The sequence below is a fragment of the Nothobranchius furzeri genome, chromosome 4, assembly GCF_043380555.1.
Source record: "Nothobranchius furzeri strain GRZ-AD chromosome 4, NfurGRZ-RIMD1, whole genome shotgun sequence".
NCBI classification, from domain to species: domain Eukaryota; kingdom Metazoa; phylum Chordata; class Actinopteri; order Cyprinodontiformes; family Nothobranchiidae; genus Nothobranchius; species Nothobranchius furzeri.
In genome coordinates, this window is record NC_091744.1 from 58,207,254 (window position 1) to 58,279,038 (window position 71,785).

General features: G+C 42.9%; 3 protein-coding genes across 6 annotated transcripts in view; 1 reads left to right on the forward strand and 2 right to left on the reverse strand.

The window, feature by feature from the left end:
- Positions 1–1,402: 1,402 nt before the first annotated feature.
- Positions 1,403–40,480, reverse strand: si:dkey-82f1.1 (DENN domain-containing protein 2A). Its single transcript, XM_015963961.3, has 20 exons — positions 40,276–40,480; positions 21,130–21,216; positions 17,672–18,676; positions 16,396–16,523; positions 14,072–14,184; positions 13,778–13,975; positions 13,564–13,657; positions 13,045–13,089; positions 12,695–12,882; positions 11,482–11,591; positions 10,514–10,583; positions 10,336–10,413; positions 7,151–7,291; positions 6,880–7,028; positions 5,681–5,858; positions 5,511–5,552; positions 5,309–5,414; positions 4,733–5,023; positions 1,786–1,872; positions 1,403–1,654 (listed from the first exon to the last, which is right to left on the reverse strand). Exons 2-20 carry the CDS (start codon positions 21,213–21,215, stop codon positions 1,623–1,625), a joined length of 3,141 nt encoding a protein of 1,046 aa, XP_015819447.1. The 5' UTR covers position 21,216; positions 40,276–40,480; the 3' UTR covers positions 1,403–1,622.
- An 8,131-nt stretch (positions 40,481–48,611) lies between these two features.
- Positions 48,612–54,082, forward strand: adck2 (aarF domain containing kinase 2). The gene is made up of 8 exons (XM_015963962.3): positions 48,612–49,588; positions 49,671–49,817; positions 49,950–50,078; positions 50,156–50,251; positions 50,347–50,625; positions 50,781–50,909; positions 52,583–52,636; positions 53,759–54,082. Exons 1-8 carry the CDS (start codon positions 48,746–48,748, stop codon positions 53,897–53,899), a joined length of 1,818 nt encoding a protein of 605 aa, XP_015819448.1. The 5' UTR covers positions 48,612–48,745; the 3' UTR covers positions 53,900–54,082.
- A 4,531-nt stretch (positions 54,083–58,613) lies between these two features.
- The window catches only part of srpk2 (SRSF protein kinase 2), a 109,908-nt gene continuing 96,736 nt past the window's right edge, over positions 58,614–71,785 (reverse strand). For 2 of the 4 annotated variants that reach the window (XM_015963963.3, XM_054733555.2), the window contains 3 exons: positions 65,992–66,084; positions 65,618–65,710; positions 58,614–59,025 (listed from right to left, as the gene is read on the reverse strand). In XM_015963963.3, coding sequence (XP_015819449.1) covers positions 58,841–59,025; positions 65,618–65,710; positions 65,992–66,084 — 371 coding nt within the window. In that variant the 3' untranslated portion in view covers positions 58,614–58,840. The remainder of the gene's footprint in view (positions 59,026–65,617; positions 65,711–65,991; positions 66,085–71,785) is intronic. The other 2 variants (XM_015963964.3, XM_015963965.3) reach the window with 2 other exon arrangements.

Sequence of the window (71,785 nt, forward strand, 5' to 3'; positions counted from 1 at the left end):
GTGAACAACGTGAGCATATGAAAGCTATGGGATTAATATTTCTCTTAATTGGCCGGAAGCATTAATGAACCTAATGCTGAGACTCATTAGATTATCCTCATAGAAGCAGAAAAAGCAACATTATTTTGGGACTTGGGCCTGTTGCACAAGATATTAAAGACTCATAGTCGCAATTATCCCAGAGGTGAACTTAGGACTCTGAGAAGCGGCAAGGACAGTGAAGCTTAAGCATGATAACAGCTCCCCCTGCTGGAATTTTACCATATTGCACATTATTTTATTTGTGACAGAAACTTTACTACAAGCAAACACGTGACCTAAGAACTTTCAGTTATTTCTTTTATTCATTTGATTAAAATATTGATAGTCTGATGAAACTACAGCAACAACAGTTTGTGTTGCCCCAACACCGAGAGGAACCAAGTCATACTCTGGGAGAAGAAAGCCACGGTGCGCCTGTTTCAGGGAGTATAAATCAGCTGGAGAAGAAGGTAGCTTCAGATTCTTATTTCATGATATTTAAACATCTCTCCTCTGATTGGCTAACGGCAACACGACTCTACCACTGGCTTTGTTTGCTCTGCATTGTTGAAGTTTTACCTCCAAAAATAACAAACCTAGAGAAGTTCTGCTGTGTGGTTGAGTTGCTAATGCTAACAGTTAGCTTCTACTAGTTGAGACGTTCTCTGCTGTTTCCTGGATGCTACAACAACAACAGCCTTCCCCATCATCATCATATTCACGATGCCCTTCTAATACTTTATTTTGTCAGATCTCTGAAACAACATTACTGCCTGCTGCTGCTGCAGCAGTGAAGTCCTAAAATCAGTAATCACCAAATAAATGATAATTTTTCTAATTCAAATCATTTTATTTATGACATTTCATAGTTTTTTTTGCCAAGTGTAAAACATCCTAAGCTGTTTTTATAACATCACAGGGCTGACTGATCTAAGATGCACATAATTCCTCCGTTTTACGCACATATCATCTCTGGACACTAGTGGGAATACATTTCACATTGATTTCCTTATAAATCCCAAGACTCATTGTAATAAAATGTACAGTTGTTTACAATAGTGGTACAAAAACCCAGTAACCCAAGTTCACTGCACTAATCTCTATAATAAAGTCTAATAATAACTACAGGAAGTTCTTTTAAAACATCTGAATAAAATCATTGTATAGAATTTAAAAAATAAGAGATAAAGTTTGTCTAAAATGTAATATAAATTAACTTAAAAGCCTCCCATGACCAGAGAAGTTGTACTGCTGCATTTATAAAAGCTTCTTAGGAAAATAAATGGAATGAAACATAAAGGCTGGATTTTCTCTCCTTCGTGCTGATTTACAGGCGACTGAGACCGCGGCTGCAGAAATATTTACACTGTGATGAGCTTTACAGTGATACACTGTAGGAACAGAGTCTCTGCAATATTTCCTGTGATGAGTTGGTCTTTGCAACACTCATGCTGGGAGGGAAACCCCAAGATTCCCTAGTTTTCCAAACTATGAATCCAGTTCATTTCAAAAGTCTTTCTTGGAGATGACAGATCTCCATCTAGACATGCTCCACGTGCTCGGAGTTCATGATCTTTGTCCTGATTTCACAGCTTTCCATCTTATTTTTTGGAAAGAAACTTCATTTTGTTTCCTGAAAAAAAAAAGAACAAAAAGACAACAAAACAAACAATAAATGTATATTTAAGATGAGTAGAAGATATAAAATGTTCATGTAAATGTACTGAATCAGCTGACTGCGTGCGGCTGAGTGGTAAACCTCACCGAGGCCTTTGAGGAACTTGTTAACACCTCTGTGCTCGCTCCCAGGAAGCGAGTCCAGATACTCTTGTGCTCTCACCTCAAACAGACCTGCACACAAAAACCAATAAATACATTCAAGTACAACCACGACGCACCAGTTCAGAACTTACTGCTGTTTTTCTCTTACATATTTGGGACAATTCCACTGCAAAGCAAACAACGCACCAAGACCAGATTCAGACAGATGTAAATAGCAGTTGTCCTCCGTGTTAAATCCTGAGTTAGCTGGGATTAACCACATTATGCTAAAGCCGAGTTTAGTTCCAATGACCACATCCAGGCCTGATTACTACCAGACCTGTAGAACCAATAAAAAAAAACAACAGTACCTAGATGATAACTTGAAGATGAAGAATTCATATTTCAACAATAAGAAGGTGCAAAAATAGTATCTAAGATCCTCTGATAGCCAAACGAACACAAAGACTTTGTCACATTAGCCCAAAAAGCATCTTGATGCTAAGGGTTAGGGTTGATACGGAGTGTCCATTATATCTGTTACCAAAGTCATTGTTAAAATGAGATTTTGAAGTATTTCCTCATAGTTTTATTTTTATGTCACAAAAACCTGTTTGAATATTTCTCTGGTCACATAAACAGATTATTGTACAGATCTGCTCAAGAAAGTTTCAGACTTCATTTAAAATTAGAGGCGAAACAAAGATTTTTGCTGTTTAATTTAAAACCCAGAGCTTTCTAGCATAGAAATCTAGACAGACCGGTCTAGCCACCCTAGAGCCTCAGTAGGCCCAAACAGTGGCGGCGCCGGGGAGGCGCTAGGGGGCGCTATAGCTACTCCTGGATTAGTCATTGCACCCCCAAGCAAATGTTAGATTTATTTTTTTACAATTGGATTTTAATTTAACGTGTGGATGTGATAATATTTAACATACAAAACAAAATAATCAGTAAATTATCATATAGATAGTAAAAACTTAAACCAAAACAGTAAATTGATGTTAACCTTTGACCCCATTTTCCACCTGCGAATGAGTGAAAGGTAGAGCTGGCGGTAAAATGGATCAGTGTTTGTTGCCCAAATTTCCACGGGTTCAGTCAGAAACGAATGAATGTTTGGAAGTGATCTCAGACCCACAAAAACCTACGGATCTGGATGAAGAGAGTCAACCCTCAACCGCCGCAGCAGTCCAGGGTTTTGCCGCTGGAAATGCTAACACTAAAGTTAGCTAACCTTGCAACACTATAGATGGTTTTCTGTGTGGCTGTATGTGTTTATGATTTCATGGAAAAGTCAGCAATTGTTCATATGTTTATGATGTATATTAATGATTGTTTCAGGTGTTGTTGAGGTTTTGTGCACGCATGTGTATCTGCTAGTGTTGAAGGTGTTTTAGAGAACAATAGGTACGCATGACCACTTTCTTCAGAGCACCCTCAATAAAACGACTAGCTCCTTCATAGCACCTGCAGACAGACATTTCTGGAGCCGCCACTGGGCCCAAACAGTCCTGTGCCTTGCCAATCACAGAACTCTATCGATCTGGTGGGCCAATCACAGAGCTCTATTAGTTTGGTGGGCCAATCACTATCAGTTTTGTGGGTGGGATGTTACTTCGACTGCGTGAAACATAAGATGGTGACGACTCATTTGAAATGGCTTTGGCATCAACTTTGAACCATTTAGACGACTCAGAGTAATTCGGACTGACCAGTTTTCAAGGGAATGGTTTGGTTTTTTTCCTCTACTTTCTCTCCTATGCCCCTGCTCCATTGAGAAACCTAGCAAAGCTGAGTTTGGCTAGCATTGGGACTGTGTCCGCAGACTGGCTAAGGGGCAGAGTCACTGGTGGCTCCGGAGCTTTCCATCTGCTGCTTCACTGCCTGCAGCCATTTCCTGGTTCAGAGTCTGAAAAAAGGCCATAAAACTGAGCAGTATTTCCAACAACACCACCATTTTTCTGCTGAATTGAGTTTCTCTGTAGCATACAGATCACCTGCCTGATTTACAGATCACCTCATGCTATTTTTGTCAGAGTAACACCCCCCCCCCCCCCCCCCCCCGTGCCTATGAAGGGCACACCCACTTTCTGACATGAAGCTGGCAAGGAAACACAACTATGCTCAGATGAGCTAACCCAAACCTGGCTGAACAAAGCTGTTTCAGGCTGAGTAGCGTCCAGCTTTTGAATCAAGAGCAGATGGGGTACTTAAGTTTACTTATTGAAGTATCCTTCCGGAGTTTTCCCCATTCAGAAATCATGTATGATTTGTCAGAAATCCCTAAAAGTGATTATTTTATCATGTAATGTGATATAATGTAATCAATACATCTTTTTTTTTTTGTTTTTGCTATGCACACCCCCTGCCCCGCAGAGCTCCGTGCAATAGGAAACTCAGCGCCGACCAGAACTAACCAATAGCGTTAGACTACCGCTTAGATGCTTCAAATTTAAGGAATACCTCGGCTGATGCAGAGTTCATGAACTTTTCACGTACAAGTAAGTCTCTAAAATATAAATATATGAGAACACAACATGACATGAGAATAATACTCGTAAAACAACGTGTTTTAGCTGTTTGTCGGCTACAGAAGCACAAATATAAACAGAAACGTGACGTCGCCATGTTAAAAAAATGGAAGGAGTGTGATATGCTGGTCAGCCGCTTGATGGTGCCATCGGATAAGAGAAAGACTCCGGAAAGAAGCTTTAAGAAAAGGTCGTATTTGCATCTTCTTCAACACGGTATGGCAGATTGCCCCGTTGACTGACATCCATAGCAGTGAGTGTGTTGTTCATTGTCCAATAGCACGACAGGACAATTTGAAAGACAACCGTAGATTCTGCCCCACGATTAGGGCTCAGTCTATGGATTGTGGCCAAACCACATTTTCACACATATAGTCTTGCCGGGCTAATAGCTTTCAGCACCGATTAACTTGTCATACCCTTGAGGCCTTGTCGGCGCTGCCCTCTCTCTTGGATGAAGCTGGTAAACATCTGCGTCTCCATGAACACCTCCAGAAACCTCTTCAAGCTTTTGGAAGTGACGGCTTTACGAAAGGCCTCCCGCTGAAAGGATGAGGACGTGGAAGAGGTGGAAGGGCTTGGTAAGGTGGGTGAGGAGAGGGACTCGTCATCCCGGTCCGCTCCTACCATGAACAGAGAGTAGTGACCCACCATCTCCACAAAGAAACGCACAAATGCCTCCGAAACTACGGTGCTCAAGGAGCTGGAATCTGAGAGAGGGAAAAGGAAAATTCAAGAATGCAAACAACAAATATTTTCTCCAATCAACAGATCAGTTTAAAAATTGTATTTAGGAAAAATGTTGTTCCTTCACATTTCAGCCATGGGTACTTTATTGCCTCTCTAATTAGGTATAACCAGTAACTAATAATAAATTCAAATGCTTAACATTTTCAAATTTCCTAACATAGCCCACAAGTCTACTACACCTTTCACCTAAATGAAGGTCCAAGGAACCCATAAACACATTTAAAAAGGTTGTTATGATGATTTACCATTGGGCAGGTCTCCTTTCTCACAGGCCAGCTCCCTCCTCTTCTCCAGCACCTGCTCAAGAGCTGCCTGCAGCTTGTGAGGAAGAATGGAGTCTTCATCATCCAGCTGTAAGTAAAGAAAATGAGATTTAAGAGCAGCCAATTACACGTGGAACTTCTGTTTACGATAACTCTGGCGTCTATGGGTTTCTATGGTTACTACCTGACGTAGGAAGCGGTTGCTGCCGAGGTCCACCACCAGGACCTGAGTGGAGACAAACACACAGAGATGTCATTTCCTGGAGCCATTGTTAGGAAGAGGAAAGGTCCTGAGTTGTGGGCACCACAGGCTGCCTTTCAGGAAACAAAAGGATGAAAGACGTCTCGTCTTACTTCTTCTATGGGCAGCTCTTTGAGTCGAGGTAAAGAGCTGGACAGGAGGCCCACTATAAATGGAGTTGGTGTGCAGACGATGTCCAGCATGGAGGGAGGGAGGACGGGGATGTACGTGTGCTGCCAGGTGAAGGGATACAGCAGAGCCACGACTGCATGGCAACACTGAGACAACGTGCTGAAAAAAAAAGGCTTAGGTTTCAGAACCACTGGACAGAGGGTTCTAACCCTAACCATCTAATGACCTGAAAAATCTAGCCCCACCCCTTTATCCTAACACTAAGACCCTGGCTCCATTCTTTTATCTTGTTCCCTGGCCCTGACCCAAACCCATAACCTGGCCCCACTCATTTGTCTTAACCAACCCAACTGGGCACATGCATCCATGAGACCTGTCTCATTGTACCTTACACAGCATATCTCAACTCATCGGCCTCTCGCCTCAACCACCTGAACATTCCTATAAAGCCAGATACCAGGTGCTCAAGACTGGTCCTGATGAGCGTGCTGGTTTCCATACCAAACTCTGCTGAGCCATCGGGCAGCAGGGGGATTCCGTTCTATTGCCCTAACCTAACCCTAACCCATCGGTACAAAAAAGATTCATCTGATCAAACAAAACAATCCTGTGAAACTGTTATTTAGTCATTTAGTTGACATTAGGTTGGTGAAATATTTTAATGAAATTTAATGAGTGCAAAATGCAAAAATTGACACAACCCACTTAAACAGTTTTTAATTTTAATGAATCTCACTGAGTGACATGTATGTACAGTCTATGGACTAAACCCACATTTAAGAGCAAGCCTCAGGCCAGGTTTTCTGTGAGGAAAACTCTTGGATCACACACACACACACACACACACACACACACACACACACACACGCACGCACGCACGCACACACACACACACACACACACACTAACTGTGGAGTTGCATTTCAATCCAACTGGCATCCATGACCGTTTTCCAGAAGAGCCGATTGTTTCCAGAGCAACAGTCCAACACAACAACATTCCTTCCTCTCACACTCGCTTCTTCTCCTTGACTGCCTGTCATCTTGAGGTCTTCATCAGCTAAGATGTATTCAATCATTTAACTGTCCTTGAAACTGATCTTCATCACAAAGAATGAAAATGTGATCTTTTGTGATCGTTAAATGGAATGACGTTTGTTTGATAAGTTACTGGAACCAACCTGAGCTTGTCCGCGGTGAATATGACCCTGCGCTCCAGAAGCAGAGAGGCAAAAACCCGCAGGAGCAGACGGAGGTTTAACGAAGAGAATAAACACTCAAAGTCTACGTGTTCGAGACGAGAATCTGATGGTCGACACAGCTCAATCACCTGTTGGAAACATACAAACACACAACAAACATGTGCACACAGAGCACACACACACATACATCAAGAGAGATTACACACTGCTATCACGTTAAAAATGTCGAACAGGAGTTTGGAAAGTCCACCTCTGTCCCGGAGCCAGGTAGGAAGTTCTTGACAGTGATGGTCCTTCCTGGAGCAGGGAATGGAGCCTCCATGATGCCTCTCATAAATGGCTGCACAAGAGCCGGAGAGATAGCTCTCCTCTTCTCCACTTCATCCAGTATCTGCCGATTACAGATAGTTTGATTTATTTTTCATGTGATTTTCTGATCAGTTTGTGGTCACATGCTTTACATCAGGGCTGGACTCCTCCGTCTCCTGGGGAGTGTTGCAAAGCAATTCCCCACCAGGACAACAGAAGGCATAGGGCTGTTCTGGGGTATCCTGTCATGTATCCGGTTCAAGATAGAGTGTTTATATTTTGTTTATAGTATGTTTTTTTTTTTTTTTTGTATTTCAGAGACTTTTTAACACGGACAAATGTGTCTCTCATTCTCCACCTCTTCATGCGCTCGCCACCTCTAAACCCACGTTTCCCGTCATTTCCGTCCACCAACAAAACACTTGCTACGTATCGTTTCACTCTTCCAGTCACGGGTGAATACAATTTTCATAGTTGTTTAGTTTTTCCGCGAGGTATTATTCAAGCTGCTCCATGCCGCTGCTAGATATCTTCTATGAGGGTGCAATGGTGGTGCTGTCAACGACAGCTGCGTCCTGATCAGTCACAAGCTTGAGTTCGCCGTCTCGTTGGACGGATGTTTAGAAAAGAATGTTCGACTCCATCCGTCCTTGCGAGCCTGCTGGAGAGCCCTCACAAGGACGGATAATGGCGTTGCTCGTCTAAGTTCCGACGCAGATGGAGAAGTATAAATTAGGCTTAAAACATGCAGGATGCCCTCCAGGCCTGGAACTGAAAACCCCAGCTTTACATAGCGCACACTTCCACTCCATTGGAAAGAAAATTTACAAAAAGGGACAAACCTTTGTAGCCTTTTCTTTATTTATCTCTAAAAACATGTGGAGTTTACAAATGTCTTCGAGTGGATCATATGTGTCACTGCAAAGCACTAAAGTGAAGACTGCTTCTGTGTTGTCAAAATGAGACGTTTTAACAACAGTCAGCTTTTCATTCAGACCCAAATCTGTTCAGTTTGGTCCACGGCTTTTGTTTTGTCTTGATTCTGATTTTCAGGCTTTAGGTAGCAAATGTCTCCTCTGTTTCTTTAATGCTTTGGTTGGTTGGGGTTAGGGTTAGCTGTAACCAGTGGTGGCGCCGGGGGGGTGCTAGGTGGCGCTATAGCCCCTGGAATAGTCATTGGACCCCCAAGCAAATATTAGATTTTTTTTATTTACAATTTAATTTTAATTTAACGTGTGGATGTGATAATATTTAACATTGTTACGGATGCCAGGCTGACCAGTGGAGAGAAGCAGCCAGAATCACCCAGCTCTGTTGAATCAGCCTGACACTGCCCCTCCTCCTCCTCTCTCCCGGGCTGCTGAGGAGCACAGCTGCAAGGAATCTTCATTGATTGCCATCACCTGTATAAAAAGGCTGTGCCTTCAGCAGTCTGGGAGGCAGCAGTGCAGGGGTTCTGCTGTCCTCCTGGTTTTGTGTAGTTTTAACCCCTGTTCGTTTGGATTGGTTTGAGTTTTGGAACTTTTGTAGTTTTTAACTCTTAAGGAGAAATTGTGAACGATCCAGTGGGATCTTTTGTGTGTTTGGGTTTTAAGGTTAACATTTGTCTGTGGCTATTTTACTGACCTCATTTTTAAACACCTTCCGTTGTGGTAAAGCTTTTAAGATAAGTTTTTACCAGGTATTTTTTAGTTGATAATGTGCTTTGTAATGTCAACCTTTTTGAGAAATCAGTTTTGCTCGTGTTTTAATACCTTTTCGAACAAATAAACCCATTTTAAACTCCGCCGCCAGTTCTTATGTTCTCCCCATCCTTCACACTTTAACATCACATGTCGGGGACGTAACCAACATACAAAACAAAATAATCAGTAAATTATCATATAGATAGTAAAAACCAAAACAGTAAATTGATGTTAACCTTTGACCTCATTTTCCACCTGCGAACGAGTGAAAGGTAGAGCTAGCGGTAAAATGGATCGGTTTTTGTTGCCCACATTTCCACGGGTTCAGTCAGAAATGAATGTTTGGAAGTGATCTCAGACCCACAAAAACCTACGGATCTGGATGAAGAGAGTCAACCTTCATCCACCGCAGGAGTCGAGGCTTTTGCCGCTGGAAATGCTAACATTAACGTTAGCTAACCTTGCAGCACTATAGATGGTTTTCTGTGTGGCTGCATGTGTTTATGATTTCATGGAAAAGTCAGTGATTGTTCAAATGTTTATGATGTATATTAATGATTGTTTCAGGTGTTGTTGAGGTTTTGTGCACGCATGTGTATCTGCTAGTGTTGAAGGTGTTTTAGAGAACAATAGGTACGCATGACCACTTTCTTCAAAGCACCCTCAATAAAAAGACTAGCTCCTTATAGCACCTGCAGACAGACATTTCTGGTGCCGCCACTGGCTATAACTTGATGTAGTAAATAGCTGCTCACTGATATGTAGTTAGAATAATTTTTAAAAATGACACAACTAAAGGATATATATACACACACACACACACACACACACACACACACACACACACACATATATATATATATACATATATATCAGGACTTATAGCATCTGTTAACACACAAAGTATGTGCTGTGAATGAATCCGAGCAGCTATCACATCATAAAATGAGCTCCGTACATTTACTGACAGACAGAAAGAGGCAACATGTTATCACGCAGCGACTTAGCACTGTACATGTTGGAGATGACTATTATGACATCACATGTGAGCTCAGTAGCCGTAAAACAGGCTGAGTTATAATAACTTCATGGATTCCTACTTTTATTAACAATGACAAATCCAGCTCTATCAGTGGCATGTGCGGGGTGAACAGGATTGTGTATAAGTATATGGATTATTACAGAGAACCGTTTCCACAGGAGCTTCTAAGCCAGCTGCATGACATGTGTGTTGCAGTGCTGCAGCCATGAGTAGAAGATTCTGTGCAAAAGTCTGCAGGGCTGGAGGCGGGTGTGGTTCTGTGGGCACCAAGGGTGGTACCTTTGTTTCAGTTGAAGGGAGCGAGGTGGAGTCACATGTGAGATTTTGTGACGTGAAAATGCAACATGAAGAAATTTGATTTAAACACAGGGTTTGATTAGCTGAAATCACCATGCCTACCTTTGAGAAGAGGTCGAAGCATCCCAGGCGGCTGACAATGCAGTAGACCTCAGGGAGTCTTCTACCTTTACCACTGAGCTAAAAAAAACAACCATTTTCTATCACTTTGCAACAATATTTGAGAAGGATGTTTGATACATAAAAACTGAGACAAAGGAGCAGAGGCTTTTAAACATACCAGTAAACGACGACAGTAACCAAACCGTCTGCTTCCATCTTCGCCCGTCAACACAAACGAAAACGTCTCACTGAGGAAGTTAAAATAAAGAGCAAAAATGATCAACCAGATCTTGCTGTAACAACCTTGAACTGCAATCAAGCATTTGTGGTAGCTGATAACGACTGTTTCACATCGCTGTGGAGTTCAGGACGACTGGCCTCTATAAGGGCCAGACACACACCTTCCAGAAGGTTCTACTCTTGTCTTAAGGACCATCAAAGTGCTTATTGGTGAATATGAGATGTGTTACAATATGTCAGCAGAGGATTTGGCCTTGGATTTCTTGATTGGCAAAATGCTTTTTCTTGATGACCTCTGACCTTAACGTGAACCTGAGCCAAGTACAACCTGTCATTCACTGGATGCTGGTCTGTGTTCTGTGGTTCTTGGATTTCTTTAGAACGAGGTACGACCTTCTAACCCTAACCCACACGGACTAATACTAAAGTTTTTTCTTAAGTGGCCAGATTTTCCCAACCAAATCGTGTCTTTGAACCTGACAGAACAAACCCTCAGGAAAGATCTAAACTCAAGTGCTGATGGAGAACCCCCTAAACTCCACCTGACAGGTTTTTCATAAAAAAAACACTTATTGACCTTCTGCTTGAAGCAGATGTACTGTATGCTTAGGAGCCTCTCGCCCGTCAGACACTCTGGTAATTATTAACTACAGTGTTGAGATCATTCTCATTCCTCAGAACAAAAGAAGGGTGATGGATAACACAGTGTTAAACAAAGAGGTGACCTCTGAAACCCCAGGTGTTACAGGGTGAATTTGTCCCTTTGCACCTTGTAATTAAAGAAAGAGCAGCTATGTTGACAAGCTGTGAGGTCATTTCATTTGGCTGCCAGCTGGGCATTCAACATAGAAACAGCTGAGCTTTTACCACTCGACTATGAAATTCCAGCGCCTCACTCAGACTGACCTGGGGAAGTTGTCGACAGGAGCCCAGTCTCTGGCGTCAGGGAAACAGAACTGAGGGATAACTTTCAGCTGGTCCTCGGTCTCCCGCATGAACTTAAAACTCCTCTCCAGCTAGACGACATAGAAACCAAATGTAAATAGTTTATTCTAAATGTTAGATTTAGATCCGCATTTTATGACAAATTAAAGTATTTAAAGGGACTTTATGGAGATTTGAATTTTTATGCTCGCGATTGCCCCCTCAGGCCAAAAGCGTAACGGCAGCTTCAATAGTAGGCTCGTGCACGAGGCGCGCATGCTGTACGTGCACACTCCTTAACGAAAATAACAGCTGAGACAGTGCCGTGTGTGTGTGTGTGTGTGTGTGTGTGTGTGTGTGTGTGTGTGTGTGTGTGTGTGTGTGTGTGTGTGTGTGGCCCGGAGGACAGAAGAACACAGCAAATTAATAAAAATAATGTGCCTCTGTCTCTGCAGCTGCACTTTCTCGTCGGCCGGCCGGCCGAACGTGCTGTGTGTGTGTGTGTGTGTGTGGCCCGGAGGACAGAGGACAGGAGAACACTCAGCTAATTAATTAAATAATTTGGTTCTGTACCTTTCTCTTCAGCACAGCCGACAAAGGTTTATGATGGGTCAGTCCTCCTGCATGCTCAGATCATTCCCTTCCCTTGCTTGAAAAATTGTTCCAAAATGAAAGTTGAACCCACATCTTTTTTATCTGTGAATTCAATGCCGTTCGGCGAGTCTCAAATAAAAATTTGGGCATCTTATTACTGTAAAAAAATATACCATTAATGTAAAAAAGAAACTCTAAATAATTATGTTCAGATCCAGAACCAAACCCGGGTCTTCTGCACGAAACAACGTTCAAAGAACAGTTCGGAGGGCTATGTCTGAGCGTGAACGCGCATGAAGCAGCCTGCTCGACCCGAGCAGCTCTCTTTTTCTGTGATTTTACAGAAAAACATGCAATCAGAGTAAAAATGCCAGGGCTCATTCTACAGGACCAGGGCATTGCAGGAGAATGTATGAAGAAGAAATGTATTATTTCTATTCATGTTTTGGCCGTCAAACTTCCATAATGCCCCTTTAAATCAAATTGCAGAATCACTGAGTTCAGAAAACGGCAACCAGTTGAGATGAAGCAATGGAAAAAGTTTTACACTGTACATATGATGTTTCTTCTCTGTGTTAGCTGCATTTATTTATTTATTTACCTTAAGAGGAAACTGCTGAGTGACTTCTGGCAAGTAAGGGACTCCAGCTTTGGTCTTGTGCAGTGCAACAACTATAAAATACTCAAAGAGTTTCCTCTCCTGTAACTCCATCAGATCCCTCTCCAGGGTCCAGTACCTCTCAGTCTGTCTGAGCATGGACTGGACCGATACCAGCCGCTGGCTGTGAGCTGACAGACGAGTGTGTACAAGTCCAGGATGGCACGGCAGAAGAAGAGCAGAAATAAAAATACACACTTGTATTTTGTTTTGCACACATGCTGCCCCTGTTCTCACTTTAAAGCTCAACGTGCACTAGCCTATACACGTGCACATTTTGGGGTTTTTCTTACCTTTTAGTTTCTCTTCTGTGTCACTTTCTGACTCGCTGTTCTCATCTGTCAGGATTATAGAAACAGAACACTGGGTGAAAAGATAGATCAGCAACCCAGAGAACCATCTATAGACACGAGCTAGAGATCTGCTCAACTTTCACGCAATTCTGCAAGCAGGGACAGATGTAGTTTTAGTCACGGGTGAATTTGTAAGAAAGATAAATGTTCTCACTGTTTTGATTTCATTTTGTTTTGTTTTTGTTTTAAGAATCAATTAAAAAAATAATCAGGAAACAAAAAAAAATGTGTCAGCTCTAATATTCGAAACGGCTTTATTTATTTAATCTAGCTTGGTTTAATATTCAGTTATGCTGTTCTCTCTGTTGGCGTCTTTTTGTTTAGTTTAAAGTACAACTGGAATTGCACAGTTTTGTTTAAAGAACAGAACATTTTGATGAATAAATAAACATCAGAAGTGAGCCTGACAGCAGATTTCATGAGCTAAAAATGAGTTGTGTTTGTCTCCTGCCATCACACCTCTTCCTGAACTGGACTCAGCAGACTGAGAAACCTTCTTCGTGTGTTTCTTTCCTCTGCGTGCCTCGAAGATGCCATTGATTTTAAGCACCACCTGTTAAAAAACAAGGCTTATTTGGTCTCTTCACACACTTCAACACTCAGGGAACATCTCAGAAATGTTCCCTGACAGAAGCATCCCTACCGACTCCGAACAGCAGGCAGCGGTTCATACCTTGGGGATCTTCCTCCGCCTGCGGTTATAGGGGTCTCCGGAAAGACTTGGGGTGTCGTCAGGGCTGCTGGGTGTTGAGGGCGGGCTGATACGGGAGGGGGAGGAGATGCCAGTGTCTCGGGTAGTCTTTCGTAGCTCTGGGACTTTAAAGCTCCGCCGCTCTGAGCTTTGTCTCAGAAAGCCCGGCCTGGAGATAATCTGGTACGAGGAAAGGTTTTTTTTTTTTTTTTTTTTTTTTTTGCAGAATCAGTTCTGTTGTACTAGTTTAACTGCAGCGTCATGGTGACTGGGTACCTTTGTTGGCATATCAGGAATAGATGAGGAAGAAACAGGTGAGACACCCTTGCTTCCCAAATAGCTTTGCTCCAGCTCAATGTCTTCATAAGGATTCTCCTTGGATGACGGATCTTGGGAACATTAATGACATTATTGCACACAAACATGAAAACTTTCCCTTTCCAGAGATCAGATTTTTCCATCTCAATCACGTATTTCCTGCTCTAGATGTGCAGACAGCTATATGCGCTTACTCACATTTTAATAGATGTTTGCATAGCTAAGACTAAAGTAGGTGCAAGGCCTCTTCTGCAAATACAAAGTAAGCTATATTCTGTGTGTGTCTCTGCGTTATCAATCCTTTCTGCAGATGTGACCTGAACGAGCAGACAGAGAGAGACGCACAGTCTCGGGGTGAGTGAGTGCTCTGTTTTCCACATTTCTGGCTGTTACGAATGGCACACTGATCTCTGCAGTGAGTCTTCCCAGCAGTTCAGACATGAGCACGTCTTCTTCTCAGCCCGATTATGCTGACAGGTATGGAGGTCATTATAAAGCACATGTACAGCTCTGTAAAAAGCATTTTCCTCCTTAAAGAGCAAGTCACCCCCTATCAGAGTCCTACTCCACTCCCACTTCCTGCTTGAAAAACGCAACAAATGCTGCTATCTGGCAGACCAAGAGGGCGGGGCCGTCAACAAATACACACACATAGGCTTGCAACAGCATCGTGACATCATAATGTACCAGCAAACATCATGAAGTACCTCTTAAGCCTAGGGCACACCGGAGACAGACATGCCGTGTCCCAGAAGTGCCACGCCGAGGTGCTGAAGATAGGCGCCGGTTGTGTCTAAAGCGTCACACCACTGCTTTTTACAACCATGTGAAGTACTTTAGAACAGACATCACCACACGGAACGGCTTTACGGCACAAACCCAGCCGCAGTTTTGATAACTTTAAAGTACTATCAGTTTTTAAATATCTAATAAATAGTGTACTTACCCATTTTTAATGAGTTAGTCTCACAAAACATGACGGTAAGTCTGATCACATATAAAGAATAGAGTCACTTCCCGCTTCCTGTTCTTAAGTCCCGTGTGATGTTGTGACTATCGTGTGACTTTCCAAGAAGCGCTCAGCAGCACGGTGTGTCCTGTGTGAAAACTTGACTTCTCAAAACCGCGGGAGCGACGCAACGCGTCCGCCTGCAGTGGGCCCCAGGCTCTAGCCAACAGCGATGGCAGATTAAAATTCAAATGCAGTGCAGAGTTTTTACCTGAAGAGGGCGCAACACAGACAGTTTTAGGCAGAATATTCAAATATTTAACTAAGATGTACAAAAGTGCCAAATTATTGACTACATGTGTCTACAGCACCATTAGACACGTTTATCAGCCAAAAAAAAGTAGATTTGGGGTGACTTGCTCTTTAAATATTTTTTCTGACTTGTCTTTCTCTTTTGGGAAACACTTTCAGATCTCTGCGTCCTGCGCGTTCTGGAATAGACACCCGGGGGATTCTACCCCCGGGATCCTGGTGGACAATGTCTGCATGTTTAAACGAACAATACCGCTGTATAAAAGCAGGAAACTATAAACAGCTCTAAAATAAGCAGTGGCATTTCTTAAATACAGTTCATTGATTGTGGCCAACAAGTATCTCTGATTTGATGCCAGTCATTTGAGTGAAACCAAAACAAAGCAACAGCCAGTAATAAATGACTCCAGGCCAATGAACTGACCTCAGCTGCAACACAACCCCACACAAAGCAGCTATTGTGCATCATAAAGCCGAACCGGCTCTAGGTGGGGTTGGCACAACACTACAGACAATAAGAGAGGAGCAGAGTTCAGGTTTCTATGTGCAGTTTTTAATAAAGGAGAAGCAGCATGGCTTTAAATTAAATCTGGAGCAGAAAAACTGAGCAGATACTCTGCTGCTGGACTCACACTGATGCACTGCTCTACTTTCTCAGATCCCTCTCACCTGAATAATCATAGCAACAGAGATAGTGTCAGTCACAATTCACGTTTTCATCACTGTAATTAAAGTCATTATCTCCTACTTAGGTTCTCACTGTACTTTTAGCACACCCTGCTCATTTATGAGGCTTGGTCTTACTCGGCAGCATCTCTGGGGTCGGCTGAGATCCTACAGAACAAGTCGGCTACTCCGTTGAAATTAATCTTTAGAAAAAGTGTTTAAGAACTTGAAAATCCAGAAAAGAATTACATATTTGCCCATTCTCTTAGCAAAGACCACAAGAAAATTTAGCCCACCATCTGTAAATCTGACAGGGTGTAAACACTTATGGCTAAAAAATGAATGAGATATTTACCTAAAATATCCTCATAGACGTTCTCTTCTGATAAAGTGCGTGTTAGGCCCAGTCTGGACTGAGCATACCAGTCCACCCGGCTGCTTTCTGTTGACGACTGTAGCAGATCTTCAAATTCATGGGACTTCCTGGCAGACAGAGCAGGACAAAGACACCGATACCACAGGAAAACACATTTTTGTTGAAGCTTTTGGTAAATTGGTGTGATGTACACACAGTTCAAACACTAATAACAGCAGTAGAAGCCAGCTGTAGCACCTCTGGATCACTTCTGACAAGAAGATCTTATTTCTTCTGGACTGAAAGTATCTAATCCACTTTGATCTTGTTTAAAAAGCGGTTAGCTGTTACCCTCTGGTCAGAATTAAAACTGTTAACTCAGGTTGCTTAAGATCTACATAGCGACCATTAGAAAAGCCATGATCAGTGCAAAGCTGCAGCACAGTAATGGGTGAAATCACCAACATCTATTTGCTCATTAGGGTCAAAAATCCCTTTCTGCACCTGGACACCCAAGAGTCAGACAGGCTGACCAAACTGAAGGCTCGGCGACGCTCTGCGCCTGGGCAAAGTGAGGCCTCCACATATGGTATGGAATGTAACGGATCTGAGCCAAGCTCAAACACAAGAACTCAGGCCACTGGAGAAAGTGAACCAGTAACAAAAGCTGTGATCCAATTCTGCAATGTTCACTTTTTTTTTTCTTTTTGGTTTCCCCGCAGAGCTCTCTGTTGATTTGATTGTAACCATATGAAATCGCAGGGATTTGAAAACCTCGACAAGTGAAATGTTCACGCTGGATTATATGTTTTGGATTCCGATCCTGCGAATGTGCTTGCAGAAATGTAATCTGTGTAAACTGAACTGTTGGATGAAATGCAGCTAAATGTTTAGCACCATCCATTTTTACTGTCACCACTAACATTTAAAAAAATAAATAAAAACAGGGCCCTACTGCATTAGTTACACAATTGTGCTTTTCTGTTATTTCAGAGAGATTTAGTCAGGAGAAATGAGTTGATGTCCACGATCTTCAAATACAAGTACCAATCAAATTTTGCTCATTTAAAAACAAAATGTGGTTTTATTTGCAATTTATCTCAGATCTCATTGTTGGGTAAGTGGTACGGGAACCACTTTAGACATAATTGCATCGAATCATCAACAACTGACCTTTTAATCTTAATTTTATGTTGGGTAGTTTATATGATAGAACACATCTTCCTTCATTTTGGAGCTTCAGCGGGTGTTTTGAGTTTCCCAGGCAGAATCTTACCTGTTATGGCTGTCCCGGGGTTTGTCACTCCAAGGTCTTCTGCAGACTCCAGGGGGAGGGCACGTTGGTAAAGGTGGAGGAGGAATGGAGGGCAGAGGAGGCAGGTTCCTTTTCGCCTTCCCAAAGTAAGGCCCTGCGGATGATGAAGTGGGTGGTGTTGCATGCTGGAACGTTCTTTGAGGTTTGGGTAGAGGGTTTATAGAGGGAGCTCCTGGCTCACAGTACACGTTCTCTGAATCACCCTGCCTTTTCCTCTGCACCCTAGCAGGTCGAGCCTTGTCGAAAGTCCCAAAAATCGGCTCATGAGCTTTCTTTTCTGTTTCTTCCAGCTCCTCTTTTGAAGGAGGACAGAAGAAATTCCCAGGGAATGCCAGTGAGGGTCTGTCAGGTACTTCCTTTGTCGCCCTCTCGAGTTTCTTAACATGAATCAAAACTGTTTTCTTGTCTTGAGGTTCTGTTCCTTTGGAGGTACAACACCTCCTTTCAGTTATGACCTCCTTGGCTTTGTTTGTTGGACCTTCTGATGATTTAGAGCTCAAATCCCCTAATTTTCCAACATTCTCTTTCCCTGAGTCCTGTCTCTCCCAGCTGACAAGCCTCCTGCTGTCTGCCTTTTGGAGCTCTGATGTTTTCGACTCCTTTTTCCTCACCGTTTCCACCTCTTTCTGTGTCGCACTAAGTGGACTTGTCCCAGGCTCCTTTTTGCCCTCCCATTGTGAGATCTTATCACGAATGCTAGCAGTCTTGGCTCCTGAGTTCTTGTCATGGCTCAGCCCATTCTCCATGTTGGGACTTTGCTGGTCACTGATTGTTGTGGTTCTCCTTTGAGCCAGCATGGTGTCAGGAAGACCTGGGCTGTTGCTGAGGCTGAGTAGGGGTGAAAGGAGATGCTCGGGAGTCTCTACAGAGCTCCTTTTGTCGTTATCCCCAGGTGACCCACACACCAACGGTTGGGACGCCACAGGTGAAGGACACTCCCCAACCTTCAAACCACAGCAGTGGAGCCTTGAAAAGAAAAATGAAACGGACAGAATCATGCATTGCAAATAAAAGTATGTTATTTATGTTACTTTATGTTCTGTATCTAAAGCAGGGGTGGGCAATCCTGTTCCTCAAGGGCCGCTATCGAGCAGGTTTTAGTTGTTTACCTGCTCCAACACACCTGATTCCCGGATGAATCACCTGTTCAGCAGCTCATCAGTCTCTGCAGCAGCCTGTTAATCACCAGCAGATTCAAACCTGGTGTGTTTAATGTAGCAGGATGAGGTAACCTGCTCCTGATTATAATAAAGAACACCTGGCCCCGGCAGTCACCAGTAGGGGAGCTGTGGGCATAAAAAGCAGACCCAGTCAGTGTTTCTTTCATTGCTCACGGAAGTAGCTGCATTTTGGACAGTAGCAGCGTAAGCTGGACGCGTGTTGGATCGCGGCGAGTACTCTGATCAGCTATTAAAAGCAGATTAGTGACACCTAATACAGGCTTGTATGCAGACAGAGGCAACATTCGGAAGCTCCATAAGAGACTTGCAGCTTCACCTGCGTGCTGGTGGACGGGAAGCGTGCCTACCTTCTAGTGTGACCTACTGTTGGCGTGGCATGTATGTGCGGCACGCCCCCCCTCCCTGCACGCTCAGTCAGGACTATTCTTTTCTGGGGTTAAGAAGGTTTATGACCTTTTAGGACCCGAGGTGTTGTGGTGCTTGTGAAACATTGTTTTGAGTCACTGCCGTGACACCCAAACAACCGAGGAGCGGTTCAACGGAGCTGAGCGACCTACCTGGAGCGATTGGACTGCCGCTCACTTGGAGCGCAGCCGAGGATTGGACAATTAGTAGTGCTCCTTCGCCAGATGTTTTCCACCTAGCATGCCGGTTGGAGTGGAGATGATCTCCTCTCCCCCGGCGCATGAGGACTCTGGAGCACTATTTTTATATTTTAGCAGTGTTAATTATTTCTAAGCCCTGTTTTTGCCCAGGCTGGAGCCAAGGGTGGTGGCGGTGGTTCTCTGGTGGCGTTTGCTGTGTGCTGGCTGGTGTTGGTTCCTTACACATCTGCGTGACTGCTCACTAGTGCTTTGGGTGATTTTATTCATTCATTTATTTATTATTTTTTAAAGTTTTTCTTATTTTGCTAAAACCTCCAGTGGTCCCACTACACCTTGGTAAGCTCCAGACTTGTGACACTAGTTTTTTTTCTTTTTCTTTGTATAAATTCCCTTATCATTATTATTATTATTATATTTTTTTGTTTAAATGAGTATTTTGAAATAACCTTTGAAAATGCTTGTTAAACATAGTGCTTAATATATTAGAACTTTTTGTAACTTAGTTTCTGCCGCCTCTTTGGAGCATGAACCTACGTGTGCCTAGAGGTATCTCATTTTATTTGTGTGTGTGTGTGTGTGTGTGTGTGTGTGTGTGTGTGTGTGTGTGTGTGTGTGTGTGTGAAGGTCAAAGGGACAAGCTTCATAAAGAAGGTACCCAACCATGCGCTCCGCCACCTTTGGCGTTGTTGGCAGGATCTTAACTTTTTTAATATTCTGCTTAGTACTGACCCATTCCGTCACTTTAAGCAGAGAAACAACTAAAACCTGCTGGATAACAGCCATCGAGGACAAGGATTGCCCATCCCAGATCTAAAGTAAGCAGTAATGCATCATTCTACCAATAAATCAGAACAAATTTAAATATTAGATGAAGATTTAAAACATTTGCTTTGCCTTTGTTTCTGCAGTGAGTCGCTTTGAGAGGATTACTGGGTCGTGACTGTTTGAACTCCTGGTTTGTAAGTCAAAGTTTATGAGCTACACACAAAGCTCTTTAGAGAGGGGATGGAGTTCACACAAAAGGGAGAGGCTGAAGTGTAAATGTGCATCTTTCTATTTGTTCTTCTGACCCGCTTTGGCTCAGAACTAATCCAAAGCTCTCCACCAACAAAAGAAGGAAATGCAGCCTCACTTGTCCATTCTGTTGACAGCTCTGGATGAAAAAACTCTTAGCGAGAAGAAATCTGAGGAGTTGATCAAAGGTTTGTTTCCTGGGTTAGGATGGATGTAAAAGGAAACCTGTTTTAATTTTCCTTTTTTATGCGGCACTAATGCCGCTGTGTTTCTGTTCAACCTACAGCAGTTTAAGCTCAGAGGGGAGAAACTAGGTGAAACGGGATGACTAAAGAAAGGCAGAGAGGTTTGAGAAATAAAAATGTTGTGATAAAGGGCAACATAAGGCTGAAAAGGAATGATTTGTGTTCTACAGAAATCCAATTGATCAGTGATGACCATGTTACATGTTTAAACCACTGAGAAAGAAGCACAACGGTGTCTGTAAGATGACACAAGGTCAGCTTTTAATCCGCATTATTGGAGAGGCATACTGTGAGATATTGTTTAACTACTCCAGTCTGTGGCAATGTTAATCATTCAAAAGTTAAACTCATCTCTGAGGTTCCCGGATACCTACACATTTGCTGATTGGTTCATACAGTTGTCAGTGTTTGTACAGAGCAGCAGGGCCCTCCCACCGGTCATGGTGCTAGCAGCTGGCATCCTGCACACATACACATACACACATACACATACACACATACACACACACACACACACACACACACACACACACACACACACACGGAAAAAATGCCATTAAGAGTGGAAATCTAGGATATTCACAAAGCTGAAAACAAGAAGTTGTCGTCATGGCAAAGTTGGACCAAAACATTATTTTTCACTTGTCAGATCCATTTTGTATTGGTATTTATGGCTACTGACGGTAGTCCTATCACTGATATGAACACTTTTCTTGTCACAGCTTCATGTGGGCTGCACTGCAAATCAACTTTTCATAGTCAATGATGCATTAATGTAACCAATAATAAAAATCAATGCTAGATTATGGGAACGATACCAAGAAATCAAAGACCCAGAATGCATGAAAATAAATTTAATGATCAGATGGATTCTTTACAGATGATTTCAGTTATTTCTCTGACTGCTGGAACAAACTACTGGTGGAGCAAAAATAACAGGTGTGAAAATATGCAATGGTGATTAGATCAAACTAAGTAAAAAAAGAAAATATTAAAAAAAGAAGCCAATTCAATTAACTAATCTCTAATGTTTACATAAATAAAGAGCACAAAAAAAAAACCTGAAAAATGTTAGAAGTAGAAAACATGGAGATTAGAGCCTTTGAATTTGTTCGACTACTGTTCTGTTGACTTTCTTGTGTTGCTTTTTAAGTCCCATATGGGGTGATGGTGGCACAGGAGTCAAGTCCTCACCCCATAATCAGAAGGTTGCAGGTTCGAGCCCCACTCAGTTTGTCTCTGTCGTTGTGTCCTTGGGCAAGACACTTAACCCCCCTTGTGTATTGGTGGTGGTCGAAGGGACCAGTGGCGCCTGTGCTTGGCAGCCTCACCTCCGTTAGTGCGCCCCAGGGCAGCTGTCGCTACATCGTAGCTCATCCGCACCAGTGTGAATGTGTGTGTGAATGGGTGAATGACTGTGTTGTAAAGCACCTTAGGGGGGGGGGGGGGGGGGTTGACTCAAGAAGGTGCTATATCAATACAGGCCATTTACCATTATCACATTGGGGATGTTCACCTCCGCATTTTATCCATTCCCATCGGGAGTGGTGAGCTGCAGCAATGGCTGCGCTCGGGAACTATTTGGTGGTCCCACCCCCCCACCCCCCCACCCCCACCCCCCCCAGTCCAACCTCTTAAAGCTGAGTGTCAAGCAGGGAGGCATTGGGTCCCTTTTTAAGTCTTTGGTATGACCCGACTGGGTCCGAGGGTAGACACTGTCCCACTAGGCCACGGAGAAGGCTATTTGGTTTAAAGTGGAATAAAACTCTGTAAGTTAGGTAAAAACAATGGATTGATACATTTTTAGTAGAGGTGCTGAAAAAAATCGATTCAAGTCTGAATCGGGATTCTTATTTATAAAGATTCAGAATCGATTCACAAAGGTTCAGAATCGATTCCGAGAACTCAAATATTTGGCATGTTACAGGTTTGAGATGCACTTTTTAAAATCTTTGTTAGGAGAGTCAGTACTCCGTTTACTTTTGTGGTCCCATAAACTGAGATGATTTATGTTTGAATCTGCTGATAAGACGGCACTTGAATGTAATTTTTTCCATACTCAGAAATTTGAGATATTCTCATATTTATTTTCTAAGTTGATAAATGAGTACTCAGGATTACTCATGTAACTTGTTTCCACACATACTTGAAAAGTATTTGATCGTATTACTTTCAAAGCTACTGTTAGGTAACTACAGATTTGTTTTACAAGATAAGCAAAAATAAATGTTGCCTTTTGGTCAAAAGATTGTTTCTGTTTACAGTTTTAGAATCACTTTAGTTTACATTGTAAATTAGCATTTTTGGAGCATGACCGGTTTGAAGTCAAATCAAAATGTCTCATAGCTTTAACTAACTTGTACAACAAAGTAGTTCATCCTGGAGCTGACACGCATTGTTAATACTGATTGTGAATCGATTAAAATTGAGAATCGAGAATCGATTCTGAGTCAAATCGGCACCCCAAGAATCAAATCAAATCAAATTGTGGGTTTCTCTAAGATTCACCTCCCTAATTTTTAGTTTTGCCTTTTATTTTGAATCTTTGAAAGATGAAAATATGTAAAAGTGTAGGACCTTAAAAGTGTGGGCTTCAGTCTACCTCCTTTTCAAACAATGCTTACTGTAAAATGTTTTTTTATTTTTATCCTTTTAAATGTTTGAAACAAATCAACAAAAAATGGCTTTGCCCTCTTAGAAACTAAGTGTAGTGGTTAGATAATAAAATTCTAGTATATTTATACGTTTCTTACAATAAATCTATACTTGGACTTTTTCTGTACTCAAACAAAAAGCTCATATGAAACCCATCCATGTGTAAATACGCTGAGTCCATGTGCCTCTCTGGCAAATGGACTTTGTGTGTGGGACTTTTTCCAGATGTCCTAGGAGATACATTGCAGGAAAAGTCGTCCACTTCTCTGTCAAATATCTCCAGTAAGATCTTGCATCCCCAAGCATTACTTTCCAAAAATGAGAAATGTGCTCCTTTTGACACTTTTCGTCAAAAGATCACTCTTAAAGCCGCTGGTAGATGTGAACGCTGATTTTTGTAAAAACATTCAAATGATGAAAGTCGGAATTGAAGGGTTTTTGCCCAACGGTAAAAATATTTTAGTTTATCTCACTGCTCGGCCTTTTCTCGTCACCCCTCCCCACATTCTCCGAGGCCCAGCACCCATGGGGAGAAAAAAATGGAGGAGGAAGGTTTGCATCAACGCTGCTCTGGCCTGTAGCCCCAAATCATTCTCAGCTGTGAGCCAAGTAGGAGGCACGTGGTTGAGGAGAAACATCAAGTAAAGTTTTTTTTTCCTTCCTTTACTGATTGGAAGGTTTTAGTAAAAAGCAAACTAAAGAAACTGGAAAGAGGTAACTTTGCTTAAAATATAAGACTTTTAACTGATTTCTGTATTTTTTCTGAGTTGGACCGATGGAGCGTTTCTGGGAGGGAGGGAAGATGAGATTTCCAGAAAAGAGTGATATGGGTGGAGAAAAAGGACCTGTCAAAACTCAGGAGGAAAGTGGACGCTGCAAAGAATAACACAAATCTACTGTTGCACACATTTTAAAGATCTCCCACTTCAATTTTAGAGCCCCCTAGACAAAATAAAAAGGCCTCTCAGTAACGGTTTAAGTTCCTTTAAAGGTAATTTGGTATTCTTGCACAAGTCTGACTTTCAGCGCTCCAGCGTTCTCAAACTTCTCCAACCTGCAGGAGCTGACAATCAGTTGTATTCACATCTTGTAACAGCAGTAAATTTGACAACATTGCTTGTTTTTCAGCTTTCGGTTACTAAGGAAACTCATTCAGACAAAGAAAAGGCTTTTGTTTCCTGCAGCTATTAGCAGCAATTGTTAACACTGACCTCCAGAAAAAGGTGGCCATAATAACAATGCAGAGGCTGAGGGAAGCCATCTGCTGAGCCCCATTAAAAAAAACAACCATGTGACCTGGAGACCTCCACCTGCCCCGCCCCCTTATTGACCGCCCTGTGAAATGTGACAAGTCGGACGCTGCAGCGGAGGAAACAAAGGTGGTAGGGATTGGGTGGATGAGGGCCAGGCGGTGGAAATAATCCTTAAAATTCAGATTACATCCTGGTATTTTTTATACTTTGATTTGTTTTTTGAGACATGTTAATTAATCAACTTTAAGCTCACAATATACTTCCATTGCCAATGAAGGGATTGTTAACTTACAAAAAAAAAACAGAAAATCTTTAGGTTGTTAAATTTTTTTTCAAATAAACAACAGGACCTCTATGTTTGTCATCGTTTGAAGACATGTACCTCCAAAGGGTTTCTACACTTCAGCGGGGGAATCACACTAATTTCTGACCCAATCCTGCCCTTCTGACATGCTTAAGGATGTGCCTGATTACTCTGACAACTCTAAAGACAATCTCATCAGATGTTCCTAGCATGTGTGGTGTATTAAAAATGCTCTGGTCTGCTCGGAAGGACGTCGGAATGTCTTGGATAGGGGCTTTCAAAAGTTTTAGACTGTCTTGGTCAGATTTTCCAGGACAAACAAGTATTCTACCATAAAGCGAAGTGACTGCACACTCCTCCTCTTCCACCATGTTTGTTTACAATGAAGCAACGCAAATTCTCACGAGATTCTCCGTGCGACCGGGAATCGTTTGTATGTGAAACTGGCTTGTATGTAGTGGGTAATTTTTTTGCTGTGTCGCCACACATTCCACACTCTGGCACTGCAGCTGGTAATTTGAGATTTATTTTTTATGTGTGGTCTAGCATGCTTTGAAAATCATCCAACAGTTTAAAAATCCCTCCGTCCCTTCTCCCCTGAATACCAAATTTTAACCTTTTTGTGTTTTAAGTGTTATTTAGTCTCTACAGCCAAAGTAAGAGCTGAAACCGAGTTACAGGCATCAGTTCTTTCTCCTTGCCTCTAATCCCATCTCTGGTGCTCATGGACAGAGTATGAATGTGTAGTTGAGTAGAGAGGTCCTGACAAGAGAACCACAGTGTCTCATCTCTGCTTTTTGCAGATGATGTAGCGCTGTTGACCTGCATTGTCTACTAATATCTGCAGCCAAGTGCGAAGCAACTATAATGAGCATTCTCCATCCAAACTGGGAGGCCCCATCCAGGTTGGGAATATGACTCTGGCTCAAGAAGGGAAGTCTGATCACAAGTGATGGTGGGATGGAGAGAGCAATGGACTGAAGGATCTCAGCTCTGATTGTAGTAACGAGGATGTTAATCTGGTCGGTTGTGGAGGTGAAGCTCTCAATTTACTGGTTATTTGTTATGATCATCATCTATGGTCATGAGATTAGGAGGAAATCCCAGGGCAGAGCTTGAATTTACTGGAGGGATTATTTATCCTTTGTGACCTAGGAATGCCCTGGGGTTTCCCAGGAGGAACTGGATAGGGATGTCTGGGTTTCCCTCTGGGACCTGTTACTGCTGAGAGCTGACCTTGAAGCAGAAGACCATTGACGGATATATGGATTGTTCAAAAGCACAAAATGATTCCAAATGAAGGTCACCGTTTCTGCTTTGACCCTGTCGTATTGTGATGACAGATGCCTACAATAAAACCCAACATACGCTGAGTTGGTCCTTGTGGTATTTAAAGGACTTTGACTTAAATATTTTAACCCTCTCGGGCTCAAAATAACTTTTGACAAAAGGACAAACAACTAGGTCCTTCAGGGGAACTTCTGAGTAAAAAAATGCTCATGAAATACGTGTGTGGCGTAACCAGGTAGCTTTTAACGTTGCAAATCTGCGCCTCCAGAGGGTTAAAGCATCATCCTCTAATCCTGCAATGCCTATACTCATGTTAAACATAATCTGCCTTCGTGATTTTGTAACTTTTTAAAAGATGGTTTTGATGCTTCTTTTGCTCCATATCTGTTGATAGTTGATAACGTTTAGCAGCTGAATAGAGGGACCATCTTTGTCAGGCTACACGCAGAAGGTGCTGTCGGCGTCTCCCTATCAGAACGTTTGGACGCTGTCAGCAGCTAGCTGTGGACTGGCTGATGTTGCAGTGCTCTGGAGGCCTGCCTCTCTGCCTTTCTCTACAGCTGCTTCTCATAAGGGTTTCATCCTTCCCTCCATCCCCCACCCCCGTGCAGCCCTGCAGGAACAGCTAACACTATTACATCATCCTCATCGTGTTCTCTCCTAAACTGCTTTCTTTTTTCTTTCTGTCACTTCTTTAAACACCTAAAAAGGACAAAGTCCCAGCCTTTAGGGATTGGAGTTTATCCTAAATACAGAGCAACAGCAAAAACTAATGTAGGTTTTTGTCAAACATCTACCGACCAGAAGATAGCTAAATGCCATGATAAAAAATATATATATTGTTGTGTTTTCCCTTGCCCAGGCACGTTGTGGACCTGATCCCTACAGATATTCCGGTTCAGATCAGCTAGAAGCCAAAGCTTTGTCTGTAATCAATTTAACACACTGCTCCAGCTCCTTCTGGAACTTGGCTGTTCTTTCTAACCCGTCTTCCTCTCTTTTATTTTCCTCTTTTCATTCTTTCTCTTTCAGAGCTGTTTAGTTATGAAGTAGTGGGGAGGAATACATTAATAACGAAAAAGAGCAAACAAAGTGCTTCCCTTTGTTGCTCAGACTAAACTGAACTCTTTCTGCAGTTTTGGAGCCAGGTTGTTTATTCTAATCCTCGACATTTAGCTCCAAGCGACTTAAACGTCTAAAGCCGGGCGTACACTGTGCGACTTTTTCACTTTTTTGAGCCGATTTTCCAGTCGTGCGAGAAGCCAAGACATCGGGGCGAGTTTTGCGCCGAGCGGTCGTGTAGTGTACAGGGGGTTACGAGAGGCGATTAACACCACGTGACCAGCCGCCGATCAGCAGTCGTGAGGTCGCAGGGACTTCTGGTGTGTTTAATATTTTGCTCGTCCCTCGTGAGGGTATCGCAGTGTTGAAGCGGCGCTGCGAGCAGCTGCGAGCAGCTACGATCCAAAAAGTATCAGAACCGCTCACGGCGCATGCGCGCGCAATCCTGCATCAACGCCGGCCGGTCGTTCGCTTTTTCCCTAATAACACACGCTGTTCGGTTTTGTTTCTACACGTTTTTTTACTCACAAAGATTGTCAAGAAAGCGTGTTTGTCGTGTTCATGTCAAATTAAACTGATCATAAAACACAGATTTACTTTCTTTATTTCGTTTTCCTCATCCAACCCCCATAAATCCCTGTGTGTCCTCCTGCAGCACTCCCGAAGGACAACAGGCAAGACAAAAAAGTCTGACGTGTTGTGTAAAAACTGCTATTTTTAGCACATTTTAGGGCCGACGTGTTGCTACCAGACGTACAGTGTGAGCAGTCAGGTCGCATGCGAGAATTGGGTCGTACAGTGTGAGCACACGACTCGTGAGATCTGCTCTGCGAGGAAGTCGTACAGTTTGAGCTGAAGCTGAACGCTGCGAGTGAAAAAGTCGCACAGTGTACGCCCGGCTTAATGTAACAAACTGGCTTTGATTTCATTTGCTGACTGTGCTGCATGTGACTTTGTTGGCCTCGGAAAGCTGGTTGCAGGAGAAGCAGGAAAGAAAGATTTGATGTTAACGGAAGGACTATGTGGAAAGAAAGAAAAGGAAAGATCGCACAAATAAAGAGTGGAATTTTATCATCTCCTTTCTCTGGGTTTTTGTCCTTGTGTCACGCTCAGGGCCCCCGCTGCTTTCCCAAGCTGATTTTGCAGCGAGGCCTTGGACTTGAGCCAAACGGGCCAACTCAGATTTTTGTGCGTGTCAGTGAGGAAATCATCCTATATACTGCTGTCTCTCACACACACACACACACACACACACACACACACCTACACACCTACACACACACACACACACACACACACACACGTAAATGCATAGTGCATGTACAGTGCAGTGCTGTCTAAATGTATTGATTGCTGTCCTTGGTCAGAATGATCGTAAGAGCAGGATGGACGTGAGACAGCACTCAAACTTGGTTTAGCCACAGAGTCAGACAGGAACTGGGGGGGGGGGGGGGGGGGGTCTACAAACAAATCATGTCTTCCTGCATCCTTTATTTTTGCTCATCAAGCATTTCTAAATATAAAACAAGTGACCATTGTGGTTTCAAACTCGTCACATGCCATGTTGTGTATATATGTGTATACTGTCTGTCCTACTGGGAGCTGAAAGTATGTTGAAAATATTACTCCATGAAAAATATACGTTCAACAGGTGGTTAGCACAGATACTTCTGGGCAAGGAGGCTTGAGTCTGAGCTGGGGTTATTCTCTGGGGGTTAGGGTCTGCAGTTCAAAGATACGGTGAGTAAAACTGGTGAGCTTTAAAAGTGTGCAAGCTTGAGCAATAGCTGTATGTTATCTGTGCATTGAGCAAATGACTGCAAAGTTGTCTATTCAAGGGTCACTTTATTTGGTACGTCTTGCCACAGTCAGTGTTGAATTGTGGCATATCATCTGCTGGTGTTGTCCACTGTGGTCCAACACAGACATCTACCAGAGCATTAGAGCACCTCACGCTTCCTTCTGCCAGCATGTCTTTGTGTAGATGTTGGTTTCATTTTAGCACCTGTGCACCTGCTCACACTACCAAGAGCACCAAAAGCTGGCTCAGTGTTACTGGGCTCGGTCAGCCAGCTACCTGGCCTCGCCTGAACCCCACGTTGAGAGGGGTAAAGTAAAGAAGAATATATGAGACATCAGAAACAACAATGCAGATGAAGGCAACATGGGTTTCTATTACATCTCAGCAGAGCCACAGACTTAATGGCCATCATGCCATTGATGCAGTGATTTCTGCAAAAGGAGGCGGAACCAAGTTTTTAGTGGCTAGAAATTAACACGTTTTTTTTAGAACCCTGATATTTTTGTTTAAGATATCCTTTTTTATTTATCTCACATGATGTTCATTTGTTTCAGATGTACCTATAGAACCAGTCTGCTGAATGTGAGATCAACATAGATTTTTTTTTTATCCCTGGGTATTTTCTCTTTTGTGGGCCCGCTTGTCAGGTACCAGCGACCATGCCACACCTAAAGTCACTTAAACTCCAACTACATCTCCTATAAAGCAGTTAGTTAGTGAGAGTCTAGAAAGAAATCTGTTTCATTGGATTGCTTCATGTACATGAAATGGCCCCCTAACCCCCCCTCACTCGTCATGTGTACTCGCAGCGACAGGAAGTGTAACCTAAGCTTTGTCTTCCTCAAACTTGAGGTTTTTTTCAGATAAATGCAATTTTGTGGACAAGCATCAGGTCAAAGATCAGCAAGCAGAAGGAAATCTTTGAACAAACTCAGCAGAACTATTCTTTATGTCCTGTTTACGAACTCACCAACTCTATTACTCTTTTTGAGGTTTACCTTGAGATTTTAAATAAAGATTTTCTTTAGTGTCTACGGCTTCCTATCCAGTAAGTACCTGAAATGTAAAGACTTTTAGTCTGGCTTGTTGAAAGTCATTGAATAGTGTAAATGCAAGCTCTGAGGTATTTTTATTTTAACCCTCTCAGGCTCAAAATAAGTGTTGATAATAGGACGAACAACTAAGTCCTTCAGGGGAACTTCTGAGTTAAAAAATGCTCATGAAAAACGTATGTGGAGTAACCAGGTAGGTAGGTTTTAACGTTGCAAATCTGCAACGCCTGCCTGCAGAGGGTTTACTCTGATTTTGCTGATGATCAATTAAACAGTTCGATGTATATCAAAATACACAAGTTTTTTTTAATTCTTCAACAAAATAAAGGGTTGCAAACAGAATAGTTAGAAAAAAATGGAAAGAAATCATGTGGGTGAGAGGACAGTAAAAGTGGAGAATTGTCAAAGTAGGGTAAACTAATCTCACATATCTCTATCTACGAGTGTGTTTAGTTTCTTCTCTTTGCAGAGGTTAGCATCTGTCGTTCACGGTCTTGTCATATCTTCTCCCAACTGAAAGAGATCATCTTTCAGCAGGGTTCCTGACTCATCCAGGGTATGCTCCCAATTACTCTGCTGGCTCGACAGACTAAAGCACCTCGCCAACTCATTCCATGAACCTCTTTCATAAACCGCTCTTACTTTGGCCTACATCACCCCATGTAACACTGCCTCTGTCAAATCCTAAATAACTCCACATTTGGTACCTTTACAGCTCAAACACCTCTTCAGATCCAGCTAATCTTGAAACATTTACTCTGACTCTGCTGTAGGTTGAATGAGGTAAATACATTAAAATGGTTGGGTGGAGATTATGCAGGGGTAGCATTCCATTTCTAACACGTTGAAGGACTTTTTCACTTGCAGTTTTAAAATTAATTCGTTCTTTAAAGGTGAAGAAACATTTTTTTTATTAGCCCCTTTTTGAAAACAATGCTGCCAATTTGCCACAAGGCCGTGCCGGCTTCAGGGAGCCTTAGGTCATTTATACGCGGTCTGACCGCGGCGGTAATGTGGCGCAACCGTGTCCTTTTACAAAAGCTGTGCAATGGCGGTATAAAGGTGGGTATGTGGTCGGTCTCTGCTCTCAGTTTAATCCTTATATGTCCTAAGTGCATTTTTTTACACAGACAGGTGAATTTTTGTGAATAATTTAGGCTATGTAACTGCAATTTAAATTCCCCTACTCCATTTACTGTAACACTGAAATTATTTAGTAGCGTCACCTCCCTTAGTGCTATATAAATAACCTGAATAGAATATATATATATGTATATATATATATATATATATATATATATATATATATATATATATATATATATATATATATATATATATATATATATATATATATATATATAATGTTTCATACTTGTCATTACCAGGCAAAGTGGTCAGTCAACTAAGACCAGACCTGCCGGCAATTATACGTTTTATCTAATATTTGCGTTCTTCATGCTGCACACATCTCCTCCTCTCCCAGACTGGGAGCCTCTCGGCGGGAGGCAATTTTCAAGCTCTAAAAACTCCAAAACTTTGCTCAGCCTGAAGGTTACACATCTCCACTATCTTCTGATGTAAAGTAGAAACTTCATGAGGGATCATATTTGTAGATGAGACTTGTTAAAGTCAGCAATAAGGCTTTGGCCCTTTTAACGAGTAAGTCCCAACACTAACAACACTGTACTGAAACTAGAACCAACATGCATAAACAGACAGATCGGTCCTGCCTACTTACACTGTTGGTCTTTTTTAAATACGCAGTAATCGTTGTTTGCCTTTTTCACTTCATCCTGCATCCTAGCAGCAACCACTTTAGCACCTCTGGAGTTGGTGTTTGTTTACGTCATACTGCATTCAATGCAATTAGAAAAAGGAGCTTCAAGCGCTTAACCTCTGATTTTGTTTTCTTTCTGGCCTTGGTTGGGGGGGGGGGGGGGGGATCTGGGTCGATCTGAATCTGGGGGGGGGACTGGCATGAAAAGGAATCCTGAAGAGCCACAGTGACTTTAGCCATTCACCCATGGGAATACAGCAAATACAATGTGAAAAATATCATAGTAAAAATATTTTTTACATTGTCGGTTTTCCTACAGGATCACGATGGCCTCTAGCAGGAATGAATGCCTTGGAAGTCATTCTCTGGGGGGGGGGGGGGAAACAACTGGTTGGTCTGTTTCAGGAACTAGAAGTCAGCTGGAGGAGAAAGTAGCTTCAGATGGCAGGATTTGGGGTTTCATTTCTTGATATTTGGATATCTCACCTTAGATTGGATAACAGCAACACAACTCTACCACTGATTGTGCTCTGCAACATTGATGTTTAATCTCCATGTTGCTAATGCTAACAGTTAGCTGCTAGCTGTGACGTTCTCTGCTGTTTCCTGGCTGCTAAACAAACAACAGCCTTCCTCATTGTGAGTCCAGATGAGTGAGTCTATAAATAAGTGACAGTGTGGTGTAGACCTGTCCAAGATGGCCGTTACAGGACATTGCTTGCTTGGAAGGAAAACATAAAGAAATGAGTCACGACTGTTTAACGGTGGTGTTTCACTGTATTTGGTAGTATTGAAAGTGTAATAACAAAAGAAAAGGTGAGATGATTGTGCGACGACTAGGTTAGAGGGAATGACCACTGGAGGAAAGAAATGAACCATCATCATGTTGATGTCTATCAGAACCTGTTCCACTGACTTGGAGAATGAAAGGTTTTATTTTTTCATGTCTAAACTGGCTTTTTCAGCTCATTAACATCATCCCCAGCAGATCATATGTCTCCTTCAACCCACAGCCTCCAAATCTCCTCCTCTGCTGCCTTCTTTCTGTTTTTTTTTTCCCTTCTGTTTTATATTTTATGGACATCTCTGGAGAATTCCCATCACAGCGTTGTCGTCTCATCTCTCCTCTCCTGTTTTGCTGCATGCCTGCACAGAAACATTTTTTCATAATTCACCCACCGGTCCTCAGGGGAGCTGAACGAGGCGAGAGCTTGGGAAAGGGCTCTTCCGGAGTGTAAACTCCATAGTCGGAGATGATGCTTTCGACCTCCACACACCCCTTGACTCAGAGCTATGAGCCTCAGCCAAGACCGCCACTAACTCTACTGAAGTGAAATTAAAACCTAAATGTAAATTTGAAAGTGACTAACTTATTTTATGCCTCTACCTTTGATGTTTTTTCTGTTAAAACAGAGAGTTACATCATAAAATGATCATGAACTGTTTTTATGCAAACATTTAGAATTGTTCAACTTTAAATCTGAAACCAGAATAAAGATTTACATAAACGAGACAAAAAACCTTCAATGTCTTAACCTTTAGAAACAGGCAAGATGGTGTTTAGACATAATTAGCTGTAATCAAAGCTCTCCTGCGTCTGCAGCATATACTCATTATGCTGCTGAACGTGGATCAACTTCCAAGAGGAGTGTGGTTTTAATTGATCCTTTAAATGACGGGAAAACAGCATTATTTCATTCAACTGCATTCAGAACCAAACTTCATCCATCCATCCACCCTAGCCTAAACCAGGCTAACTGTAAAGAATGAGCTGTAAGTCATGAGTGCACCGTGTAGCTAAATTCATGTGGACATGTGTGTGCTGTTCTTCTGCACGTGTGTGTTTACAGGACAGCCACAGGGTTGCTGGTTAGACCCCAGTTGCACTAAACCATATCAATTGTTTTGGACCTTTGGAAGGTAATTTACTAATTAAAATTGGAATCTACTCCATCGACCCGGCTCATCGGACATAAACTAAAAACTGAACACAATTTGAAGATTTAGAATATTTTTATTAAAGGTGTTGATCGCTTGTTTAATCAGTACATTTGAGGAGGTCTCTAGTAGGAATGAATGCTTTGTAAGTCGTACTCTGTGTCTGTATCAGCACGGAGTCAGCTGGAGGAGAGAATGGCAGAACACGACAGGATTTGGACTAATTTCCTGAAATTTGGACGTCTCACCTGTGATTGGCTAACAGCAACATGATTCTACCACTGACTCTGTTTGCTCTTCAACCTGAATGTTTTCTCTCCACCAATAACACAAGCCTGGAGGAGTTCTGCTGTGTGGTGGAGTTGCCTAAGATTACGGTTAGCTTCTACTAGCTACGACTTTCTCTGCTGTTTCCTGGACGCTAAAACAACAACAGCCTTCCCCGTTGGGAGTCCAGATGGGTGAGTCTATGAATGTTAAGTGACAGTGTGACGTAGAGCTGTCAGGCTTTTCTAATCCCAGAGTTTCATCTACAATCAGACGCTAATGCAGGAGATAGGTGTAGGAGACTATTTCATGTTATGCATGTTAAACATGGAGTGACTGATTATATTCCGAAATAATAACACAGAGACAAAAGAATGGTGAGGAATAAAAATATATGTAAAAATAAAAGTTCGGCTATTAAAAAGAATCATGAAATTTTAAAGTTGAAGGATGAGGATGTGGAATGATGGGCCATCGTAATCATAGAAATGTTTCAAATAATGGATGGGGCTGAGGAACAATAGTGCACAAAAACAAAAGTGTGTTTTAGATGAGAGCCGTCAGGGATGTAAAGAAGGGAAAACGCAACAAAGCTCTAATGAGAGACTTCTACATGAAAGCATGTCCAGAAAATGAGCTGCTTCTGTTCTAGATTTAGCAAAGCATGTATGTTCTCTGAATGGGTTCTCATCAGGACTTAGCTCATTTAGCAGAAGCAACAATAAATAGAGTAAAAACTATTCCTCACTTTTAGTTATTGCGTTGTTTGCTCATTTTAATTGTGCATTTGTGTTTCAAATGAGTGATCGTTGAGAAGGCTCGTGCCATTCTGGTGTTACATCATCTTGCACTGTGTGTCAAGTGTTGTGTTGTTGCAGGTTGCATTGAGGTTTATTTCTTCTCCCTCAGAAAAAAAAACCTAAATCTTAAAATGATGCTGCAGCAGGCATGTAGTAAACAACCAGAGCTGGGTTAGCTTTAAGGTTTGTGAAGTATAGAAATGTACAATCACCTCTCCAATATTAACTCAAAAGTTAAAGCACATCTTTGAGTCACTCTCAGAAAGTAACTAACCTGCTCCCTCAGTCAGATACCATCTGATGCATCAGTGACTGAGAGTCATGTACGTCCGCTGCTGTAAGAGCTCACAGATCAACATAACTCTGTGGGGAAACCCCAAATCACATTCTATATTTGACCAAAACTCCTAAACTCCACCATTTTCCAACAAAAAAGAGTGTCCTGGTATTAGGACTAGTAAATATTGGAAAAAAAAGTCATCAGTCTCAGTCAGTATCTCAGCTAGCAGTGCAGTGGCCTAGTGGTATGAGTGTCTGCCCTGAGACTGGGACATTGTGGGTTCAAATCCATCAAATAGTTCCCAGGCATCGCTGTGTCTGCAGCTCACTGTTCCCCCGAAGGATGGATCAGATTAAGAGAACAAATTTGAACACAGACCTGTGTGTGTGTGTGTGTGTGTGTGTGTGTGTGTGTGTGTGTGTGTGTGTGTGTGTGTGTGTGTGTGTGTGTGTGTGTGTGTGTGTGTGTGTGTGTGTGTGTGTGTGTGTGCGTGCGTGCGCTCGTGCGTGCGTGTGTGTGCTTCATGACAAAACCCATGACCATAACCACAGGACACATTCCTTCGGAGCATATCTCTGTGGCGACAACAGCAGGCCTGTGGGGTCTTTGAGGAGCAGTCTGCCCTGTAGGATGCTAGAGCCCTGCTGGCACTGTTCAGAGCCCCCACAAAACAAGGACTGTCACCACCTGCTGCATGAAAACACTACAGTGTATGAAAAATGCATGAAAGCAACTCAGTTGTCTCTCCAACTACACACACTTTTTAGAAAAGTTTCAAATACAACTTACTCTGCATGTAAAAAAAAATCACATTTCCTCTTCTCTCTTGGACACATTTGAGTGAATCATACAAATCAGTCAAAACTCATTTCTTCACATACTTCCAAGAAAAAAAATGTTTCATGAAACAAAATAATTCAAAACATCTGGCAGGTTTTTTTTCTTCAGCTCTCCTCCTCCACCGAGTAAATCAGACCCTGTTCATGAGTGTTTCACTGTGTTCCAGCCATGGGTAAAGATGTAGGAAGTAAGTGCCATGTTTGTAGTTCTGTGTGAGACGATCATCAAGAAAGTGAGTAAAAGGTAGCTAAAACTAAATAATTAATTTTTATAAAGAGCTAAATGAGGCACATTAACTCAACCAGAGTATTGAAACCTGTGGTTTTCCTCTACAGCTCATATACTCATTCACAGAACTCCTGCAGAAGGTAACCTCTGACCCTGATGCAGGGTGGACCTGATCCAATCAGCCAGACCAGTGTGTGTGTAACAGCAACAAGACACACACCGTGGATTCAAGGGACCAGATAGCAAACAGTTTCTGTCTCTTTACCTCCAAAACCATAAAGGTTGTCTCCACAGCATCAGAAAGTTACCAGTTTACTAAACTCAACCAGTCAAGTAAACAGAAGGCGGAAACAGACAGAAACAGAGGATTAGAGGAGTGGAGGAATTTTAATTTGTGTTCAGTAAAACATTCAAGCGTCCCCTAGTCTGTCTGAAACTTCATGCAACATCAAAGAACGCCTCGACAACTCTTCTGGTTGTTCCAAACTGAATGTGTGCTCAAAGAAAGTTCTACCACTGCATCATTAGATGTTTGACATCTACATTTTTTTAACTTCTTATCTTTGCTTCTAAAATAGGTAAAACATCAATTGAGGACACAAAAAGCTAAATCTGTTCTTCTATTAGCTAGTAAATACCCCCAGATGGAGGCGGCAAAACACCATTAAAGAACAAGGCTTCTCTGTTATATTTGAAAAATATTCTAATCATTATGTTTGAAAAGGTAGGAGGATAAGAAAACTTGATTTAAAGTGGTATATCTCCTAACTGGTCTTCCCAATAGAGCTGTGAAGCAACTGCAGCTTGTTCAGACTGCTGCTGCAAGAGTCTAACAAGAACTAAGAGAACGGAACACATCACTCCTGTTCTTAGATCCCTACACTGGTTACCAGTAAACCACAGAATAGATTTCAAAGTGTTCCTACTAGTTTATAAATCACATGGGACCAAAATAAATGTCTGATCTCATTCCTGTATAAACACCCATTAGCCTGGCAAGCCAGACTAAATAAATGTATTATTTAGTCTGGCAACGCTCCATTGACGTCTCTCGGTTGTGGGGCGGGTTCTAACGTTGTCTTTCAAATGATCTCCACATGCTACTGGACAATGAATGTGACATACTCACTGCAACAGCCATCGGTAAATGAGGCGGTCCACAGTTGAAGGAGAAAACACATCATTTTTTCTAAAAAAAAAAAAGCCACTTAAATACATCTATCTGCTCCTGATTCTAATGAAGCCCAAGTTCTAATAGTCCAAACCTGATGTAAAAGCTGTTTCAAACGAGCTGTCGCCATCTTGGTCTGTATTTGATATAGCGCCTTCTAGAGTCCTGGAACCCCCCAAGGCGCTTTACAACACAAATCAGTCATTCACCCATTCACACACACATTCACACCCTGGTGGGGATGAGCTACGATGTAACCACAGCTGCCCTGGGGCGCACTGACAGAGTTTCACTCTGTTGCATCATCCCACCCACCAGGCATATAGAGTGCCCTGATTGGCCCACAAAGCAGATAAAGCTCTGTGATTTGTTCACTAAGCAGATAGAGCACTATGATTAGCCCACCATTATGGGCCAATCACAGCTCTTTATGTGTTTGAAACCCCTCTAGAGAGCTGTGATTGGCCAGCCAGAATGCTGTTAGGGGCTGCTGAAGTTCCAGTGGAGCGTTCCTAGACCAAACTTTGCAAAGCAAGAATTTGGTCTAGTTCACTAGGCTACTCTGAGATCCCTTGGAAACAATCAGCTGGTAGAACCACGGTTCAGAACAAAACATGGTGGAGATGCATTTAGTTACTATGCTGCTCATATATGGAATCAGCTTCACCATGACCTTGGGTGTGCCCAACCCTAGTGTTGTTTAATGTACTCATCAGCCTTTAAATGAATTGTTTATTATGCTGCATCGTCTCCACTGTAATCTGCGCTGTAACTTAGTCTTCTCCTTTAGCTCATGACTGTAATTCTGTCTGTGTGTATTTTAATTTGAGTTTTTATGTGTTTTCATATTATGACACATAGAATTTCCTCTGTGTTTGAAATGTGCTCTATAATAAACCTTAAGATTTTGGGAATATGTATATGGCAACTTCCATGCAGTTTTGTGGTGGCTTGTGAGGACAAAAAGCAGCAACAGCAGCTGGCTACATCACTGCTGGGGAACCCGAGTGTCTTCCAGGTGTACTTTCCTGTTGTTTCTCCTGTTTAAAGGTAATCCGATGGTGATGTAAGGTTTATGAAGTAAACTAGTCCCAGTCAAGGAGGCGGTACGAATTTTGTCCAGTTTCCAAACAGCTTCCAGAAACGGTTTGTGTGCTAAACGTCTCCTGAGACTGGCTCCCACAAGAGCAGCAAATCATTTGAAATGTGACACAATATGTTTAAAAATACATACGTAAAAATAATGTGAACTATCCTGCACTGTGAACTGAAATCCCTGTCATTGGTAATAAACTAAAGCCGGCAAAAATAATACGACACAGATTTGTTTTGAATCTCAGTGAAACACATCTCACTTCCTGTCTGGCTCGTGTAATTTCTTTAGGTTCATGATGATCCGCATGCCCCTTCTGATTCTGATACTGATGCAACATCTGGAAAAAACTGACTCCATGTGGAAGCTTTCTGGAGCGGATCCGGATCCACAACGCTCTGGTGTGAATGTTCTGTTGGACTCGGTCTGTGCGGAAGCCGTTTTGAAACTGCATCCGTTCCCCATGAAAGAGGTGTCAGACTAGTCATTAGCTCGTCAGTCTGGTCAGAATGACCTCAGCTTCTCCAAACACGGGTCCTTCAATGAGGCTCCTACAACAGGTCAGATGATAATTATTCCTAACTTCAGTACAGAACCCTGCCTCAGAAGATCTGACCTGTCACTTTAACTCTACAGCCTGCTGAGAAAACCAGGTCTGTTTATAATGAAGCTCCACACGCTACGTTAGCAGGCTTTCTCAGCTGCTTCTGGGATCTATCATCTAGATTCAGACCATTAGTCACCAGAGTGACCTCACAATGTTGTGTTCTGTTCCAGCTGTTTCCTGTTACCTCACAGCCAGAGTCTGACCAACACAAAACGACCTTTCATTTTTCTACTTCTGTTCTTTTAAAAGGAGCTGGTCGATCAGGCACACCGTTTCAGAATCAGAAGGGTTTTATTACCATGTGTGTGAGCAGGTCCACAACATTAGGAAACTGCTGGGGTACTTGGTGCAAGAATAAAAATTCTGCACAATTAAATAATCTTATAGAGCAGCAATAAGTGGAAAAACAACTAATGTGTACAAGTCAGTGTAGGTACTGATGTGTGTGTGTGTATACATATATATATATATATATATATATATATATATATATATATATATATATATATATATATATATATATATGTATATATAGATATATAGATATATATATATACATATATATATCTATATATATATATATGTATATATATATATATATATATATAGATATATAGATAGATGTTTTTGAGTTCACCTGGAGCTCAACTCCTTTTTCCACCTCCTAATCACCTCTTCCTCTCAACAATGCAGGCATGAAGACGTGCTTTTGTCCCCGGTGAAGAATGCTCATCTTACTTATCCTCCCGTCTCTCTCCCCCTGTCCCCCACACAACATGCCAGTTTGGAATGTGATGCTTTTAGTGGAACCGTCTGACAGCCACTGAGCGTGTGATCACGTGTGCAATGAGAAAAACACTTGGTTTGCCAAGGTTGAGCTGGAGTCGAAGCAGCTCTGAATGACAAAAAGAACTTTGACAGAAAGAATTCTTAACCTTCATAGTTCTCACTGACACAACCTGACTTCAGACACACGTTTAAAGCATGCAGAGAAGCAATTCCAAACATTGTTCCTTCAGCTCCTAAGATGAAACATGGCTCGGTTTTTAAAATGATTAATAAGAAGGAATCAGAATCTGAAGTGTTTAAATGCACCTACCTTTCTGAGCTGGTTGAGCCCTGGTGAAATGCTCTCAGTGTGCGTTTTCATTTTGTGAAACCTGATCCTGCAGAAGACAGCATCCACTTGCATGGCTCCTTTTCTTTCAAAGCCAGTACTTTTATCCCCTCTCTCCCCCTTACTCCTGACTTCTCTCACTTCACATAGCTCCAAGCCAAATCTCTCAAAGCACCCAGCTCCAAGGTGCTAAAATGTTGGAAAAAGACTCAAAAAAATCCCTTTTGTCCCGTCGTCCAGTCTCCAGGTTAAAAACGTCTTCACTCTGAAACAGATTCCTATCTCTCTGTGACACTGATTCCTTCTCGCTCTCCTCCTCCAAAACTTTTCCCACCCCTCCTTTCCTCAAGCCACCCCTCTTCTTCCCCTCTGCCCTTCCTTCTTTCTTGTCTCTCCTCCCTCTCCATTTTCCATCATCACCCCCCTCCACATCCTCTCCCACCCACCCACTGTTGAACTAATCTGCAGCTGACTGGGCGATTGGAGCCTTGGTTGCTGGGGAAACCACATGTCCTGCTCAATGAAAAAGAAAAAGGAGAGAGACGGAGCAGGAAGGGGCAACTCTGAGTGCAACTGTATACACAAATAAAAGCTCCTCTGGGAGGTGATTTGCTATGTCTCAGGGAGAGGAAATGTCCATCTGCTTTATCTTGTCTTGTTTACAGGTCCAGATGCACCCTCAGCACCAACAACGTCCATAGATAAAGTCATGTAAAGGCATTCGATCTCACTAATAACCGTGTGTTGGAGCAGAAAAGTGTTTTGGAGCTGGCCTCAGATCAGTCAGGGAAATGCAAACTGGAGATTCCTGCTGCTTACCATCAGATCCACGCCTTCAGGGAAACTTAATGAAGCTGTAAAAAGAACAAGAGATTCAGATGCATGCATGCATACTGATAACAGAGTGAGTAACAATTAACATATGTATGTGGAAGCTGATATAGAATGGTAGAATGTATAATCATCAGAGTAGTTTTCACTTTAAACTGAATTTTTAAACTCTATTTTTAATTGTCTGCAGCCCCAATAAAGACACGCATCTAATCAATTTAAAATGACCAAAAAAGGAATTGTTCAACAGTCTGTTTGAATAAAAGAACAACATCAATCCTTCTCTGGCATTCTGGCTTAAACAAACAACTATTTAAACCAATCAAACACAAACTGTGCCATTAGGCTGCTTTCCTCTAATTACTTCAGTGCCCTTCATAAAGTGTCTGAAGCTTCACCTCAGCAGAGCAGCTACCCTGACCTTGGTGCCTAAAGGCTGACCTCGCCTTTGAAATGCACCAGAGATCTAAAACGCCCAGCTCATTCTTCAATAGGGTGGAGGTGGAGTCCAGTAACATCTGTTTGGCGTTTATCTCAGCTCATTGTGTTGCTGAGTCCTCTGTCAGGCCTGGGAGTGAACTGAGATCACCGTCCAGAGAACCGTGTCTGGAAAGGTGGTTCCAACAAGTTCTCAGTCCCTCTGGTCCATGTGAGAACTGACTTTGGTTAAAGCAAAAGAAATTTAAATGAAAACAAAGGTGTTTTGTTCTCGCTTCCTGCTCCTCTCCATGACCCAGAAAAGTGGATGTAAGGTTTTTGTAGTGGTTCAGTAAAGAAAGCTCAAGTGAGCCTTTAGAAACCATCTTAATGATTTTGTTTTTGTAAAAAAAAAAAAAAAAGTGCTCAAAGTCTTTTATTTCTGAATACAATGACATGAGAACTGCTGTAACAAATTATTCATAAATACCTTTACGATAAAGCTGAATGGTCTAATCTCATATTGCATTCTCAGGATGCTCAATGGTTCTTCAGCCTCTGATATATTGAGATTTGATGATGTATAGTATATCCTGAGATTAGCATCCCCACAGATGCTAATTTTACCTAATATTGTTTAAATATTTTCTCATTTTAAATAATTAGGACATTTACGTTTGTTAAGATCCTTCCTGCTCATAACTACCACCTGTCATGGTGGGTGTTAACCATCTGACCCAAGACATGCAGAATCAACTCAGAGTCAGGAGGATGGGTGTGAAACCAAACAATAATTTATTAGTTCCAACTAAAGGAGCGCCGTAAAAGGGTAGGTGATGATTAGGAGCTTAGCTCAGTTCATTTAGTCCAAATCCTGGGGCTCAAGGTGTTTGGGGTTAGGGAGGAGAGGAGGATCCGGTTGGCAGGTGAGTGGCAGGAGGAGCGTGGGACAGGGTGATCCTCGGGGGTGGGGTATCCTTGGAGTCCTAATGGGGGTGCAGTGGGTGGCGGAGAGCTGGTCGGTCAGAAGAGGCTGGGAGCAGGAGACAGGCGTGGATCCGTGACTTATGGCAGGTTCTGTAAGTGGAGGCTCGACCTGAAGGGGAGGGAGAAGCAGGTAAGGCTACTTGGGACGAAGCTCGGAAGACAATCTGGTCAAAGTTAAAAGGCTTGTGACACTCAGGTAGCTCTACCAAGACTGAGTAATCATCCAGCGCTGAGGTGCGTCTCCCTGCTCCTTAAGAAACCTACTGACAAGTGGCAGATGGCTCGCTGCTCTCCGGTTCCGCCCATCTGCAATCAGTCAGAATGAGAGTCAGGTGTGTTCACTCACCTCCAACCGGCGGCCCAGACGCAGAGGAGGAGGAGGAGTGAGACAACTCAAAGTCCCGAATCAGAGAGGGGTCCGTGATAAACGAGGGAGAGACCCAAGAGCGGTCCTCGAGGCCATAACCCTTCCAGTCGACCAAGTACTGGAAACCACGCACCCGGGGACGGACATCGAGAAGGCGGCGAACTGGGTAGACAAGACCACCCTCGAACTGCCTGGCCGGAGGTGTAGGAGCAGGGTGTGTGTGTGTGTGGGGGGGGGGGGGCAGAGGGGGCTCGTGGAAACCGGCTTGATGAGGGAAACATGAAAAACAGGATGCACTCTCATTGTGGGAGGACAGATCCAAACGGACAGCAGAAGGGCTCTTGTTAGAGGCCTTGAGACGTGTGTCCCGGGTGGACAACCAGACCTCCTGGCCCAGGACGTATGCTGGAGCGGGTCGCCGGTGGCCAGGCGTCGATTCCTGACAGCCGTTCGACTCAGAGCAGCAGTGGTGGCAGCCCAAATCCTCCTGGAGCTGCGAACAAACTGGGGAACAGATGTAGAGGGTCTATAGTCCTGCGGGAATATGGGGGGTTGGTAGCCCAGGGAGACCTCGAACGGGGAACGCCCAGTGGCGGAGGATATGTGACAGTTATGGGCGTACTCAACCCACGGCAGATGGGTACTCCAGCTCTTAGGGTTGGAGGAGCAGACACAGCATAACATGGCATCCAGCTCATGTGTTCACATTGCCCGTTGGTTTGGGGATGAAAACCCAAACTCAGAGCCACACGAGCACCCAGGCTAGAGGCGAACTCCTTCCAGACCTTGGACAGGAACTGGGGCCCCCGGTCTGAGACTATTTCCTCTGGAATGCTGTGTAGCTAGAGGCATGATTAACCAGGAGCTGGGCTGTCACTGTTGAAGAAGGGAGAGATCTTAATGGGACTAGATGACAGGACTTGGAAAAACGATCAATAATTGTGAGAATTGTACTGAAACCATGAGAAACGGGTAAGCCGGTCATAAAATCCAGGGCAATATGCGACCATGGTCGGGATGGCACAGGAAGGGGGTTGAGGAGTCCAGCTGGGGGTTGGCTAGAACACTTATTTCGAGCACAGGTTTGACAGGCGTTAACATAATCCTTGACATCACGAAAGAGTGTAGGCCACCAGAAAGACCTACGAAGGAAGGCAACTGTTCTACTTATTCCAGGATGGATGGAGAACTTAGCTGAATGAGCCCAACGTATAATGGGACCTCTAACTTTGAGGGCATGTACATCCTGTCGGGAGAATTGTTACCTGGACCAGGCTCGGTTCTTAGAGCCTCCTCCACCTGCTTTTGTATATCCCACACCACCGCCACTCCCACCAGGCAGGATGGGGGAAGGATGGAGACAGGTACCGGGTCAGAGTCCGATGAATACTGGCGGGAGAGGGCGTCTGGTTTGGTGTTTTTGCTTTCTGGTCTGAAAGAGATAACAAAGTTAAATCTAGAAAAGAACAATGACCAGCGGTACTGTCTGGGATTAAGCCTCTTTGCCTCCTTCAGATACGACAAGTTCTTGTGATCAGTCCAGACAATCGTGGGCAAGTCAGCCCCCTCCCGCCAATGTTTCCATTCTTCAAAAGCCAGTTTAACGGCCAACAATTTGTGGTCTCCAACATCATAATTACGCTCGGCCGGGCTCAGACGTCGGGAGAAGAAAGCACATGGATGAAGTCGGTGATCGGCGGCAGAGACTTGAGACAGGAAGGCTCCTACTCCCGTGTTAGAGGTGTCAACCTCGAGGGTGAACTGCTTGGTGGGGTCTGGTCCTGTCAGTATGGGAGCGTGGGTGAACTTATCCTTTAGTTCATTGAAAGCCTTATCGGCCTCTGGGGTCCAGGCAAAGGGTCGTTTAACTGAGGTGAGGTCGGTGAGAGGGGCAGCTGTCTGGCTGTAGTTGAAAATTAATCTCCTATAAAAATTTGCGAAACCCAGGAACCTCTGCAAATGTTTGCGTGTTGTAGGTGTTGGCCACTCGAGCACTGCTTTTACCTTGTCAGGGTCCGTCCTCAACCGCCCACTCTCCAAAATAAAGCAAAATAAATACTTGACTGAGGGAACGTGAAACTCACATTTCTCGGCTTTAATGTACAGACAGTTCTCCAATAGTCTTTGGAGTACTGCTCGGACATGAACTTGATGCTCAGCCAGGTCCTTGGGAAAAAAAAGATATCGTCAAGATACACAGACACAAACTTGTTAATGAAATCACCTAGGGCACTGTTTACCAGAGCTTGAAAAACAGCGGGAGCATTGGTTAGGCCAGAAGGCATTATGAGATATTCGTAATGCCCCAGGGGTGTCTTAAATGCCGTCTTCCATTCGTCCCCCTCCCGCATACGTACCAGATGGTAGGCATTACGGAGATCCAACTTAGTAAACACAGTGGAATCTTGGACTGGTTCGAAGGCAGATGACAACAGCGGGAGGGGGTACTTGTTTTTAATGGTTATCTGATTGAGCCCCCGGTAGTCAATGCAGGGTCTAAAGCCGGGCGTACACTGTGCGACTTTTTCACTCGCAGCGTTCAGCTTCAGCTCAAACTGTACGACTTCCTCGCAGAGCAGATCTCACGAGTCGTGTGCTCACACTGTACGACCCAGTTCTCGCATGCGACCTGACTGCTCACACTGTACGTCTGGTAGCAACACGTCGGCCCTAAAAATGTGCTAAAAATAGCAGTTTTTACACAACACGTCAGACTTTTTTGTCTTGCCCGTTGTCCTTCGGGAGTGCTGCAGGAGGACACACAGGGATTTATGGGGGTTGGATGAGGAAAACGAAATAAAGAAAGTGAATCTGTGTTTTGTGATCAGTTTAATTTGACATGAACACGACAAACACGCTTTCTTGACAATCTTTGTGAGTAAAAAAAAACGTGTAGAAACAAAAACGAACAGCGTGTGTTATTAGGGAAATAGCGAGCGACCGGCGTTGATGCAGATTGCGCATGCGCCGTGAGCGGTTCTGACACTTTTTTTGGGATCGTAGCTGCTCGCAGCGCCGCTTCAACAGTGCGATACCCTCACGAGGGTCGAGCGAAATATTAAACACGCCAGAAGTCCGTGCGACCTCACGACTGCTGATCGGCGGCTGGTCACGTGGTGTTAATCGCCTCTCGTAACCCCCTGTACACTACACGACCGCTCGGCGCAAAACTCGCCCCGATGTCGTGGCTTCTCGCACGACCGGAAAATCGGCTCAAAAAAGTGAAAAAGTCGCACAGTGTACGCCCGGCTTAAAGGAACCATCTTTCTTTGCCACAAAGAAAAACCCAGCACCCGGGGGGGACGTAGATGGCCGTATGAGACCAGAAGCCAACGACTCGTTTATAAATGTCTCCATGCATGCTCTCTCAGGTCTGGAAATGTTATATAATCTGCTGGATGGCAATGTGGCCCCTGGTAGTAGCTCAATAGCGCAATCAAAAGGTCTATGAGGGGGCAGAGAGGTGGCTTTAGACTTGTTAAATACCTGAAGCATGTCATGGTAGGCGGTGGGCACATCTGAGAGGTCCGGTGGGGAGCAGTTCTCGGGCATGGGAGCCTCTGGGGACGGATGAACCGAGCGTAGGCAGCTTGAGAGGCATTGAGTACTCCAGGCCACCACTTGGCTGTATCGCCAGTTGATGTTTAGTTCGTGAGTGGTGAGCCAGGTATGTCCCAGTACCAGAGGGGACTGAGGAGAAGGAAAGACATAAAAAAAAAGATGTTCGTAATGATGCCAGATACCTGCAGTTGTATGGTTACTGTCTTGTGGGTGATGGATGGGAGAGCCTCTCCATTGAGTGCAGCCACAGGAATGGGTTCAGGAAGAGATGTGAGGGGAATCCGGAGTCTGTCCACGATGGTCCGGTCGACGAGATTCTGGTCACATCCTGAATCGACAAGGGCTTGGGAAGTGTATGAAGGTCTGTTAAACGATACTACACGGGGAAGTAACACCGAGCCGTGTTTCTTCTGTTGATTCCAACCACCAGTGCAACTACTGGTGGGCCCTCTCTTTTAGGTGTAGAGGACACTTGGAGACAAAATGGCCACCCTGGCCACAAAAAGTACACAAACCACCTCTCATGCGGCATTCACGCTCCTCTGGCATTAGGCGAGCCCGGTCGACCTGCACGGGTTCCTCAGATTGCGTGCTGGGCCTGACCTGGGCAGAGGAGCGAGGAGCAGAGGCAGAAAAGGTTAGTGAGGGTCGCTATGTACCTCTACGTTCTTGCTGCCGTCTGTTGATGGCCAACGTGATCAGATCCTCCAGTATCTTGGGCTCTTGGCACAGAGCCAGCTGGTCCTTAATCCTGTCATTTAGGGCTTGAACAAAAGCCCCCCTTGAGAGAATCTTCATTCCAAGTTGATGTAGCTGCGACAGTCCTAAAATCTAGAGAAAAATCAGCAACGGTTGCTGTCCCTGCTGCAGAAGCCATAGCCTTTTAGCCACGTCAGCTTGCGTCTCTGATCTGCCAAAAGTTAGCTTAAACTCAGAAAGAAAGTCTGCTAGTGGTCCCCGTAAAAACTCAGGCTGCCGGCTTCTAGTTTGGGCCCATCTCAAGGCTTTACCTCGTAAGAGACCCACAATGTAGGATATCTTGGACGCCGCCGTGACGAAGGACGAAGGCGAGCGTTCAAACGCGAGGTTACACTGTAATAATAATCCTAGATAATTCTCAGATTCACCACCGAACATCTCAGGAGGGGGATCCTTGGAGTCCTGAGTGGGGTGCAGCGGGCGGCGGAGAGCTGGTCGGTCAGAAGAGGCTGGGAGCAGGAGACAGGCGTGGATCCGTGACTTATGGCAGGTTCTGTAAGTGGAGGCTTGACCTGAAGGGGAGGAAGAAGCAGCTAAGGTTACTCGGGACGAAGCTCGGAAGACAATCTGGTCAAAGATAAAAGGCTTGTGACACTCAGGTACAGTAGCTCTACCAAGACTGAGTAATCATCCAGCGCTGAGGTGCGTCGATCCCTGCTCCTTAAGAAGCCTACAGACAAGTGGCAGATGACTTGAAAAGGCAATGTCACACAGGAAGAATGATGTTAAGATAGATAAAGCTTTCAGCTAATTATTAAATAGCGTTTTGACTTTAAATCAAGTCATTATGGAAAGCGGTAATACATATTTTCTTGTACTATAGATAAGGTTCAAGACATTACATTCCAAAGTTTGTTTCTTAGACTTCAATTTGTTTAAGTTGAATTTGAATTTTTTTTTCTCATCAGAAATCAACGCCTTTTTGACAAGGTGTCCGTGTTATTATTGATTTTTGTGAAAAGAAGACTTTTGGGTAGGTGATTGTATGTTACAACGGGTTTCCATACAACTTTTTTTTTTTTATTCTAAAGAATATCGAGAATGGCTGTTTAAGTAGACGAGGCTCTTAAAATAAACTTTAAAAGTTATTGAATTGCATTTATGCGTCACTTTTCTCTGCGCGCGCCTTTAAGAGGAAGTCACGTGACCTCCTCCGTAGCTCCTCCACCCGGAAGTAACTTGTCATTGGAATGTTTTCATAATTTCCATGGGCTGTTAGTTGTGTCCTCGGAGGCAATGAATGATATTTTTAGATGTACCGTAACGCCAGCTGAACCATGCTCTTATTTATCCACATGAACAAACATTTAAACATTCTGCTGCCAGCCTCAGATCCATGATTTAAGGTAACGTAGGAGAGTTTTTTTTTTACCCCAGTCAGAAATATTTATTCTTATCCTGCTCTGCCACGAGCAGCAGCTTGTTTAAGGTGGAATACACACAGGAGGATGTGAACGAGGAAGAACTCCGAATCTTCCAGGCTGGAGACGAGTTCGGTTCGGCTCTAGGAGCTAGCAGCAGTGTCACGTCATGGCCCTGCTGGCTGCTGGAGCCAGAGGGGTCCTTCTCAACCTGAGGCTCACTCTGCAGAAACCTGGCTCCTTTTCCAGGTTCAGGCTCGTTCGGATCCCTTTTATTAAACCAGGTCGGATTTTAGCCCACCTTCCCAGAGTGACCCTGCTGTGTTTGGGAGCATCATCATCATTTTCAGCCAGGTGTCAGGAAGCCACCCCGCAGACTGCTGGCAGGAAGTCTCTGGCCAAAGTCCAAGTCCACAGTGTCATCTTTTTTCTCCGTCTCAGCCTCCGTGCTTTAGTTCTGCTCCTCAAATTTGGTCCCCTTCTTCTCCTGTCCCCCTTGACTTTGGTGTCGACCCGCTTTGCATCCTTCTGGCTGGACGCTCTGCTGTGGGTGACTGAGACCTCTGGTCCTACGTTCATTAAACTGGGCCAGTGGGCCAGCACCAGGCGGGACATCTTCTCTCAGCAGTTCTGTGAACGCTTCTCCAGGCTCCACGTGAAGGTGCGCCCCCACTCCTGGGCTCACACCAAGCAGTGTCTCCGGAGGGCCTTTGGAGAGGGCTGGAGGAGGGTGTTGGTGTTCGAGAGCAAAGAGCCCGTGGGCTCGGGATGTGTTGCTCAGGTGTACCGAGGCTGGGCCAGGGTAGACCAGGTGGAGGACCCAGCCTTTCAGTCCCTGGCAGAAGAGCTGGAAAAAGAAGACCTGCTAGAAGCCTGGGAGATCCCTGGTCTTGGAGGCGTGGCAGGCACACTGCAGCGGCTCTGGATCGGGAAGAGGGAGGAGCAGGGCTATGAGGAGAGAAGTCCTCCTGATGGGCAGCAGGAGGAGCGCCTGATACCTGTAGCTATCAAGGTTAGCCTCAATGCCTGCTGTAGCTTGACATGAAGCTGGGCGTGCTGAAATACTCTTGAATATTTTTCTTGATGTTTTTAAGGTGGTCCATCCTGGTGTGAGGAGGCAGGTGGAGATAGACCTGCTGCTTATGAAAACAGGCAGCTGGCTGCTGCACTGCCTGCCTGGACTCAAATGGCTGAGTTTGTGTGAGGTGGTGGAGGAGTTTGAGAAGCTAATGACCAAACAAGTACGTTAATAACACCCACACGTCTGTAGTTATATAAGCAACTACACGTTCATGTGATACATCTTACTTTAATAACATCTAAAATGGACAAAATGCCAAAATGATCTACCTAAGGTTAACGTTTGTTTTCAGATTGATCTCCGTTTCGAGGCTAGGAACATCGAGCGTTTCCGAGAGAATTTCAGCGATGTCGAGCACGTCAGGTTTCCCACTCCGCTACAACCGTTCGTCACCAGAAACATTTTAGTGGAAACCTTTGAAGTGAGCTGCTGAAGAACACACTGACTGGAGCTTTGTGGAATCGTTTCATTGAAAATGTTATTTTTATTATATCCCAGGAGAGTGAGCCCATTTCTACCTACTTGGATTCCGATATTCCGAAGGAAGTGAAGCAGAAAATAGCCAGAATGGGTGTGGACACCCTGCTGAAAATGGTAAAAAATAAAATAAAATCACATGAATTCATTCATTTATGTGATTTTCCCATTTTCTCAAGAAGAAACTTGGATGGTAAAAATGTGTTTTGCAGGTTTTTGTAGATAACTTTGTTCATGGGGACCTCCATCCGGGCAACATTCTTGTCCAGTGTCAGAGACCTCCGTCTGGCTCCACGGACTCTACTGGCCTGTCAGTAGACCAGCACGGGAAGACCACACTCACCGACCTGTGGGACACGGTCGTGGTCAGCGTCAGACCGGACCCGTGTCCTCTCCAGCTGGTCCTGCTGGATGCCGGCATCGTGGCTCAGCTCAGCGAGCAAGACCTCACCAACTTCAAGGCCGTCTTCACGGCTGTGGTGCTTCATCAGGTAAGATGAGGAGGAACGTGTGTGCGGAGGGTTGCTTGTTCACCTTTAGCTCATCGCATTCAAAACCTTTATGTGCCGAAAACACAAATATTTGTATGTATGATGGTGTGTGATACCTAGTAACGCCACCTCACTGTGGCGTTGTCATCTCACAGGGTGAGAAGGTAGCAGAGCTGATTCTGCATCATGCTAGAGCTAACGAGTGCAACGACGTTCCGCTTTTCAAGAAGGAGATGGCCGATCTGGTGGATCATGCCATGAGCAATGCCCTATCTCTGGAAAAGGTAGCCGATTTATATTAAATGTGTCCCTTTATTATCTGATATTATATGAGCCTTAGATGCTGATTTTATTGCGTTTCTGTTCTAAGTACACGCCTCCAGTTTTTGTCTCTATGTGTCCTCATGGAGAATAAAGATATGTTATTTACTGTCTGGAGATCATTTCAAGGTCCAAACGTTTGTGTTGTGTTACCTGCTGTGAGTTCTGACCCCAGATCTAGCCCATGCCTCAGAGCGGTCAATCAGGAGCCAGTCACACACCTGTGACTGGAACACACCTGTGGAGAAGCGGACACCAACAGGAGAATATTAGAGGGCTTTGGTACATTTAGTACCATACCATACCATACCACCTTTATATATATAGCACTTTAAAAACACAGCCATACGGCCGACCAAAGTGCTGAACAGTCACACAATAACAGAGATAAAAACATAGAACAGAGCAATAAAATGCAGTTAACAGATAAGAAACAAGCCAATAAAAAAGCTCAGATAAAAACCTCACAATAGTTCCGATAAAAACCATTACAACGGATGATAAAATAAGAGTAGTAAAAACCAAAATAACAGCTAACTGTTAAAAGCAAGGGTAAAATAGTGTGTCTTTAGTCTAGACTTAAAAACTACCAAGGAAGATGCCAGTCGAACTGCGGCTGGAAGTTCGTTCCACATTTTAGGACCGGCAACAGAGAAAGCTCTTTGTCCGCATGATTTATAACACACTTTTGGTACCTCGAGGAGCAACAGGCTAGAGGACCTGAGTGTGCGACCGGGAGTATAAGTCGCAAGAAGATCAGACAGGTACACGGGGGCAAGACCATGGAGGGATTTGAAGACAAAAAGCAATATTTTATATTGGATAGTAAAGCATGTTTAGGTATTTGCAGCTGAACTTAGTGGAAATTCTGAATCACTTCTAGTCAGAATTTAATATTTCTACCTGAAGAATTATGTCATGTAATCTTAAGGTTTCGGGGCCGGACACTGCACTGAAACAGCTTTTTTAATGGTTCTTAACAGAGATCCCAAGATCGGATTGGGACGATTTTTTTCCATATTTTTCAGCGATCGGAGATCAGTAATTATAACTGACAAGTCTTGCAGATCTCCTGAAATAGACTATGAGCATGTTAGCATGTGCTACTTCCAGGGGGAAAACTCCTGTAGAGGGCTCAGATACCTGTGTGATAGTCTCGCCCTGTTTACGGTCGAGTTTTCCATAAGAAGTCAACCAGATGGATGATGAATCAACTTTGCTTCCATTGTGTTTGCCATCATGGTGCTGGAGGGTTTGGCTCACGAAGGGTAGATATGGTTTATATGTCCCTCGGGGCTCGCTCCTTGGCCATGTTGTCCGTTGCTCAGGTTGTCGCGAGCGTTGTCCAATTGTCTGCAGAGACCGTTTGAAAGACAACCATGGATTCCACCTCACGACTAGGTTCGGACTACGGGTTGTGGCGAGACGAACACACCTCCACTTTGGAACCTGCCCTTCTAGGATTAAGCTCAAAAGTCTAATAGTTTTTACAACGGTCAAGATATTAAATGTAATAAATGATGTGTCCTTTTTCAGCTCATAAGTGTCTGGTTGTTGATTTATTTAAAATCTTTTTGCCGAAAATCTACTTTTATCCTCATTAATTTCAGTTTGTATTTTCCTTTCCTCCCCATAGATCCAAGTATCCGACCTCCTCTCTAAGGTCTTTGGTTTACTCATTAAGCACAAGGTAAAATATATCTGTTTCCTTCTGTGATCTAATGACAGTCCCGTTTCACAGTTTACTAGACACGACCTGATATCACATGATCTAAGGTGTGATGGGTTGTGAAGCTTCCTGGGAGAGGAGTCAACTCAGAGCTTTGTACAGGTTTTAGAAGGACGCAAGCTAATGCCACTTCCACAGTTTCAGGTTAAAGAAGCAAAAGAGATGCAGCGTACTTTTTTTTTTTACTGCTAGCTTTTCTTTATGTGTCAAAACTGTTATCTTAGAGAGAGAAAAAGGCCCCAAAACAAAACTCCTTTCATTAATAACAACTTTAAATCACTATGTTGTTGTTTGCTTTACTTTTTATAGGATGTCGCATGTTGACACTAAACCTAGATTAACAGTGAACTGGGATTTAATGTCTAATCTTCAATGTTTTTGATGTTAAAAAAGGTTTAAAGTGGCAGTGTGTAGTTTCCTGGCACTACGGGGCAGTACATGCATACATTTCAGGGTAGTTTGACACCATATCGTCGTCACTGTCGCTAGTTTCATAAAACATTACGGTAAAGGTTACCTCTGGAGCAGAAAGCATTCGCCTCGGCGTGATTCCTCACACTCTGATGGTCCTTCCGTTAATTCCATTGAGAGAATGCAATGCTGATTATAGTTTTCTGGCACTGTAGTTTCTGGATCTGCTCGGGGTCCTGCGCCTGCCGATGACATCGTGTTCTTCCACATACATTTTGGAAAGAGTTTAGCAGTTTTGTCATTAAATTTGTTGTTTCACACTACCTAAATATTTTTGAACGCTTTAACATATTTTCTGTAAGTTGTACATCCAGCCAATCATCTAGTGTGACGTCATCGACAGGTGCAGAGGAAACATGGCGTCTAATATAGCGTCCTCCAAAGATGCCATGTACTTTAGACCTGATTTTTATGGTTATATGGTGCAAAGCCGCCAATATTTTTCAATACATACAAATTATTTTATTTATTTTCAACGATTTGATGGATATTTCCAGAGATTAACGGTAAAAATACACATTGTCTCTTTAAAATGGACAACAAAGCTGTGCAAATGAACCATTGTGTAAAACCTGCCAACTGATTTGCTCACTGCTGTTCTCATTTCCTTAGGTGAAGCTGGAGAGTAACTTTGCCTCCATTGTGTTTGCCATCATGGTGCTGGAGGGTTTGGGTCGGTCCCTTGATCCCAGCCTGGACATCCTGGATTTGGCCAAACCCCTGCTGCTGAAGAACTGTTCCTCACTGCTCTGATGCTCACGTCACCAGTCAGCAGAAGCACGTCTGACCAGTGGATTCATGGGTGCTGCCTGCAGGTCCTCTCAGTGATGATGGGCTGTTTTGAGATTGCAATGCAATGTTCTACTGTAGATCTCAAGATCATAGTCTCCTCATTACATTTCCACAGTACTGATACCTCATTGTTTTTATGTATATTTACATATCATCTCAGTAAGAAAACGATTGACTTGGTGAAACCACAAACCCCTTACATACAAGCAGAATCAGAGATAAGAACTGTTTAGTATGACTAGAAAAATGTTTCAATCTAACAGATATTTAGTTATTTTAGTGTCTGATATCATCCTCTTTATTTGTTTGTTTGTTTTTACTAGTGTGAATAACGTCAACTGTTGTGTTAAAATTCATGGTTTACAGTTTTAATTTAGTTCAGTTAGAAGGACACGACTTTAATCCTTCATGAATAAAGTCAAATCAATGCTCTGAGATTCTCTTTGCCTTTGATTGTATTGTAGCTTTTAAGGTGAACTTAAATGCAGGAAGAAGGACTGCTCAGCAGTGGCGGCACCAGGGGGGAGCTAGGGGGCGCTATAGCTACCCCTGGATTAGTCATTGCACCCCCAAGTAAATATTAGTCTTTTTTTTTTGTTTTACAATTTAATTTTAATTTATCGTGTGGATGTGATAATATTTAACATACAAAACAAAAATAATCAGTAAATTATCATATAGATAGTAAAAACTTAAACCAAAACAGGAAATTGATGTTAACCTTTGACCTCATTTTCCACCTGCGAACGAGTGAAAGGTAGAGCTGGTGGTAAAATGGATCCGTTTTTGTTGCCCAAATTTCCACGGGTTCAGTCAGAAACAAATGAATCTTTGGAAGTGATCTCAGACCCACAAAAACCTACGGATCTGGATTAATTCAGTTCAGTTCAAAGATACTTTATTAATCGCAGAGGGAAATTAAAGTTTCAGTACACGCAATTCTGAGATCAGACATACATACATAGGCATAGACACATGACAAGAATTGGTGACTGTGGTCATTCGCAACCTGAGTCGCGCTACCTTAATAGAGATCAGAGGGGTTTATATGAGGATTGGGTCAGGTGGAGGAAAAAAATAAAAAAAAGTCAACCCTCAACCACCGCAGCAGTCGAGGCTTTTGCTGCTGGAAATGCTAACACTAATGTTAGCTAACCTTGCAACACTATAGATGGTTTTCTGTGTGGCTGTATGTGTTTATGATTTCATAGAAAAGTCAGCGATTGTTCAAATGTTTATGATGTATATTAATGATTGTTTCAGGTGTTGTTGAGGTTTTGTGCACGCATGTGTACCTGCTGGTGTTGAAGGTGTTTTAGAGAACAATAGGTACGCATGACCACTTTCTTCATAGCACCCTCAATAAAAAGACTAGCTCCTTATAGCACCTGCAGAAAAAAAATTTCTGCAGCCGCCACTGCTGCTCAGTAATAAATAAAAGATCATAATCATGATTATTTGACATGATTATTCATCAAGTTGGGAAATGCATTGAATTTATTTGTTTTCTGGTAAAAACCATTGCAGGGACTCTGCAGTGCAGCTTGACATGACATTACCAACACGTAGGGTGGACTAAACTATGTTATGCAGAGGTGTGGACTCGAGTCACATGACTTGGACTTGAGTCAGACTTGACTCATTATTTTAATGAATTGATACAATCTATAAAGACTTACGACTTGACTCAGACTTTAACGCCAATGACTTGCAACTTGAATCGACTTGCATCTGTTGACTTGATGATGACTTGAGCATATTTGATATTTTAGCACAAACGTGGCACGACATGGACAAAAATCATGAATCATTCTTCGTTCTGGGTTTGATGTACTGCTGAATGCAGCAGCACTTTGTTTATAATCAGTTGTTTTTTCTGCTTGTTTGAGCAAATAAACGAAGCTTTAAGAAACTTTATTTCTGGAATTTATTATGTTTGTCATTAGATTAAAGTTGGACAGATGACTTGACATTTTAAAGTTAAGAACTTGGACTTCCAATTCATTGACTTTGGACTTGGTTGTCTTTGACTTGGGCTTGACTGGAAAGACTTGTGACTTACTTGTGACTTGCAAATCAATGACTTGGTCACACCTCTGATGTTATATTTGTTCACTTTACAAAAGTTTTCCATCCATAGGATATAGTTGTATATTTAAAAGAAAGTAATGCATACTTCGACCTCCAATGAAATACTTTAAACATTTTCTGTTTTATATACAGCCTAAAATGTTCAGAATTCATATTTCTAAACCAATTTACCAATTATTGTCAGCAGGTAGAAGACTCGAGCTTTTCAATGAAAATTAAAACTCACAAGTATTAATTTTGAGACCAAAATTACTTTTAAAACACAAGCCAATATAGACTACCTATTTAGAGTAAAGGTATTTTGTAACATGCAAAAATGTTTAATTTTACTTTCCATTTGATCAGTTGGTCACATGGAGAGACAACACTGCTATAAAATTGAAGCCTGGATGTCCAAGAATGGAGTCGGTGTGCATAAACATAGTTTATGCTTCTTTTTTTTTAATAGAATTGTTTGTTTCAAAATAAAAACGTGTAAAAATATGGCTGGACTTTGCAACACAGATCATCTGGAAGTCATCATTGAAAATAATGGTGTCTTTTTAATGTTCATTATTTCACCCGTGTGTTTTGCCCTTGTTCTGCTACAATTACATCAGCAGTTGCAGGCGAGAGCCGCCTTCAGAAAGGGCTGAGGAGCATGTCATTTAGGAGGCATGGCAAAATAATAGCATGCTTGGAAAGCAGAATGTGACAAAATAATTTTAATAATATTTTTGTCCATTACAATAGTTTTCTGATTGGAAACAGACTTGGAAAAGCAAAACTCCAATAACTGCACAGCCCTATTGGGAAATCACAACATCAAGGGCACAAGGTCCATTAATCTAGTTTTATTAAATCGGTCAATGAAAAACAGACAAAACTCTATTTTGTCATCGTGGTCATCAGGAAGAACAGTCAGCATGGCTGAACGTGTGAGATCGAGAGGTTTCGGTGCAAAATAGAAAAACGAAAATGAAACCTCATCACATACCCTTTATTGCAAAACAGTTTTCTTTTTCATCACCATCAACAGCCCGTACAGAGCAGCACTGTTCAAGTAAGGAGGGAGGGGAGAGGCGACAACTGTGTTTCCAAACAATAAAAACTTTCAATAATAATAATAATTATATTACTGACAAAACAAATAAAAACATCTCTAATTGACAAACACAATCACCTCAATATAAGACTATTTTCTGTCACGGTCACAACAACCAGAGTTGTTTTCTTTTCCTATATTTTTTTATGAATTAAATAGTTTTTAAAAATATCTCACCATTTAGTTATACACATCTTTTTCTAATTTATTGCGAAAATAGGCAACTGGACTAATTGTGATGATTTGAGACCTGTGTGACAGAAATACAGATTAAATGGGGGGGGGGGGGGGGGGGGGGGTTGGCACTGAGAGTAGCAGCAGAATGTGGCGGTGCGGTACCCTCATTTAGCCACCAGGTGGCACAGTTCAGTCCTAGCTATCCTCCAGGTTTGACCCCTACTCCATCACAGTAGAGAAAGCACAGCCAGCTACATCTGTAAGCGTTAATAGATTTTTTTAATTTTTTGGAATGATGCTTGATTGTTAAAACTTTGTCCACAGTTGCTTATTTGAGTTGCGAAATCTCTAGTTCTATGTACAAAGGTTTCAAATCCCTGAAGGACATTTACAAAGACAAGTGCGACCTCCATGTGACTATCCCATTTCTGAAGAGACTCGGGGATAAAAGGGTTCCTCTAGAAGGAAACGAGGGAGAATAGTACAAAGGAGTAAATGTGCCACAGAAAATACAAACATTAAATCTGAAGATCGTGAAGTTGGAATGTCAAAAGCCGATCAGAAAACGAAAATGAGTAATCCTTAGATGGGAACCAAACGTCTGCTATGTGAGTCAAAGTTTTTAAATAAACCAGTGAAATACACAAATAAACCAAAGCTCGTGTTTGTTGTTTTCCTTCATGCCGCTCCATCAGTCTGTCCATGCATTATAAAAAAGTCTTTAAAGGCCAAGCAGACCTTCACCGTAATATAACTGATTGTTTTTATCACTCATCACCCCTTCTGTCAGATGCAGTGTGTGGCAGTGACCCTTGACCGGACCACAGAACGCGGTGGGCAGCCATGTTGAGTGAGACGAGCGTTTTCATTTTTGAACTAGAAGAAGAAAATAGAGTGTAAACTTTAAATCTGATGTAAATACTTCTTCCAGGGGTGGAGAAGGGCCAGGGGCTGGAAAGAAAAGGGCAAAGGTGTACATCGGCAGATCTTGAGCACAGGCACATACGCTTATTCTCACACAACACACACACTCTCATCTGTCTTTGAGGCCCCCGTTGGTCATGGAAGATGAAGCTGTGGGCCATCTGCAGTGCAACAAAGCTGCTTGCTGACTCTTGAGCCACATTACTGAGAAGGCTAGCAGCTGTCATTGGCTCCATGACTGAATGCAAAAACTATGAATCAGGAAGATACAGATGAAAGATATCGATAGACGCGGAACAAAAACAGGATTTTTATTCCAGACAGAGCCACGACTCTTCCCTTCAACGAAGTGGACAGTACGCATCCTTAAATCCTCCGAGTCTGTTTGTAGGAAGAAAAACTGGTATGCCACAAGCTTGTTTTTACATTCCTCTAGGTAAAAGGTGTGAAGCCTAGTCTGGTAGGTACGTCATGGATGAGAGGGGAAATGATGGAGAGGAAACATTTCTGTCTGGTGGCTTCCAGCTTCTATCCACGCTGCAGTTCCACTGACTGCCACCAGAGGGCCATGTTAGGACTGTAAGTTGGGATCCACGGAGAACCAGGTGAGTGGTCAAACTTTGTGGCTATGAGTTGAGCCAGGGGTGGTTTAGGCATTCGCCAGCTGAGGCTCTCTTCTCAGGGACCATCTCCAGCATGGGCAGAAGGAACTGGGTGAAGTGGCCAGCGTCTTCATGCGCCCAGCCGTACTTCTCCACCAACACATCAAACAAAGACCACGGCTTCAGCTTGGTGATGTGTCGCAACTCACCTGCAGGGTATTTACAAAGAGGAGTTAGCGACGGCACTAAAAGAGGAGGGACTGGTGACATTTTCTCTTAATGGTTTCATCCCTTTAGAGATAAACAATGGGACAAACTAGCAAGTGTAGCAGCAACTGATGCCAAATGTCATTATTTGTGCTTTATTTAACAGACTACTGGAGTTAATAGCCAATAGAAAAGCATCACCAGCCCGAGTTTGAACTGAAATACTAACTTTAATGCTTAAAGCACAACAATTCTTTATAGTCAAACAGAAACATTTCCCTTTACTGCAGATAATCAAAACAGCACAAAGCCATCAAACAGGGTGATTGTTTCATTTGTTTTTATCAAAAGTGCATGCAGAAAAAATGTTATTCTTTTATGTTTTTGGACAATCTTTGACCAAATTTAGTTTTAGTCTTTATAAATAAGAATTTTTTTTTTTACAGATTTGGTCAATTATTTTTTACAGTAAAGACATGTTAAATAATCTTGTTTTAAATTCTAAATAAAAAAAATAAATAAACCTTTTTGATTTTTTATCTCTTTTACGCTCTGAGCCGTGCTTTGGTACAAGATCATTGAGCAGCAACACCGTTTACACGTGTGACTCTTATGTCTGTCTGTAATCATACTAGAGTAATTAAATATACATAAATCTAAGTGAGACAGACTATTCAACTTCTGTTCAGGTCTACAATACGCAACCCAATTTAGTGTCTTTTAGTTTGAAATGACCAACTCTTTGTAATAAATATGCAATAATAAAAGGTAAAGTACAAACCTAACCTCCTTTTATTTGGAGTTGCTGTGATTTTTTTCTACGTAAAATAAAAATGTGTCTAAGCTTTAAAGTTTAACTTGAAGTTTTTTGTGTGTGGATATTTGGCCTGATGATCACTGGATTTCTTCTGACTGGAGTGGGAGGATATCTGGTTTTCTGGAAATTTGGGAAGACGGGAGCGATTGGAGAGCGACCCGCACCCACGGAAAGCACCGTCCATGTGGAGACCTCACAGACTGAGACGTTACTCGAGGTGAACCGTAAGCTGGACAGTGTTCTAGCTGGGTTACTGGTATTAGTGGGCAAAATTGATGTCATCTCGGAGAGGGTCACCGGACGGTGTGAATATGTTTAAAACCTGAATTGGCTTCACTGGAGGACTTGAATAATCAGTTACAGACTTCAAGGCAGAGAGGAAAATTATCTCTGCCTGACCCAAACAAAGTCTTGTTATCCGAATCTGACGCCATGGCAGCCTTGTGAATGCCAACAACAAACCCCCACGAAGGAGTGCAGACAGATGCTGTGAAAACCTGACCTCCCCCACCACCCCCGCCTTCGGATTGGTGGACTTCAGCCTGGCGAGGTCATCAACCTGCAGGTGTCAATGTGCTCTGCGCTCCTCCCACGATCTCCCTCCCACCTGTGGCTACAGTGGATGAGCGCCATACCGGGCTGCTCTCACTGGGGAAACAGGATCCAAGCCCCCCCCCCCGCCTTCCTCTCGGTGTATCATGTTGTTAAATGTTGATGTTCGTACTTTTATGTTTGAGGCGTTTTTTTTGCATAGTAAAGCTACGCCCTGCCGGGAGTAACTGGTATGCCTTTTTCTCCCTCCCCCAATTTATCCTCATGTAATCCCCTTTTCATCTAATTGAAATGAGCGCCGTTATGGCTGCTCTCGTCTGCGTGCTGGGACGTAATTTTGGGGGGGGACGGGTGGGACATGTCCCCCCCACTTTTTCAAAAGGCAGTTTTGGTCCCCTGCACTTTTTTCCGTCCAAAAACAATATTACGCTCCATTAAATGGATTTGGTTGAGCACTAGGACCGAAACGGAAACCGGTTTCCTATTAGACCCGCCCAAAAGCTAATCTATTGGCTCTGCTGATACTTGCTAACGTATTATTGGCTGTTGCTGCTGTCACTCCAAATTGTAAACAGTCAGAATGTGCTCACGTTGTTTTGCTAGTTTGGAGCCGCTAGGGAACACCGGTACTGAGTCACATCGTCAACTAGACGCTGTGTAATATCAGAGCTCAGCTCAGCTTCCATTACATAACATTTGAATAAGTGTTCATTTGTGAGTCTTTGGTAGTTAGGCACAGCCAGGAGGCAGCATGTCAAGAAAACGAAAAGTGGATATAAGAGACTTCTTTCAAAGTCAAAACGTAAGTTGGAACATGTGACACCCCTGCATTAAGCTCAGACTCACCTCCTCCTTCACAAACATACTCAAAACTAACTTTTACAAACTCATCTCCTCCACATAACTGACTCCCCAGACACAATTTATTCGTATTATTATAATTATTTTTTTTATTATTACTATTATCATCATAATTTTTATTACTACTAGTAGTAGTAGTAGAAGTGTAACTTCAAAACTTTTATCATTTAACTTTATTGTAAACTTATCTATTGCAATGTATATGTTCACATTAAAAAGCTCTGAAAAATGAACAGTATCATCATCATCAACAGATTTTTTTAAGCTTAATGTCAAAGATGTACACTTTTCATTAGATTTATCTTATTTTTTCCATTTATTTTTTGTGTGTTGAAATGCAACAACCGTTTAAACACTTTTAAGGGAAAAAAACATATTTAATATGTTTTTATACACTCAAATGTTAGGGTGATGATCATGTGTAAAACATTAGTTCAGCATGTCCTCTAACACAGCAAATGAACAAACGGCCAGATCTCAGGAGGGACCGTTTATGTATAAATAATTTTTATACTTTTGACTAGGCCTGGGAAAGTAACACATTTTGCTGGACGATATTTTGTCCAACAAATTGTTGATGACAAACGATATTGTCAACATTATCTAGACCAAAATAACCACTAATATAATGTTAATATATCATAATAATGCAAGTACACCCTTTAAAATGCAACAAATAAACCTTCATTTAACATTGAAATGTCCAGAACCAGAACTTCTAAATGAATAAAAATAACAAACAAAAATTAAATAAAAAAGGAATCTCACTCCCTGTCAGAAAATGTTGCACCAAAAACAATAAAAAAAAGACCCAAAACAATAAATACAATGGCCTATCCATTGTCAACAGCCAAAACTGCACTTCAATAATGATAATAGATAAAAATAATAATAGAGTTGTACATTTTTTAACTTTGATATATATATATATATATATATATATATATATATATATATATATATATATATTGAGGATGGAAAAATTATTGAGATGGGCACGTGACGTGTCAAGGGGTCTTTACATAACACCCCCCACCCAAAATCCGCACAAGCCTGCTGTGTCCCCCCCACTTCTGAAATCAAAATTTCGTCCCTGTCTGCGTGTATCTGTTCTGTCTACATGTGTAACCTTGGTCAGGCTGTGCTGCGGAGTCAAGTTCCTATGCTCTGGTTCGCTGGAGCGCCGGCAATAAAGCTTTTCTGATTCTGATTCTTTGTGTACATAAAAACAAAAAAAGCAATACGACGTGTCCTTTGTTTTGGGTATTTGAGTGAGTGGACCACTTTTCAACAGAACACCCTATGGATCCTTCTGCAGCCAATCAGCAGCTGACTTCACTAATTACTTCATCTCTTTCTTTCTAAGCATTTGTTAATCAGTGAGGTGCTGTGACGATGGCGTGAAATTGTGCAGAGAATTGGCCGAAAACCCCACTAACAGAAGGCTGATGGACAGAAATAGACAGAGATGCAGAAAACTGGAAGAAGAAGAGAAAAATAAAGTGTTGGTTATTCAAGAGGGTTGGCTGGGAATCCGAGTGTGACCGACAAGAAAGACACTGCATGAGACCGATTTATGATGGGATCAGCCGAGACCGAAGGTCCAAATCCAATCCTGGCTGCCATAGCAACCTTTCTTTGGTCTACATGAGACGAGGTGATGCTCATTATTCTGGGCAAAATACTCATTGGGAAGTTGTTTAAAAATGTGATTCTTTTACAAAACATTTGTAGCTGTTTTTCAGTCTAAACTGATGCATCTTTTGTGCTTTGCATCCCTGCAGACACAATGTGTACGTTTTCTAGGTGATGAATTTCCTAACCAGTGTATCTCCTGTAGTTCGATTATAAATCCATGGACATGAGGGAAGCAGGGTGACGAGGATGCTTTGCCCGAGCCGAGGGGCATATTGGCAGACGGGAGAATTCCGAGAGGCAGAACCAGAAAGTCAGCTCGGATTAACGCAGCGCCGAGAGATAAAAGGGTGAACGTTAAGACATCACGTGCATGCTCAAAGCTCGAATAGAGACAACATCAAAGGGAGAATATTCAGATCTCATGACACGTCATGGAGGATGCATGAGCAGAGAAAGAGAAAGTCAAAAGTGAATAAATGATTAAGTGCAGGGGTTATTAGCAGTATCAGATGCAGGTCCATCTGATGGAAATATGGGGAATGATTTAAATGTCTGCTTTTACATTCAGCTCAACACACAAATATGTTACAATCTTAACTTTAACGTGAAGAACGCAAATATTCGTTGAATGAAGGTCTAGCGACGCTTAAATGACCGTAGATCACCCGCTGCGACTCATGCCAGAGTTTTCTGCTGCTGTCAGACGCATGGCGGTTAACTCCAACAGACTTTCTACATGATCTCACGAAACATCACAACATCTCGTGATCTGTTAGCACTCAGAAAGCGATGGAGATGACTATCAGCTTCTATCACCTGACATTTTGGCTGAATGTGGGAAAAGAAGGTCGAGTTTGGTCATCTGTGTGTGTTAACTGGCTGGTGGTTTGGTTCCTTGAATCAGTTATGTTCAACAAATTATTATTTTTCTGAGTTTCTAACAAGCACGTACACACACACACACCCACACACACACGCACGCACGCACACACACGCACGCACGCACGCGCGCGCGCACGCACGCACGCACGCACGCACGCACACGCACGCACGGATAAATCAGAAGGCTTATCACCCAAACAGCTAAAGTTTAGATTAATATTTTTGCAATGTTTAAGGGTCTTCATCTAACAGATTAGAACAACCTCAACTCAAAAATCACATTTTCACATTATAAATTCTACAAATTTCATTTTATTTAACAATTCTTGACAAAACTACTGTACTTGTCTTCTAGGTGAGACCAGCAAATGATGAGTTCTGTCTTTTCCCCATGGGCGATTTTCATCCGGTAATAAGAAAGCCCCAAAGATCAGCAGTAACCTAAACAAGTGTGCTTTGTTTTCCTATTTAACTCAATAAGACCGGTAACCATAAGAGTCCAATGTGTTTTTGTTTTCATGCCTCTAAAGTCATCAGACAGAATAACAGTTTAAAACTTGTTTATTTGTTTTCAGGAGAAGTTTTAGGATGTTTTTCTTTCATAAAGTAAAATGATGACAGAGCAGCCTCTCTGTAGACGTTTTTAGCTTTTATTTTCTTTAACATAGAAAATACTCCTACCACAGTTCATCTGGTGATTTTTTTAAGTGTGCTTTGTTTTCTCAGTCGTGGCAGACAACTGCTTGATCCAGGATCTGTTGGAGGTTTATCCCTGTTAAAAGGGCATTTTCCTCTCCACTGTCGCCACATGCTTGCTTAGTATAAGGATTGCTGTAAAGTCACTGACACTAGTCAGCGACTCGATGCAATTTGCTGGGTTCCTTAGAAAACCTTTAACTAACTGGAATAATGAACTAAACTGTTTAATCAGCGGGTTCAACTGGAATGCTTGAGACCACTTGTGATGCGAACTGGTGATATAAAAATAAAGCTGATGATTTTCAGCCCCCTATAGGTGTTACTGCCATCACAGTTCTGCAGACTTTACCAGCTGAGTTGAACTCTAATTAAAGCTGAATGGTAAATTTGGAAAACAAATTAGCTTTAAACAGTTTTTCATGCCTCTTAAACAAGTCACCCCCAAATCAACTTTTTGGCAAACCCTGCGTGCACACCCCACCCCCCATACATTCTAGCGAACTGAAACCCCCCCCCCCCCCCCAATAGAAAAACCTTCATATCATCATGAGACAACACCAATGTAATGTCTCTGTAAACAAAAGATGTCCAAAAGCCTTGTATCCATTTCAGCCGTTTAAAGTGTCTTTCTGGAGTTTCCCCGTTCAGAAATTATGTATGACTTTCCGTGCCGACCAGAACTGACCAATAGTGTTAAACTACCGCTTACGTGCTTGAAATTTAAGAAATACCTTGGCTGATGCACAGTTGATGAACTTTTCACGGACAAGAAAGTCTCTTAAGTATAAATATAGGAGAACAACATGACATGAGAATAATTCTTGTAAAACATCGTGTTTTAGCTCTGATTGTCAGCAACAGAAGGACATAAATAAACAAGAAACGTGAAGTCGCCATTTTAATAAAACGGAAGGAGAAATTATTTGTGTGATATGCTTGTCAGCCACTAGATGGTGCCATCGGATAAGGGAAATACTCCAGAAAGAGACTTTAAAGAAATACTCACCTGAACATTTCTTGATGCTTAACGAGGAACAAACTTTACAGAAACCGATTACATAGTCTAGGTTCTGTCACCAGAACATTCCTCAGAATGAGGCCAACAGCGAACCCACCAAGCAGCCACGGACTCTGGTTCTGTTTACCTTTCTTGGAGAAAAACTCTCGGCTGTACTTCCCGGCAGCAACCACTTTGCGTGGGACCTTCCCAAGGAGCTCCGTGATCAGAGCGATGTGGTCTGCCCACCAGTCACATACATCACAATGGGAACAGGCACATTACAGCATGCACACACATCTACACACACACATACACTGGCTGCACGGGGCTGACACACAGATGGCTTGAGGCTCAGCCTGGACACTCTCGCAGACTTGGGGGGTGAATTTGTTCCATTTTTCTTAAAGTTTAATCCAGTTTATCCATTGGGACCAAACGTAAACAGTCTGCTCATTTCCATTATTGTCCCTCTAAGACATCTTTGTGTTTCAGCCCCACCAGCTCTACGGCCAGCGCTACCTCTTCTGTTGAAGAACTCCCGGGAATATTTTCCAGAGAGTGCAAAGTGCCTCGGAATACAGCCCAGCAGCTCTATGATGTGGGCTATGTGGTCTATGGAGGAGATGGGGTGGAAGGAGGCCAAAACAGAGAAGGTAAGGAAGGGGGATGAAAGGCAGACAGAGCCAAAAATAAAAATAAGAGAGTGGAATCAAAGAAAAAAAAAGGACACAAAATAAGACCATAAAAAGGAATAAGGGTGAAACACCGGTAACAAAGAAGAAAGAGGGATAGCGAGTGACAGGAATAAAAGAGAAATCATTATGATGAGGTTAAGGGGGATGAGAAAAGAGAGAAAAGAGAAACCATCACAGATCTTAAAGAAGAAAATCCTGTTAATAAGCTGTGCCTCCACAGGAGAAGTAAGGAAAGGAAAAAAAAAGTGAAACAAATACATCAAAGACAACTCGGCTTGCAATAGATCAAAGATGTTTCCTGTAAATTGGGATGTCTGAAAAACCGACGCTGACTTGATGCAAAAAATCCTGGAGAAGGGAGCTAACTGTGGCTCATGAAGCTAGAAAAACAACACAATGAGCTGAGCCAGATCAAATGATAATAATAATAATAAAAAAATTTAAGCGCCTTTCAGGACACCCAAGGTCACTTTACAGGAAAAATACATTCAGTAAATTACATTAAAACAACATTAAAACACAATGAAGAAAAGAACATAGAAAAAACTAAATTCAAATAAAATCAGAGGTCATAGGCAGATTTGAACAGGTGTGTCTTGAGTCTGGATTAGAAGAGGGTGAAACTGTCAATATTTCTGATGTCTAGGGGGAGTGAGTTCCAGAGACGGGGAGCAGAGCGGCTGAAAGCTCTGCTCCCCGTGGTAGTGAGACGGGCAGAAAGAACAGCAAGATGGAGGGAGGAAGACGATCTGAGGGAACCGGAGAGGGTGGTAATACGTTTAAGGTCTGAAATATATGGAGGAGAATGTTTAAGATGGACCTGAATTTAACTGGAAGCCAGTAAAGCTGCTGGAGAACCGGGGTGATGTGGTGAAAGGAAGGGGTTCTTGTGATAATACGGGCTGCTGAGTTCTGGACCAGTTGAAGTTTATGAAGGAGTTGTAGGGGAGACCAAAAAGAAACGAATTGCAGTAATCGAGGTGGAAGACTGTGGACACGAATGGCGGCGGTGTGAGGGGTAAGGGAGGGGCAGAGACGGTTTATGGATCAAATATGGAAATAGGCTGACCGAGTTATGTTATTGATGTGAGCATGAAAAGAAAGTGAGCTTTCGAGAATGACACCCATACTCTTAACCTGAGGGGATGGGGTGACTGTGGCGCTGTCAATGGTTAAAGAAAAGCTGTCCGATTTGGAGACGGTGGATTTGGTACAGACAAGAAGAAGTTCAGTTTTATTTCCACCGAGTTTGAGGAAATTAGACGTGAACCAAGATTTGATTTCTGAGAGGCAGAGGGTAAGGGAGGAGGGTGGGAGAGTGGAGTTAAGTTTACTGGAAATGTGGGTGTCATCCACGAAGCAGTAAAACTGGATACTGCATTTGTGGAAGATGGAGGAGATAGATTATGAACAGGAGGGGCCCCAGGAAAGAGCCCTGGGGCACGCCTGACTTGACTGGGAAGAGTTTTGAGGAGAAGTATTTTAACTGGATGAACTGAGTGCGGCCGGTAAGGTAAGAGTGAAAACAGCGGAGGGGGGTGTGAATGGTGATACCTAAGGAAAAGAGTCTGTTGAGGGGGATGGGATGAGAAATGGTGTCAAAGGCCACACTCAGATTGAGGAAAATGAGAATGGAAATCAAACCAGAATCAGCAGCAATGAGTAGGTCGTTGGTGATTTTAATGAGAGCTGTTTCTGTGCTGTGGTGGGGACAGAAGCCAGACTGAAATTGTTCATAGAGGTTGTTGCGGGTAAGATGGGAGTGGAGCTGAAATGCAACGGTTTTCTCTAGAATTTTGGAAATGAAGGGGAGATGGAAAATGGGACGGAGATTATTGAAATCATTTGGATCTGAACCAAATTTTTCAGTAAAGGACTGACTGAAGCGGATTTGAAGAGGGAGGGGATTGTTCAAGATGATAGTGAGGAATGAATAATGGCTGTTATAAAGGGGAGTAGGGAGGAGAGGCAGGACCTAACTAAAACTGTTGGACGGGGATCTAGCTAACAGGTAGAAGGTTTGGACTTAGCAGTGAGACCTGATAGTTCTGAGGGATGGGGAAGTTTAATGGAGGAGAACTGAATGGAGGGTTCGAAGAAATCAGGGGAGGGGGGAGGAATGAGGTAAAGAAAGATGGATTCTACTGACCTTATTATCATTGAAAAACTGAAGGAGAGAGTTACAGGTTTCTGAAGAATAAAGATGGATTGGTGAGGAATCAGGAGGATGAAAGATGCTGTTTATGATGGAAAATAATGTCTTAGTATTGCTGGAGTTGGAGCAGATGAGACCGGAGTAATACTGTGATTTGGCATGAGAGATGGAGCCCTTGTAGAGAGAAATCTGAGCAGAATAAAAGTCTTTATGGATGGTGGGACTGGTTTTCTTGTAAAGTTTTTCAAGCCTTCGGTTTGTGACTTTCAAGGAGCGTAGGGCAGGAGTAAACCATGGAGCAGTCAGAGTGAAATAGACAGAACGAGATTTGATAGGAGCAAATTAATTGAGGATGGAAGCCAGACCATTACTGTATTGAGAGACAAGATCGTCGGGACTATAGGATAAATCTGGGGTCAGGGTGGTAATGCTGGAGGAAAGGGAGGTAAGATAAATGTCCTTGATATTACGAAATGAAATGATACAGGCTGACTTGATGATGGAGAGACGGAGGGGAACAGAAAATGAGATGAGGAAGTGGTCCGTGAAAGGGAGCTGATAACTGTACAGTTGGAAGGGGTCAGGCCGGAGCAGCAGATTAAATCCAGGGTGTAACCTTTAATGTGAGTGGGAAAATTGGCATATTGATGAAAACTGAAACTGTCCAAAGATGAGGAGAAATCTTTGGTGAGGGGGAGAGCCGTATTGTCCAAATGAATATTAAAATCACCAAGTAAAATTACATTTGGAGAGAGAGTAGAGAGATGGGTGAGATGAGGAGAAAATTCATTTAAAAACTCATAGCTGAACTTGGGGGGACGATAGATAGAGGCGATGATTGTGGGGGTTGGGCCGAATAGTTGACCGGCGAGGCATTCCAGAGTGGTGAGAGGAGGCAGGCATACAGGAAGGACCTTCCAAGTCTTGCGATAGAGTATCATGAGACCACCACCGCAGCCCAACCCATGTGGTTTGCAGGAGTAAAAAACCCGGCAGGAGTACAGTCATTGAGCTGTGAGAAATCACCGGGCTGTTGCCAAGTCTCGTTTAAACAAAGAAAGTCTAGCTTATGGTCCTTGATGGTGTCTTGGAGGAGATGTTGTCCTTTACCTGAGAGGGAGCGAATGTTGAGGAGACCAATATTAGCTGTGCGGTTATCACTGGCGACAGAAGCATTATGCCTGAGTCATGCTTCTGCGTCAGCTCCACAAGGAACAGGCACGCATGGATTGACGGAAGCGTTTTGTTCTCATACTTCCCCGTTTGCTGAAGGGGTCTTGCAAAACAATTCCCCGCTAGGACAACAGAGGGCATAGTGTAGGTAGCAGTACAGTGACGTTACTATTTCCTCTGAAATCACTTCGGCGGTCAGAAATATGGCAAGCAACATGAGAAAGAGAGGTTTGATCGAGTTGGAACTGTGTGATCTAGATGAAGAAATGCTTATCTTGCTGAAATACCAGCGAGAGCATAAAAGGAGACAGCGGTGTAGGTGGGATGTCCGTCCGCTAAATAGGTCTTTGATCGGAAGTGATCTCAAGTTTCTGGACCGACCAATCACAAGCATACGTTCTCCATCTCATTCAACGGATGTTAAGAAAAGTTGGCTCGACTCCGTACGCACTTGCGTGCCTGCCGGGGGACCTACGCAAGGACGGATATTGCTCTGACGCAGAAGCATGACTCAGGCTTTAGCCGGACTAGCCAGTCAGGCTAACACGCTGGAGTTGACAGCTCGGCAGATATTCCTGGGCAGCTGCCGACAAACCGTGGGAAAGAAGGGGGGTATCCAATCGGAGCCGTCGAGATGGAGGTCTTGCTGGGAGCCCCGATGGATATACGGCGAGGCTGGAAGGCGATGCAGGGGAAGAGGCACAGAGCTGGTGGTGGAGATCCAGGGTGATAAAAGGGGAGGATGAAGAGCTCCACCGCAGAGTACTGGAGAAGTCCATCCATGGATAGATGGATGAGCGACAAGATTATCCAGGCCAGTGTGAGCCACAGAGAAATCCTGCTGTCCCACATTATGGAGTAGAGCGGAGAGGTGGTGACGTGGAACCAGAACGTAAGCTGAGCAGGTAGGTGAGAAGGAGTTTCCGCCAACACAGAGATATGGCAGTCAGGTTGAGGACCATAAGCGAGAAAAAATTTGTGATTAAAAAATCTGAATGAGAGGACTGCACAAATGACTCGGGTGGAAAGAAGTAAAAAACAGAAAGTTTGCTGGTGAGCAGCGGCAGCCAGACGCGCCGGCGTCTACTCAGTACTCTGCTCAAAGAGCAGCACACATGAAGTGATCAGGAGGAGAGGCGAGGAGGAGGGTGTGGTGTCGGAGAATGTGTGAAGTTTTACAGGAATTCTGCTTAATTATGATACAAAAGCCTGTGACCTAAAACAGGTAAATGTGTCAGTAAATTACAACCTCAATGTGATGCTTTTTAGTGTTTCACTAAAAATGTTATGTTGCAGAATTTAAAAAAAGCAAGCTTCTAACATTTAAAGCTGAGGTTTTAGCAGACAGCAGATGAAAGATGGGTGGAGGCACAGCAGCAGACACAAGGTGACAGCTGGCAGAGGATAGAAGGATTTGAGAAGGAGGATGGCTAAACTAATTTTTTGGGGTTTTTATAAACTCACAGTTCAATCTGTAATCTTTCTTTCACTTTTTCTCCATTGTTTAGAGACAATGCTGGGATTTAAAAAAATAAACCCTTTTGCCCAAAATATGCCTTCCTGCACAAAACAAGAGTTTTGTTCCTCATTGGGTAATAAGTGATACATTTTATTGGGTAAAATAAACAATTTTTATGGTTTAATTGTAAAAACACGTGTTTGTGTTTCATTTACAGTTGTACCAATAGGTTTACAGACTCTTGCGGGAAAAAAAGGCTTTTTGTGTTTTCATTCATATTCTTTGAGGAAATGGCCCAAAAAAATCCACCAGGGTGTGTAAACCTATTGGCACACATGTTAACGCCTGTTTAATACGCATTTTGGCCATGTTGAAGAGTTTTATAGTAAAGGTTTTAAATGATTATGATCTAATCCACTGTAGATAGCTCTCCTGAGGGCCCAGGACTGATGATTAGCCCCAGCCAGCCCTTCTACAACATCTTCATCTGCATTTCATTCAGCTTATTTTATTAGACCTTTATTAGACCTGTCAGTTTCATCTAACACTGCTATTGTCAATACATTGTTGCAGAATTTGACCCCTTTTGTTATTTATGCTCATGAATGAGCCTGCAAGGCTCCAACGACCCCCCCGAAGAAATGTGGAATGTGCCGTTGCTATGGCAACTCAACTCTGTCTCCTATCCCAGCCTGGGCGGGACTGCGGGAAGGCCGCTGAAACGTTCCAGGGTCACTGCAACCCTCCAACCCTCAATGCTCCTCCCCCTATTCACACTGAGGTGACATGTGCTGCTTATTGTGGCTGCAGGAACTGAAGTGGAGATAGTCC

Excerpts from the sequence above, each read along its gene's own strand:
- si:dkey-82f1.1 (XM_015963961.3), bottom strand. The coding sequence starts at position 21,215 with ATGCCAGCTGCTAGCACCATGACCGGTGGGAGGGCCCTGCTGCTCTGT. Across the intron at positions 14,185-16,395 it reads CGTCTATGAGGATATTTTAG|ATCCGTCATCCAAGGAGAAT; the intron begins GTAAATATCTCA and ends AATGTTCCCAAG. Across the intron at positions 13,976-14,071 it reads TTCCTGATATGCCAACAAAG|ATTATCTCCAGGCCGGGCTT; the intron begins GTACCCAGTCAC and ends TCCTCGTACCAG.
- adck2 (XM_015963962.3), top strand. The coding sequence starts at position 48,746 with ATGGCCCTGCTGGCTGCTGGAGCCAGAGGGGTCCTTCTCAACCTGAGG. Across the intron at positions 49,589-49,670 it reads TGATACCTGTAGCTATCAAG|GTGGTCCATCCTGGTGTGAG; the intron begins GTTAGCCTCAAT and ends GATGTTTTTAAG. Across the intron at positions 50,252-50,346 it reads TGGACACCCTGCTGAAAATG|GTTTTTGTAGATAACTTTGT; the intron begins GTAAAAAATAAA and ends TGTGTTTTGCAG.